General features: G+C 50.4%; 5 protein-coding genes across 8 annotated transcripts in view; all 5 read left to right on the forward strand.

The window, feature by feature from the left end:
• LOC128273912 (signal peptide peptidase-like 3) overlaps positions 1-3,557 on the forward strand; it is a 17,462-nt gene extending 13,905 nt beyond the window's left edge. Inside the window, exons 2-6 of the mRNA XM_053011986.1 lie at positions 1-616; positions 691-813; positions 882-1,530; positions 1,607-1,727; positions 1,803-3,557. The exon at positions 1-616 is cut by the window's left edge and continues 20 nt beyond it. Of these exons, the coding sequence (XP_052867946.1) occupies positions 268-616; positions 691-813; positions 882-1,530; positions 1,607-1,727; positions 1,803-1,871 (1,311 nt within the window). The 5' untranslated portion in view covers positions 1-267 and the 3' untranslated portion in view covers positions 1,872-3,557. The remainder of the gene's footprint in view (positions 617-690; positions 814-881; positions 1,531-1,606; positions 1,728-1,802) is intronic.
• A 9,979-nt stretch (positions 3,558-13,536) lies between these two features.
• Positions 13,537-27,700, forward strand: LOC128275242 (monocarboxylate transporter 3). Of its 2 annotated transcripts, none has more exons than XM_053013674.1 (10): positions 13,537-13,627; positions 20,998-21,122; positions 21,193-21,738; positions 21,815-22,236; positions 22,300-22,508; positions 23,675-23,906; positions 23,977-24,155; positions 24,234-24,456; positions 24,531-24,762; positions 24,826-27,700. In XM_053013674.1, the coding sequence occupies exons 1-10, from the start codon at positions 13,604-13,606 to the stop codon at positions 25,094-25,096; spliced, it is 2,463 nt and encodes an 820-aa protein (XP_052869634.1). In that variant the 5' UTR covers positions 13,537-13,603; the 3' UTR covers positions 25,097-27,700. The 2 variants fall into 2 exon arrangements, with proteins under 2 accessions (XP_052869634.1, XP_052869635.1); XM_053013675.1 differs by having other exon boundaries at positions 22,300-22,427.
• Positions 27,701-33,717: 6,017 nt separating this feature from the next.
• Positions 33,718-40,955, forward strand: LOC128274109 (monocarboxylate transporter 3). 2 transcript variants are annotated; one of them, XM_053012196.1, is made up of 5 exons: positions 33,718-34,106; positions 37,754-39,371; positions 39,438-39,617; positions 39,685-39,810; positions 39,881-40,955. In XM_053012196.1, the coding sequence occupies exons 2-5, from the start codon at positions 37,754-37,756 to the stop codon at positions 40,030-40,032; spliced, it is 2,076 nt and encodes a 691-aa protein (XP_052868156.1). In that variant the 5' UTR covers positions 33,718-34,106; the 3' UTR covers positions 40,033-40,955. The 2 variants fall into 2 exon arrangements, with proteins under 2 accessions (XP_052868156.1, XP_052868157.1); XM_053012197.1 differs by having other exon boundaries at positions 33,718-34,029.
• Positions 40,956-42,092: 1,137 nt separating this feature from the next.
• Positions 42,093-47,291, forward strand: LOC128274108 (major facilitator superfamily domain-containing protein 6). The gene is made up of 10 exons (XM_053012195.1): positions 42,093-42,250; positions 42,318-42,581; positions 42,645-42,878; positions 42,951-43,086; positions 43,279-43,614; positions 43,689-43,850; positions 43,919-44,188; positions 44,254-44,350; positions 44,439-44,522; positions 44,594-47,291. Exons 1-10 carry the CDS (start codon positions 42,093-42,095, stop codon positions 45,025-45,027), a joined length of 2,175 nt encoding a protein of 724 aa, XP_052868155.1. The 3' UTR covers positions 45,028-47,291.
• A 1,396-nt stretch (positions 47,292-48,687) lies between these two features.
• LOC128274680 (glycerol-3-phosphate acyltransferase 3) lies at positions 48,688-59,911 on the forward strand. 2 transcript variants are annotated; one of them, XM_053012949.1, is made up of 6 exons: positions 48,688-49,067; positions 53,828-54,478; positions 54,768-55,004; positions 56,847-56,962; positions 57,026-57,166; positions 57,241-59,911. In XM_053012949.1, the coding sequence occupies exons 1-6, from the start codon at positions 48,915-48,917 to the stop codon at positions 57,536-57,538; spliced, it is 1,596 nt and encodes a 531-aa protein (XP_052868909.1). In that variant the 5' UTR covers positions 48,688-48,914; the 3' UTR covers positions 57,539-59,911. The 2 variants fall into 2 exon arrangements, with proteins under 2 accessions (XP_052868909.1, XP_052868910.1); XM_053012950.1 differs by lacking the exon at positions 54,768-55,004 and adding an exon at positions 56,476-56,709 and having other exon boundaries at positions 48,965-49,067.
• The last annotated feature ends 1,205 nt before the right edge of the window (positions 59,912-61,116 follow it).

Here is a 61,116-nt window from a genome sequence, read left to right on the forward strand (position 1 = left end):
GCGACACACAACCTGTATTTGAAGTAGCGACGACCGTATCCGAAAATGTACCTAGAAGCGTAACTTCCTGCCGGCCCGCGGTACTTTACACCGGTAGTGCGCGCCGAAAGCAGCAACGAGTTGGACAATCAGTTTCGCGTTTCGTGGTCCCTTTTTGGTAGATCCAAGCCACTGCAGTAGCCATCAGTGCGGATTCTTTCAATCCAGCGGAGCGGACAACGCACCGCTGCGTATAACTCTGCTCTTACCTGGCTCGGCCGTACCGCCATGTCGGAAGGATTTGGCACCGGCCATCAGCAGGAAGCAGCAGCAGCAGCGGCAGCGGCAGCGGCGGCGGCGGCAGCAGCGGCGGCGGCAGCTGCAGCAGCTGGCCAGCTCGGAGAGGACAGCATTCTGGGGCACGGTGACGGCGAAGCACACGGAGACTATCAGTGGGCGTACGGTACGATAATGGACTCGTCGCGCGTATCGACCTGTCTCATCTCGATGCTCCTCATCGTATACGGAAGTTTCCGGAGTCTCAACATGGAGCAGGAACAGCGGGAAAGGGAAAAGAAGCGGCAGAGCGAAAGCATGAACAACCTGCTGACTGGCGAACCGGTGCCGCCGGAACAAAGTAAGCATCCTTGGCAAGGTGTGCACCCGCTGGGGGCTCTCTCTTTTTTTAATAACGTACAGTGTTCTTCGCAGATAAATTTGCCACTCTGGACACGATGCACGCCCTGTGCCTGCCGCTGGGGGCATCCATTTCCCTTCTGGTGATGTTTTTCTTCTTCGATTCGATGCAAATGCTGTTTGCTGTGTGCACTGCTAGTAAGGACGGAAATCGACGGTTTCGGCCTCACCCTCTGCCCAGTACTAACGTGTCCCATTCGTTACAGTAATCGCTACCGTGGCTCTCGCGTTCCTGTTGCTCCCGATGTGCCAGTACATTATTCGGCCCTGCACGGACGGCAATCGGATATCGTTCGGTGTGTGTGGTCGGTTTACGGCCGCAGAATTGTTTAGCTTCTCACTGGCCGTGTCGATTGTGTGCATCTGGGTGCTGACTGGCCACTGGCTCCTGATGGACGCGATGGGCATGGGGTTGTGCGTGGCGTTCATCGCGTTCGTGCGCCTGCCGAGTTTAAAGGTCTCGACGCTCCTGCTGACCGGACTCCTCATCTACGACGTGTTCTGGGTGTTCTTCTCGTCGTACATCTTCAGCACGAACGTGATGGTGAAGGTGGCGACGCGGCCCGCCGACAATCCGGTCGGCATCGTGGCGCGGAAGTTCAATCTCGGCGGCTACGTGAAGGAACCACCGAAACTCAACCTACCCGGGAAGCTGGTATTTCCGAGCATCCACAACAGTGGCCACTTTTCGATGCTCGGCCTGGGCGACATCGTGATGCCCGGCTTGCTGCTCTGCTTCGTGCTGCGCTACGATGCGTACAAAAAGTCACAAACCACGCAGACGGCCGAAACTGGCGTACCGCCCCCGAGGGGCGTCGGCTCGAAGCTTACTTATTTCCATTGTTCCTTACTAGGGTAGGCTTTCGTGTGGCGCGTGGTTTGTCGCCGTGAACTATGTAACGTAATGCCTTTCGTCGTCTCCACATTTCAGTTACTTTCTTGGATTGTTGACCGCGACTGTCAGTTCGGAAGTATTCAAAGCGGCGCAACCAGCGTTACTGTATCTGGTACCGTTCACACTGCTACCTCTGCTAACGATGGCTTACTTCAAGGTAATTCGTAGTTATTTGAAAACCAAAATTTGAAACCAAACCAAAAAGTGATTCACCAAATCGGTATTTTTGCAGGGCGATCTGCGACGTATGTGGAGCGAACCGTTCATCATACAGCAGGCATCGAAACAGCTAGAAGTATAAGTGCAAAACCACATTTCCGGATTGTGTTGCCCGGAACGGAAGCAGAACGCTATAGTATTAAGTGAAACAAACGTATAGACGGAAAGCAAAAGAGCAGACAGATAGACAGAGAGAAAAGGCGAAAGAAAGAGAGAGTGAGTGAGTGACATTCACACTAGGTAAGCAGTGTAAAAGTTAAAAGGTAAATCAAAGTAGCAAAGTGGTTATCGCAGCAGCCGTACGGACAAATTTTGTGCGCCAACCGGAGAAGAGAGCCAAACAGCTCGCGGTTAGTGGACAATTACGTTTTAGGCTTAACGTAAGGGGACGGAGGACACAGCACAGCATGGCATGGCACGGCACGCATAATCAGCTAAAATAATTCGAGAGATTTTGGTTTGTGAATGTGATTAGGCATTAGTGTGATTAGTAATATGTTTGTGTGTGTATGCGTGTGTTTGTGTGAGTATGACATATCCGGTTCGGAGAGGAACCGGAAGAGACAACACTCACAAAATTCATTACCGGCGAAAAGCCGCCGATCCGTAGCAAAGAGACACTCCTGTTCCATCAAGTACCGAGAAACAGCATGCATAGAAAGCATCTCATCGGTCGTGTATGTAATTTCCCGCGACAAATACCAGTCACGAGATTTTGGGCATGTGCAGCGCACGCTTCGATCGAGTGACTGTTTTCAAATTGAGTATTTGTTTTTCCTTGTTTTCCTTTTTTCTCGATTTCACCCGGTTAAGGCACACACACACACAAACATGCCGGCCGACGGCTGATTCGATGGGCTGCCACGGTTCGAGTGTATTATTTTAGACTGCTATTCGTCCCGGGAAAAGGATCCTTTTTCGTTTCGGGAAGATTATGCAAAATTATTAATGGCTGCCCGTAGCGCGTACCTTAATGCAATTTCAGTTATTTATGATTTATGTAAGAGACCTGAAGTTGATGAAACCGAGTATCCATTAGTACCGAGTGAGCCCATACTCTCTGTTTTACGTACTCTCTTCCTGTTTTGGCGTCTCCGGTTGGCGGAAGGGTTGGCGAGATAGACCCGAAGAAGATACTCGTAGTTTACGTCGCAACTCATCGCTTGGTTCTCACGCTTGCTTTCCACACGCACACACACACGCATCCTCGTCACACGTTTTTCACGGAAGCTTTTTCTAAGGGGGCAAAATCACCTCTGAAAGAGGCATCCGGTGCCGGGTGCCGGGTGAAAAACAAACACAAAAAATGTCATAAAAATGTGTGCTTCATAGTTTCTTTTGAAGACACAGGCTGGGGCAGAAGAGAAAAACGGTTCAATTAGACGATAAGCCGAGAGTGCTGTAGAAAGGAGTAAGATAGGGCAAAGGAGTGTTCGAAGCATTCAAATGTGCATAATGCCACACATGTTACGTGTGGGAACTACTTTGGAGACATGTTTTTCAGTATGAATTTTCCCCGACACAACCGACATTGCGTGCGGGAACTTCGCATCCACCGTCACCGACGTTTTCTTCTCATCAACCAATATTGTGCGCATAAAGCGCCCTCCAGTCTGATTCATCAACCATCCGTTTTCATCGTCTCGCACGCTGGAAGTGATTTCCTGTGTAATTTTGCTTGCTAATGTGTTCTGATTCCTGTTTGCCACGGAACTGAACTTCGATATAAATAATGTGATAATAATTTTTTTTGTATAATTTCATACCTTCCGCTATCTCGAATGTATACTTTATATACGATTTTTTTTTCTATAATCAAAAATACTGTTAATAATAGTGAAAAGAAATATAACTTTTAATTTTTCCAGAAAACAAACCAAACTGAAGAAAGTGTATCTTGTCCCATGATGACAACAACAATTAATCGCTAAAGCAAAATGAAGCAATTCCTAAGAATTTTTGTTCAAAAATAGTTTGTCCACCCTTTGAAGTATCCTTAAAAACACACACAGGCACACACACACACACACACACACAAATACACAGTTGTTCGCGCCACCACGTTTGACGTTTCTTGCGGTCCAGTGAAAATTGTACAATTCGCTCCAGCATGCGCTATCCCGCTCTCTCCGTTTGCCCGTTCGCTCCTCGGCAACCCTTTTTGCTGCGTTTTGTTATTTATTTAGTGTTGTTTAGAGTTTTATTTAGTCGTGCTTTCGGCACGGCGCCGTTTTCAGTGGTGTTAGTGTTAGAGCCTCGGCAAGCGTTCTCGCTTGACCGACGGACGGTGTTTTCCGGTGTTTATTACATACGGTTGCTGAATTTGGCCAAAAAATATCGCATTATCGGTCGGGCCCACAGCGGTAATCCTTTAATCACGTCCCACAAAGTCGTAGGGCACCTCGATTTGATATCAGAGCTATATCGGTTATCGGTGCGCGGCAGTATCGGCCAGTGGCCCTCGGTCTGCGCGGGCGAAGACAAAATAAAAACAAGTCAAGAAAGCAAATCACAGACTCACCGTTTTGCAGGCGACCGAATCGCAACGATAGTCAAAGGTGGCCGGTGCCGAATAAAGACTAATAATCGTCAACGTGGAAAGGTGTACAACGATTTTACACGCAGATATCGCGTATCAGAGCAACCGTGGAGTTCGGTTACATTTTTTCGTCTTGCCAGTGCCTAGCTTGTGCCCTCGGAGAACCTGCCAGGCGGTGTGGGATAGTCTCGCAACCGTTGCAACCGATCCGGAACGGCTGGCTGCCTGGCACACCGTTCGAGGTTAGCGAGGAAAATAAGGAAAATCAGTGCACTCAGTGAAGGATAATCGATCGGGGCATTCGGTACGGGCATTGAATCGATTGGCTTCGTTCCTGCACCCCAAAGATCCCCAACGGGGCATTCCGGGTGCCCGAGAAAATGTGTGCCGTCGTGCTGCAGCGGAAGAGGAACAAAATAGAATGTTCTCCCTTTGCCGTGCTATCGGGTTACAGGTGAAACGGCTTATGCTGCGTTCTGACAAACATTTCATCGATATTCGCCGTGCAGGGCTGCCACTGAGAGTGACGGACGAGAAAAGAAAAACGTGATTGCGAAAGCATGCTGACGGAGTAGACTTTCCCCTCTGTGCAGCACCCAGAACCGCAGAAGAGCAACATCGCGGCATAAATAGCCATCTCGGGTGCGTATCCCTGAGCCCGTTGCTGGAAAAGGACACGGGACGTGCTTTCAAAGGTGTGTTTGTGCAAGTTGACCTGTGTCTGTCAAATGCGAACGGAGGTTGGTTTCGGAGTATTGGTGCCTGGCACCACGCGCCAAGGCTCCCCAGGAGAGATTGCGTGCGAGGCGGCCCTGTGGTCCGACAGTCGCAGTTGGTGTGTTTCGCTTCCGTGCACCTTCCAGCTGTGTGCTGAAGGATCCGGGGGGCTCAAAAAAGTTCGAAACATCATTAGCCCCGCGTGTTGCTGCACCAGAGTGTAATTATGTTACGTTTCTGTTTCCATTGTCTCCCATCGCTATCTGTTCCGTTCACGGCCACGTTCCGTTCGGTTCCTATGTTTTCCTAATGGTGCTAAGCAGCTCGACGCCCGGCCACCCATTCGTAGGGCCGACAGTGAACTACGCGATACTTTTATTTGGTTAATATTTTACCGATTTATAGTGGCAATCACAGTGGGCCTTCAGCGCCATCAGCAAACTGAAACATCCGCAGGTGTCGTCTGTGGTGCGCCTCGCAGCGAAGACGTTGAAGGCCATGTTCCCCCGGAAGTGCAGCGAACAGTAGCAGTGGTCCGAATCCTTTCGAGGACGCAGTGCAGTGTACGAGACCTTCTCGCACCAAACACTCATCAGCCGTCGGGCCGGATCGCGTGGCGCCAGGTTTGTGAGCAGTGAGGAGAAATGGGTCAAGCCGCGAGCCAGGATGATGCGGAGCAGGGTGGCCAGGGCGCGGAAGAGGAGGACGAGGAGGACGGAGGCATTATCCCGATGCGTTCCGACCGTTACTTGATGGTAAGCGAAGTCCATTCATTCATAAGTTTTTCTGCTGTGTGTTTTTGTTCGTTCTTTTCCTCGCAGTTCTGCTTATTGTTGTCTTCTTCTGCTCCCCGGTCGGCTCCTGGCGAGTTTTGCGCATACGCCACCAGGACCGCTTGGGGCGCGAACGGCGTAGAAAGAACTATCGAAAAGGCGCAAATAAAACAATCGCCCAGCGGCGCCTTGAAGCGTTCCTCGGTGGAACCGGGTGCATGAAAGCATAGATAGTGAAGCATAGTTCTTGGGAGTTTCCCTCCGTCCCGCGTGCAGATCAAACAGAACGGATGCTACGGTCGCCTCGCCGCACGCTTGTTGCGTACCATCGCTCCGCAGTTTTCTCACGCAATGCGAAGTCCACGTGCAACAGGATGTTGATCAAATGACATTAAATGGAACTGTTTGCTCGCCATTCGCTGGCCGTCGGGTGGGTCGGGTGCCAGGCCACATGCCAGCGAATATGACTCCAACTAGTTTATGCTATGCTGGCTGGTTGCAAACCATAACACAACGGCCGATATGTTTGCTCCCTTTATGTTGTCACACCATGCTGACCACATTACGCGGCCACTAGTCGCCGGGCATTGAATATTAGAGAAAGTTATTCTTTCTGGATTTGCATTAATTTGAATGGATGGAGAAGGCGCGCTTTGGTTGAGCTCCGTGCAACAGATGCAGCGTGAATGAGGAAAATCGATTTTTAGACATGAAGAAGTGCAAATTGAATGGATCACAAACTAAGGACATTATGATGGGTTGTAAAAACGCGTTGCGAATCTCGAAGTTCCGACGAGTGTTTGCAATTATATTATGCATAGAAAATAGGACTAAATAGGAATGGAAGTCGCCTTTCATGTGCATCACCGATGCAGAAACGAAACGGCTCGCTTCGTCGTCGGGGCTGTGTAGATGGTTCGCAAAGGGCTGTCCGGGCGCCCTTGGAATGCGGCAAATTTAATGGCACCAATATCGGACATGGCGCTGTGGATGATGTTTAGCATATTCCAATTGAAAAAAAGCAAACAGCGAACGTAACAGCTATAAAAAAACACTCTTCACTGCGAATGCTGTTGTGGTGCAGTATCGCCCCAATAGAGTGGTACTTTACGAAGGGGGTTGAATTAATAAATAAATACTCTCCATACTCGCCAAGTCCTCACTATAAAGACCCTGGCCTACGAGTCCGCGCGGCCAAAGCTTGTGGTCGAAGATGTTAAGCTCCATCCGCTGCGTTAACAATGATTATGTTATGAGTTTGATTTTATTTTATAAACCTTTTTGACTAACCAATGCACCGCTGAGCTTAGATATGACTCAATACGTGATAGATACTGCCTGTTTCTTTCTTGAGCATTAAATCCATTCTTCCATTTTACTGCCCTTTTTTGCAACAAAATTTCTCTTGATAACTTAGCAACGAAACTCTGTTTTTAACTCTGTTTACCATCTGTCTGATAAGTGTTTGGGTTTGATAAGGGTTCAAAGGTATTTTCCGATACAATTTGGGGCGTTCGAACAACAAAGAAATCCAACCCCGTTCTCAAGGCATCTGAGGCATGACCAGTGCATTACCAGTGACGTAGTGAACCATCTTATGCCGCCCTTGTCGCCCGTCGGAATGGAAACTAATGAGAGGGACAAATATTTTTATCAAAAGCACACCGCAAACACCACGATTTACCTTCCTGGTTGATGGAGTGGGCCAATCGTTTATAGGTATCTAACTACCGACACTTGGCACCTACGTCGAACCTATATTTTGGGCCAAAGAAACTCATCTGAACCGCGTATCGCGAGGGAATCGCGTTCCTTTGGCGCGTGATAAAATCGATCGATGAAAAATCAATTTGCTCAAGCGGAAGGTGTTAAGTTGTATATTTTTACATTTAATTAGACACACGCTCTCTGCACGCTGATGGTGACCACAAGCTACGAACCGGAGATAGAACTGCTGCCAGTATCCAGTTCGGATAGCAGGTACGGTTGTGGTCGGGACGCAACTGAGGGAGTGACGGGCTATAAGAGTCTCTGTTTCCTTTGCCAATTGTAGCTCCTGTAAATTCGCATTGAATCCGCAAAACATAAAAACCGAAGGCAGAGAGAAGACGTCACAAATGCTCGTGTTCGATCGCCCGATTGCTCTGCTGTTGATCGTTTTTCTAAGACCCTATTAGAGGTTGGTCCCCTTGGTTGCGATGTGTTTAACACGTTGCGTTGATCGGTCAACAATGATGTGGCGATCAATTGTCGGGTTGCTTCGCCAATTCCTCCAACGCTGGCGTGTGTGCTTGTGAGAGAGATTTTGTGTTTAACAAGCCAATTAATGTCACGGAGAACATGCCACCGTACAAAGTGGTACGGGGGAACCGAACCACTTTAAAGCCCAGAATAACAACGTTGTTACTATTTGGAATACCATCCATTGGGACGCATTTACTGTGTGGACTTTAGAGGGAATGTTTTACTTTTGCTTACGTAAAATATTGCACCCTTGCAATTGCTTCCCGATTGCCGGAGTGGTATCCGTCTTCCGGAAAAGGCATCCACCAGCTGGATGTTCTCATTTATATAATTGATGACGTCGTGCGGTGGCTAACCCGTCGCTGGGCATGATGACCGCTCGTGATAATGGCTGGCCATTTGCGAAGTGTAAATTGTCGATATTTGGGGCCAATAATGTTTATTTCTATCATTAGCTGGTAGTGACGATTTTATCATCAGGTGCTGTTACGTATCGCTTCGATACTGTTCGATACACAGCGCGATCTAGTAAGAAGAAGTTGGTGGATTTTTAAGAAGATTCTGCGAATAGGATATTTTTTAAATAATGTGAACCACTGCAGTTCGTCCCGGGAGAACCGCTTCGGTCAGTGTCAATGCTTCCCACTACTAATATACAGACGTCTCAGAAGCAGCCCAGCTCGTACAGCCCATTTTAAACGTTCCTTATTTTTAGGAAACGGCACGCTTCGATTCCATTGGCCAGACTGGTCTAAACAAAGTAATCATCATCTCAAATACGATGCTTGGACGAGAAATTTATCATCCATCACATAACCCGACCGGCAACGGCAGGCCGCCCGGCGTTAGAAGTGGCGATTAGCAAGTCGTAAGAGCCTATTAGCAAACAACCCCTTCCGATCGATGCCGAGCAGAAGCACCGGGCCCCGGGGGCCAGCTTAATCTTAATTTTGCCGAAATGCTGATGCTGCGTGATGGACGACGCTGCGTTATCGGCACACGCGCCGCCCGAAACGTGACAGCCGCCAACTACCGCTTTGTTCCTGCTATCGGAAGTACAGTATTTTACTAAGAGATAACGAAATTAGTGCGCCGGCTGCCATCTGTCAGTTGGGCATGTATATTTGCGTAGACTGAACGTTGCTCCCCAGCAAGCAACTCCCGATCGTCCCGGTTTTGTCCCGATCGTCTACGTCACTCGTCGTGCGATCATCGTCTCACGCATTGATAAGTAGCGCGTACGATGATATTGTTTTAATATAGCTCAAAATTACAATTGGTAATTAATGAACCTCATACTTTTGATCACGATCGCGCACTCACAAATAAACAGAGTACACAGCGGAAGCCCTCTGTTGGACGGGTACCCCTATCTCTCCTATTGTACGGCAAACAGCACGCACACTCTGATGGCCGCCTGTTTGTCGCGGCGCGGGTGGTGTTTTGTGATTCTTACCCAACCCCACCACCCAACGCTACGCTGCCGTGAGAGAATCTGACCGTGAGGCGCCGAGAGAGAGAGAGAGCGAGCGATAGAGACAGTTAAGACGAGCATTAAAAGGGGTGCGAAAATGGACCACCACGCATCGCGCAGCGGTATTGACAGAGTGCCGGCGATGATGATGACGGTGATGATGGTTTGCCATTGGCCATTGGTCCCTGCACAAGCGCGCGCGCACACAAACACACACCTACGAGACCACGCACACAGTGACTAAAATAGTAGCTCGCGGTCCGATCGCAGCGCGGGCGCTCGTCGGCGGACGGTGAATTTTCCGCGGAATCAGTTTTTCGTGCACCGTGCGCCGTGATCGTCGTGCCGTGCCGTGGCCGTGAAGAGCGATAGAACCCGTGTTGGGCCAGCGTGTGCAGGGCCAGTTAGTAGTCGGGCGAGAGTAGTGGTTTTGGTCGATCGTTCGAAAAATGTGAGACAACTCCCGATCCTGTGTGTCGGTGATCCTTTTCGCCAAAAGTGACCGCGTGTGATTCGTCGTTTTTGGAACGCTTCCGAACCCGGCGGGATTAGCTTCGAACGCCGTGATGTTGCGCAGTAGCAGCCAACATTCCTGTAACGCGTATTAGTTGGTTGGGCCTACAACATCGATCGGAAATTGTGGTCCCCGGGTCGCCGCGGGTGTTTTCCATGTGCGCTTATCGTTCTCGGTCCTCGCTGCGCTTGTTGCGTATTCCGCGAGAGTCCAGCGTGTTTCTTCATCGCACGACCCCCGGTGTGGACATATTCCTTTCTGGGGCACGGTTGCTTGGTACATATCGGAGCACACTTGCTCTCTCCCTCTCTGGCGTTTGGGGTAATGAAATAAAGTTCCCATTCGTCATCGCCTTTGTTGCCTTCGGCTGGTGGCCGCCGCCAGTGGAGACAGGATCAGGACGGGCCCGGTTCACTCGCATGACCCCACCCGACAAAGGAACGCATTTCTTGTGGCGAAAAGCGCTTTATTTCTCCCACATCGGGCCGCAACGCGTTCTGTTTTGATGAAAATAAAAATTCACGACCGTTTCTGTTTGTGAATCACGACGCGCACGCTCTCTCTCTCGGCGCGTATCACGCGAGTACGAAAAGGGACGGATAAAAAAAGAATCCTTCCTTTGGCGTACTGCCCCCGGGGGGCTGAGCGATCGAGCAGAGGAAGAACGATCCGGACGGGTGGATGTCGCTATTGACAGCTTCGAGAATCTGTCTTCGAGGGCCCCCCTTAGTCGAGCACTGAGGAGCGCTAATCGCGCGATCGTCGTCGGCGCACTAGGCCAATCTGCGCCGAGCTTCCCCTCACTATAGTGAGCAGTGCGAGCTCGCTCACTCACCAGTGAGTTTGCTCAGGGGGTAAACACGGCGGGAATTCGGACTCAAAATTAGTTTAATTAAACGAAATGTTTGTTTGTGCTTACGTTATTCGATCTGCGCGAGCGCGGCGCCCGCCATATAAAGCGACGGGTGCGACCCGAACCGAGAGAAAGAAAGAGAGACGGCACGGCGGGTGGCCGAGTCCGCGAGCGGCGCACTTCACGCATCGCGCGGTGTCCGCGCACACCAACGCACCAGTCAGCTGTTTGGTGTGGACCGTGAGCGTGCTCGTGCGAGTGTGCTCCGAAAATACGCTGTAGTGACCAGACCATCAAAACATACTGCCCCCCAAGCACTCGCCACGCACACCAGTGGCCTGTGGCCCAATTATTTGTGTACTTTTTCTAGTGCGCCTGTGTGACACTCTCGCCTGCGCTTATCAGGGCGCTTCGGGGAACTGCGCGCGCAAAAAAATCCGGCAATCCGGATTGGGTGCGACATCGCTTTGTTTGTCGATTGTCGTTTAAGAATCGGTCGCGGATTTGGGTTCTTTGTGGCCACCCGGGATGGCTAACCGGGTTAAGATTGGTCCCCTGTTTGATCTCTTTGTGGCCCCGAGTAGTTGGCGTTCTGGCCTACGGTTTCGACTGCTTCGGGATACATCGGGGTCCAGTTGCCGTACCCGACAAGTGTCCTGATTACGCCACCGATCACGATTAACGCCCTACGGCTGGGAGTTCGCAGATTGTAAATCATCTACGCCTAGGGGTCTGCTACGACACCCTTGACGAAATTACCGACCGTTTATGGTAACGGGCGGCCGCACTAGGTCATGCTACGCCTATGTTTTAAACCGTGGACCGTCCGCGATGCCGTCCGCCGCCGTTTACGTTCCCAATTCCCAAAACAATCTCCGATACACAACCCATTTAATCAACGGAGAGTGGGTCCATTCGTGTAGCTCGAAAAGGACAGCACAGACCGACCGAGCTGAGCGTGCCACATTTGAATTGCCCATATTCTCCAGGGTCCTGCCAATAAAATGGTCCCATTCCGCGGCCCTTTGGCAGCAAACACAGGCACCTCAGGTGTGTGCGCATACCTTCGCCCGATTAGCCACAAGTTCACTGTTAGGGCCTTCCCGCGAGGCCCCGAGGTGGCGGAGTGTGGTTCCCCAGCCTAACGTTTGAAGCACGCAGCAGCCGCCTGCTGACGGTCCGCGGCCATTCCCTCGAAGGTTACTCCGAAAACCGGTCACACTCCAAGCAGCAGCAGCAGCGGAAGGGCTAATGAATATGCACCGCTGCGCCACAATCATCGGCGTCGGCGAAGGTTATGATGGTCGCGCCGTTGTGTGAGTGTGCGATCGTAAACGTGTGCTCCACGAACGCGGTGCGCCAAACGATCCTCGCGATCTCGACGTGAGTCGTAAACAGTCCGCCGAACACGGAACAACACACGATCGTCCGCGAGTAGTGATCTTCTCGAGTTCGAACCCTACAGTTTAGTTGGATCGGTGATCGATTGTTTTTTTGGGGAGGCGAAGGTAGCACCAGTGGACGTGTGTCAAGTATTATCACACGATACACGAGTGGTGCCTTAGGGGTGGACCCCGTCTAATAACCGGGTCCCTTGCAGCCCCGTCCGACGTGAAGTGTTTTGAAGTGCTGGCGACGCTGAGGCGACGCTGTTGGAGCCATCACTCACGGCGGCACGGCAACGGCATTGTGTGTAGGGCTGAGCTGATGGTGTATCGAAAGATTTATGATAGACCGTGAAGTGGTCCCAAAACGATACGGGGCCGATAGCGCGCCAAATAAGAGGGTTGAGGTGAGGGCTCACTAGACGGTGTGCGTGCTTGGCCCGCGTGTAGCCCACCGAGATCCGTTTATCAGTCAATAGTAACCGCCGTCGCCGCCGCCGACCGCGGTTTGGGGCGCCCCGCGAGAGAGGGATGATAAGATACAGTGGCTAATTATGTCACTAAAGCGGCCGCAGCGGCCTTTGCGAGCTGAACCAAACGGCCGAAAAGGTAACGCGGCAGGAGCACCAGCTCTCGAGCGTCGAGTGGCCGATGATGAAGAATTGAGTTTCGCATTTATTTTGGGAACCGATTTGGAACCGATGTACATGATGCTGCGTTATGCTGCTGCTGCTGTTGTTCGGAATCGAGATCCTTCCTGGTTTTCGGTCAAGGAGATTCACTTTTCCCCTTGGCCGACGAGTCAATCCACGGTCGCGCCGTGTGTGTATGTCTCAAAGTTGTACCATCGGAACGGAACTCCTCGGTGGCCCACTAATGTCTATGATTTTATGCTTTGCAGTGTATTCTGGTGTTTCCGTGACGTGTAGTGTGAATCGTGTGCGCGCCGTGTCAGTATAATGAGCTGCGAATGACCACGACCTGCGAAGGGTGTGTCCATCGTCGGGTATCCGTGAGTTTTGAGTGTTGACCACTTTGTGCGGCTCGCGGTTAGAATCCATTTACATTCTAAGCAAAGCGATCTAACCCCCCGAGGGAGGGCCTCGTTGTGATCCGCTCGTGAAGTGAAATTGGCGCGGGCGCAAAGCGAGTTTCGCGTGTTCAGTCCATGTGGCGATTGACGTTCCCGTCCGGTTCTTGAAGACCCCCAGCCGCCCCGCCGTCATCGGTGCTAAAACGAGTGTCCTTCGAAGTGTGCGTTCGAGTGTGCAACATCACCGGCTGCTCCCTCTGCGAAACAGTAGCTCCCTCAGCGATGGCCAGTAAAAAGGCTCGACGGGTAGGTGGTTCCACGTGTTTGATTCCATTCCCTTGGTTTCTCCGGTTTCTATGCTCAGCGCAGTGCCCTCTTGAAAGCACGCGAATGAGCGTGGCTTTAGAAGGAATTCGACTTAACAACGCGTGCGGTAGTGGCTGTGGAGTGGCCAATACCTATCGCAACTGGGTCCCAACCCAGGAACACTCTCGCTCTCGAAAGACACAAAATCGAAAGGAACCAAAACTCTGCGTGAAACTTCGAAAAAAGAACCGGAGTGGGCCTAGAGGGGGCGCTTTTGTGGGTTAATGCAACGCTGCTAACATTGACCCGGATTCGGTCCGCTTGCAGCGCCCCGTGCGCCGTCGTCTCCGGGTTGCCCCACCCACCCAACCGACCAACCTTGACGCGGGCATATGCAGACGTCGATATTATCGGCATCGGCTGCTGCTGCTGTCGTTGTCATCTCGCCAGCTCACCAGCTCGCCGGGTTCGAGCTGCAAAATGTCGTCTGGTTGCAGCGGCGTGGGTGCTTTGTGTCAGTTCTACTTTATTACTTGCGGTGCGTCGTCTTCCGTCTCAGGGTTGGCATCGCGTCTGGCTGCAGCTGCCATCCCTCGGGCGGCTTAATGGTTACGTGGCGGGGGTCACTGGTGACGCGGTGCTGCGTGATGTACGGGTACGGGACAATATTGACTGACTTTTCATTTCGTTTTGGGAGACCGAACGCTTAAATGTGCTTTGTTTTGCAATTTAAACGTTATTTAAATGCATATCATTACGGGTTCGTTATGGTGGTGGCATATTGTTGAGGCCGCGCAGTTAAGGTTTCACTCACTCGCTGTTTAGCTTATCTTCTATACTTAAAATAGCAACTGATTCGGCAGGCAATTATCGGCTGCTATCAAGGGTGTGTGAAATTGATTAACATATTCCAGAGATAATAGAGTACTCCCGAACTCGACGGATGTGTAATAGACGCGTAGCCGTAATACTAAGGACCTAGAGCAAATTTTCTTTCGATGGCAGAAATGTTTCATGGACAGGTCGTAAAATTAGACTGAAGATCCAAGAAGATCCAGTGTTGATCACTGTTTGGTTCTTCTTATCCGGCTACAACCGCCGAGCGGTCTTGGCCTGCGTCAAACTGAACTTTTATACATAAATCTACTTTAGTTATGTTTACCTAATAATATTCAATTTAATTAATTAATTAATTTTTTAGTTACTTAAATTGAGTTGAGTTACACCTTAAAATCGCACTGCGTAATTATTATTAGAGTAGTAATGTATCAATGTGCTTCGTTAAAATCACTTTATTCCTGAATCCCGAAATACTATTTTCCCAGGTTTAAACACAAGCGTAGATGAAACAGAATGTGAGATAGGAAAAGCGGTATAATACCACTGAAAGGAACTTCCACTGAAATTAGATACTATTCATGCGTGCCAAAGTACGATCGTCTGGTCATGTGGGCGTCCCAATCGGGGCCGCGTACACGGCGTTATCTCGGGGTCGTAAATTATGCAGTATTTCGACAATCAATCAGCCGAGCGTTGGCTTCCAACTGCTGGTTTAGCGGCGTAAACTCTATTCCCAATTGGAAAATGGCGTAAAATCTTGACAACTGAAATGCCTTCCAAAGGAGGTTATTCTGGAAAGTTATTGGATCTTCTTCCTAGACTGGTCAACGTTGACAGTGTTTTTGAAGACACACAGAATAGCTAGGCAGGAGCTTAGCTTTCGTCCGTCCGTTCCGGCCATTCAAATAAATAAATATCTCATACATCAAATTAAATTGTAATAAAAGCAGAACGATCGCTGCACGCTTCCGGTTTGTTGACTATTGCATGTGGTTATGACACTTGTATTTTGACTCCGGAGCACGTCCGCAGAAGTCGATGCTGGTTGAGTCAAGTATAGTAAATTCGAAACCCGAAACAGCACCCTACACACTTTCTGCGTTTTGGGTCCGGCCGATGAAGTTATTTGCTACGTATAATCTAGCAACCGTTGCCCTTGACATTGACTGACTGACTGAAGTGATCTAGTCGTCATGTTTCTGAATACCCTCACAATTCTGGCACCGAGCGGTTAGCTGGTGCCAGTTTTCCCAATATTGACCTCCGGGGAACAGTGGAAACGCTCGCCCGAGTTACTGTCTGCAGTTTTCTTGGACAAATAGCTAGCGCGTCCGTGTGAGGCGTTCAAACCCGATAAGCCGTAGTAGTAAGTTCTCCAACTGTTGACTGCCAGTGGGAAGCTATCAAGCCAACGCAAACACTGACTGACGGAATAAGGCTGACGTGTTGACGCATCGCCTGGGCAAGATTGGACACACAGCTGGCGCGATGTTGGTCTGGGCTGGTCCATCGGGTGGCTGCTCCAGCAGTCAGACGCGTCAGAGCGATATGTTTCGCAACGCGATCTTCGACCTCCTGATACACACTTGTCACGCGACGGGAACCGCTTCGGGATGCTCCGAGTCCGGGTCGAGATATCTGCTCCGCCGATCGGTGGCGTAGCTCTATCAGCTACCAATACCGACGAGGACGAGTCGCGTCACTCGCGATAGGGCGGACGGACAGACTGGGGGTACTCCAGGCGACGGTCCGTTTAATTGGCTTTTAAATAATTTCCTCGTACGAAAACCGTGCCATTCCACGTTCGACTGTCGGCAGAGCAGACAGGGCCGCGCGCGTCCCGCAAGCACGAGAGATAGCCAGCAAAGAGAGAGAGAGAGAGAGAGTTAACTCGATCGCTTCAATCGTGTGGAGGCGCATTGTGTCTCGCGCTCACCACCCATCGGCGATTAAAGTGCATATGCGAACGCACTAATAGTCCGCGCGACTGGACCGGGTCTTGTGATATCGACTTGGATTGTGTCCCCGGACGGTCGTGTCGTGCCGTTATGTGAAGTGAACTGGACAGAGTGGCGTACCAAGAGTAGTGTAGCAAGACAGACAAGGCATTGAGGGAGGCTGCAATTGTGTAGTCCCGCTTCTAGTTCCGCTCCCTGTGTAGTGTGATCGCGAGTGTGACCATGGCAAGCAAAGTGGTGTCCAACAGCAAAACCCGGGTGAGAAACTTGAATTGCCGCCGCCACCGCCGAATGTAGTGTCGGGCCCGTTCCGGGAACCGTTAAGTAAACCCCTTTCATTCGAGCGACTTTTGGGAACGATCGCGGGCCAGCGAGCGAAAGTGATCGTCGGCCATCTTTTTAATTAACACTAATAGAACTGTTTGCGACTGACGTCTGGTGATGGGTTCGTGGAAACAGGATTGATGCAATTTGTGTTTCGTCACACGACAATTGACTCTGGGGCCTGATTCTGGTCAGACTTCGTTGTTTCGTACGGGACTTCATAGGGAGGAATTCCATTGCCATAAGAGGTGCCGTTACGGGTAACTGGATATGAATTTCCTCATATCGGAAGGCTACCGTTTGATTCTGGCAAAAATTGTACCGTGTCCTGCCTATACATTTGGGGCCCTGGAGTAACCTGTAGCTCCTCAAGTCCTGTCCTCATAACGTGGTACTATAGATTAGGTAATTCTAGCCACAATTGTACTGTGTCCTGCGCATCGATCTTCCAATGATTCCAATTATGGTCCGACCAACCCACGCAATAACAACGGGATGGGAGAGGGTCATTATGCGCCGCGATAACAGGACGGTAGCGCGAATCTAATAGAGGCCCAACTAGAGACACAAATCTCGCAAAACTCGCGCCCAATAGCCCCGACTGACAGGCCCGAAAATGGATCGCACATTATTCGCCCATTCATCTCGCCCTTCTCGGTGGGGCGGGCTCCTAATATCTTATCGAGTCCCCCCGTCGGACACTGGCAGAGGGATCGGGTTGCAGGAAAAGCCCCACCGCACCTCCGGTTGTCAAGAGGTGGGTAATGATAGAACTCGACAGACCGCGACGGGGGCCCCCTTGGGTCGTGCGTGTGTGTGTGTGTGGGGTGGCCTTCGGAAAGGGCCGATAATTGCTCACACGTGACCCACCACACGGCACACGGTGCAATGTGGTGCGACCTCCCGCTCTCGCTGTCTCCGTCGGGTTGGTAACTCGTGCAACGGTTCATCGGAATGACAATATACGGTCGGTTTTCTTTTTTTTAATTTTTCCCTCCGGTCCCCCCATTCGGTCCGGGGAGGGTTATGATGGACCAACACACAATGCACAGTGCTGCACACACGCACCGTGATCCGATCTGACGTTTGATTGCGGCCGAGCACTGCGCGTGGCACACGCGCTCCGCTTTTTTCCAATTCTCTGTAGATTGGGTGGAAAATTAATGTTGTAACTCATCACCAGCCGCCACCGGGAGCAGGGCCACCATCGCGTTGTTGTGTGGGCCGGACGGACGGACGGATTGTGTTGACAAATTGCTCGTCAGTTTCGACACATACGGCGGTGCTCAGACACTGCCGGATACGGGTTTCCAGGCCGTTGCGCTCATTCGATCACGGGGCATGATTGCCGTGGTCCTAACACCGGGCGTGGAGGGCATCCTGGTCGGGTTGGCCAACGGGGCCGATATTGGAAAGTCACAGAACGGGCGGACGGACGAGCAGCGACATGCGCAATAATTTGAAATTAATGGAATCCATCGTGTGCGCTTCAAAAGTGTTGCCCCTTTTTATGCTGACTGCTGTGTCTTGTGTCTCACTCTCATTGTCAACATTTAATGGCCATTTTGTCTCGATTTTATGATCGTTCTTTATGGTTCCATTCCGTTTTATGTGTCGCCGTCGATCACATAATGGTCAACTCATCTCGCTCGCCACGCATTGAAGGAGTTTTCAGAATGGCCACAGTTTCTCGCCATTTGTTTGCTTCGGGACCCGATCGCAGGCCGCTATGACTCACGCGTTGTGCGCAGCTGCAGCCACCCAGTGGGTTTGTTGGATCTTCCGCCATCCATGAAACTAGGCCACCGGAGTGGAATGGATCGCAGGATGGCGTTTCGTCATCGTCGTCACATTCCGCCAACTGCAAGCTACGGTGAAGCGCTAACCGGAAGTGAATTGAAACTCATTCTAAGGCATGGCGGTTGGCTAGTTTCGTGTGTCGAATCCGTGTGTCTCTTCGAGGGTTGGTTCGTTGACATTGAAACACCGAGAGCTCTAATCTAATCGTGGCCTGGCGTAATGAAGTAGATTGAGAATTGGCCACTTCGCCCCCGGGAAAGTATCGACAAATCTCTCGGCATTTGAATTGTGGTTGATAACGACCGATAACAGCCCACGGGCCACGGGTTCTATGCTCGGTCAAAGGCATGCCATAGGGAGCTCTTTCTGAAGGTACCTGAAGGCTGAAGAGTCTCTCTCTCCCGCCGCTCGCTGTCTGTAGAGGCTTATTCCCTGTCTATAGCCTTCAGTGCCCTTGAGCGCTCCCACTCAGGTGGCCACTTCAAAACTGTGGAAGACCACCTGTTGCAGAAAAGAAAAATGTTGGCAGGGGACATGGGGGACGAGTGTATAATTGTCACGCGGCGCACTCAACCGCGGGCAGCAGAGCGGTCGGTTGTGCTACCCCTCACGTCCCTCCCTTACGCCGGTTCCTCTTCCGGTTTCTGTAAACTTCGACGAGAGATTTGTTTGTGCTAAAAATAAGTGTCGCGACGATGTCCGTCCACGAGTCGCGTGCCGGCCACCGAAAGGGACGCAGGCGCGGGCGGGTGAACAACTAGCACACACAGCTGCTGTGGCCAGCATAACAACAACATCATCAGCACCCACCCAGCTTGTGGTTTTTCCGATTTGTTCAATTTTCGACGCAAGCAGACTTGGTGGCAGCAGCAGAGAATGGTCTCGCCTTTGCTCAACCCCGTGCTGGTGGTAGCACTGGCCTCTGTTATGATCCCTACTGGGCGGGAGCCGGAAAATGGTCACCCCGCTCAATTGGATATAAATGAAATTGCAAGGGATGGCGCTTTGGATACAATCGATTGTCTCGGCTATTGATTGGGTATTGTGCTTCGATTTTGAATCATTTTCGCCGAATAGTTTTCGTGCAACCTTTGAAGACCTTTGAAGTAAATTTTACATCCTTCGATACCGATTAAAGATTTACATTTACCTAACAAACGTTGATCATATCACAAGTCCGTACTGAGACAAGGTTTCTCATTTCGAAATGACCTATCTCATCTCATTCTCATCAGCTCGTTGGTGACTTTCGGGCCAACGCTTGCTTCGATCGAAGTGTGCTGAATGAATTTGAATTGACCGTTACTTTCATCCTTGGGCGCTCTTTCAATCCTTCCCGGATAAATCCTTCAACCGTGATTTAGAGGGTCCATCAAAGTATATCGATGACTGAGAATTTCTCCATTGGTATGCTGCTGCCAGCTACGTTGTTATGTGGGAGCTGGAAAGCGGAGGAATAATCCTGTAAGTTTCCGGCCATATAATTACTCCTGTGTTGAACCGGTTCTATTTTTAAAAGTACGAATCTCGTCGGGGCAGATCTGCGACTCCTATTTTTAGGCATTGTGATTTCGATTGCACTTGGCCATTTGTATTTCAGAGTTTTCATAAAAAAACTCTTTTTGTTAGTAAAATTCCTGTCCGTAATACCGTCGAGTCGAAAGATGGATTTGCTGGCCTCGCTGGCCTGGCTGGCCCGGCACGTGGACAATTCCGTCCAATTAACACACCCAACACGAAGCAATCTCTCTGAGGCAATCGTTTAAGCGGCGTCCCATTTCGAATATTCTTTCGCATTGCATAACAATCTCGCTTCGGCTGGCCACGAGGCTGTCAACAAGCGCTCCGGCAATGTTGCTGGGCCCTGGGACCGACCCGGCAACAGCCATTCCCTAATTCGGAGCAACCCAAACAAATCAGTTACGGACGTGCGTCGGGCTGCTGCTGCCGCTTAACCGCGGTGTGGATCTCAGATCGTTTGCATGCCAGCGCCACGCTGCCGTGCACATCGCCGCGTAAGAGCGTGGCGCGTCATTTTATGAGCCCACTTGCTGTTGACCAACGCCACACACAAATTCATTAAAGCTGATTGCATCAATCGGCTGCCGGGCCCCGGGGGGGAGCGAAAATCGAAACCATTACTCAGGGGCGCCGGGAACGCGGTGTTTTCGTAACTTTCGAGTGTCAAACGTCATCCTGGAGGATGATGGATTAGAAGCCGTCGGTCGCCACTTGATATGCGCCGTTTTCCAAAACGGCGCTCGTGGCTGGTGGAAACACCGGAAGCACTCGCGAATTATTTAGGCCGGAATTTCGAACCGCAAACACGTGTGCCGGGTCATAATCTTGTAGAACCTTACGGATCCAGCCCCCTAACTTCCCTGTTTGTTTGCCGATTGTGGGGCTAATGGCTAATGGTGTGTCCCGTTTTTTTTCGTTCTTCCACAGACCGACAGTGATATCGCTTGCGAAGAAGCGGCAAGGTTGACGGGAGACCAACAGGACGACCCGTCGCCGGATGACGATGAGGCAGGATGCGAGTACCACGATATGCCGCCGCCACCGGATGGCGGGTAAGAACTCGTCGTTTGGCGATTCCGATTTCCCTTTCAATTAAAATGTTTATCTCTTTTTCCGTCGTAGATACGGCTGGGTGATCGTGTTCGCCTCCTTCATGTGCAACATGATCGTGGACGGTATCGCGTACACGTTCGGTGTGTTCCTCAACGAGTTCGTCGTGTACTTTGGCGAAGGCAAGGGCACGGTGGCCTGGGTCGGTAGCTTGCTGAGCGGCATGTACCTGAGCGCCGGTCCAGTGGTGTCGGCGCTGGCGAACAAATTTGGTTGCCGAGCGGTGTGCATAGCGGGCGCCATCATCTCGTCGTCGGCCTTCGCCCTCAGTACGCTCAGTACCTCCGTCACGATGCTGATGCTGACGTACGGTGTTATGGGTGGCATTGGGTTCGGGCTGATCTATCTGCCGGCGGTCGTGGCCGTCGGGTATTACTTCGAAACGAAGCGCTCCCTGGCCACCGGTATCGCCGTGTGCGGGTCCGGCTTCGGAACGTTCGCGTTCGCCCCGCTCGCCAACATGCTGCTGGCGAACTTTGACTGGAAAAACGCCAACCTCATTCTGGCCGGACTGATTCTGAACTGTGCCATTTTTGGTGCCATGATGCGGCCACTAACGTAAGCCGGGGGCGACACCAAAGCAAGGAGAACCGCAGCGAGTAACGTTCTTCTCTTACTCTTTTTTGGCCCGCAGTTACCCGAAGGAGGACAAGGTGAAGCCCCTGATGCAGCGGATGTACGAGGAGAAGCGCCTGCAGATGGAGCGCGGCTCGATCGGTGGCTCCTACTTCATGGTGCAGCTACCGGACGGCACGATGGAGAAAAGACTGAAAGCCCCGCTGAATGCCGATCCGGGCGTACACTCGAGCCTGGCCCTCGACCAGCTGGCCCAGCAGCAGGGCATGCATCCCGTCGCGACGCTGCCGACCATCTCGGAGTTCAAGACGCAGGAACAGAACGGCAGCAGCGGCTCGTCGTCCGAGTCGAGCCAGCTCGAGATGAAGAAACCGCTGAACAAGAAGCGCAACACCAACTCCGAGTCGGACGCGGCCGACTATGGGGCGGACAATATGCCCCGCAATGCCTCACAGCCTGCCTTCACTAGCCACCAGTCAGGTTGGGATCGGTCGCGGTGGCTTCCGGTTTGATGGCACACTAATGTTTCGTCCCGCATTTTAGGTATCCCGAAGAACGGGTCCGTACCGACGTTCGATCGCGTCCGTAAGCACTCGACCGGCGAACGGTTCAAGCCGTCGTTGGCGGCCATCAAGGCGAGCTCGCGCGGTGACGTCGGGAGCAACGGTGACGTACGTAAAACCTCCACCCCGCAGCTCAGAAACTCGCGTGGCTCAGTCAGTGGCAGCAAGAATAATAACGCTGAGGAATTCGTTAGTAGCCCACATTTTTTTCTATTTCTCGCTCTACCTCTCTTCTACTCAAAATCTATATTAAATTTTGTTTTATCCGGTCGGGAGGTTGTGTGATGAGGGTTAACCGATTTTTCTAAGCATCCGCGTGGTCGGTTTTTTTGGCCAAAACTAATCCGTGGTCAGTGCTTGTCCTACTAACAAACTAACCTCTCTCTCTCTTCTTTGATCTTTGCCTCAAACAGAATGTTCTATCTCTTATATTAAATTGTTGTTAAAATTTATGAACTTTCTAATGGAGTGCGTACATTTTAACACCCTTCTTCTCTCGCTCTCTCTCTCTCTCTCTGGGTATCTAATAATCTATCAAATTTAACAAGCTAAATTCCTGAACATTCCTGAATAATTGGCACATGCATTGAAATCGTTCCGACTAATCTACTAGTTAGCCCGTTATTGTCAATTTGCACGTGTGTGAGCATGCTGAGAATATGTAAAAATTAGCGTCTGCATGAAACAATTCGCGTACGTTGAACAATTGGCCGGGAATCTTATTGGCGGTGGTTTAGTGGAAGAGAGTCTAGCTTTGCGTTCACCCAAAACTTGGGCCAGCAACGTTATGGGCGGTAGAAGAACTGGGTATGATCGTGGTGACTGCTCTGTCTGGTCAGTTGATGGATGATGGGCTGCTAAAGACAAGTAACAAATCAGCGCTATTATGAAGCTTTCGTTAATACCCTAGTTCTAGTGACACCCCGTCAGCCATACTAATTGTTACCACACTGTGTTCATTACCGCACCCGATTACATTGCAATCCATTCGCGGTGGCCCCCGCCGCTTAAAATAGATGATAACAATTAGGCGATTGATGCGGTTATCAATCTCCTAAATTGAACTCTGCATTGAACGCAAATTTCGGCGCACATTCTGTAATCTTATCGTTCGACGGACGAAGGTCGCGATAGAATTGTTCAATTGGCTTTGGCACGCAAAATGCATCAACATGAAACGCATAATATCATCACTTGACGTATCGTCCACTTATCACCGTCTCACTTTTCTCTTCATCTGTTCAGTTGCATCACCATCTTCGTTTCTGTCCTTCTTCATTAGGATTTGTTTTTTACAACATCTTAACCTTGTATTTCCCCGATCGTTATGTTGGCCGTTTGCCAACAATCCGCAGGACGATGGCAGCATGTTTACCTCGAAGGCATCGCTGAAAGCGGACCGTCCCATGATGGTCCGCCCGTTGTCCCGCAAGGATATCTTCTACTCCGGTTCCGTTACCAACCTGAAGGAGTTCCAGTCGCAGAAGTCGCTCACCAACTACCGCAACTCGGTTGTTTCGTTAACCAAGTTCGAAAAAGAGCACCGCAACGACGTCCGGGATGATGTGGAAAAGGGCCGAGAAGAACGTAAGCGTTTGGCGAAAGGGTTCGCTGGAAGCGAAGGATGATTCTAACAGTCGCTACCTTTGCTCCGCAGAATATGATCTCTGCCCGTGTCTGGTGTTGCCGGAATCGTTCAAGAACGCAATCGGTGCCATGATGGACGTCAGTCTGCTGCGCGATCCCGTCTTCATGATGATCGGTGTTTCAAACATCTTCGGTATGGCCGGCCTGTACGTCCCGTTCGTCTACCTGGTAGATGCCGCCGTCCTGGATGTAAGTGGATCCCGAAGCGGCCACATTGGTTTGCGATTTGGATCTAACAAACTGACCTTTTCTGGCTCATCGTTGTAGGGAATTGAACAAAACTCTGCCTCGTTCCTTATCTCGATCATCGGTATTACGAACACGGTTGGTAGGATCGTGTGCGGCTACGTCGCTGACTTCCCGAAGGTGGACGCGCTGTTCCTTAACAATATCTGTCTAGTCATCTCCACGATAGCGGTCGCGTTGACGCCATTCTGCCACAGTTACGCCTCGTACGTGGTAATGGCCATCGCATTCGGTATTGCCATCGGTAGGTTTAGTGTGTTTTCTACGCTCCCTTCACAAACTGGGGTCGATTTAATTGCTTCCATTAATTGCCTGCAGCTGGGTACATTTCGCTTACGTCAATTATTCTGGTCGATCTGCTCGGTCTGGACAAGCTGACCAACGCGTTCGGTTTGCTGATTCTGTTCCGTGGTGCGGCCACGATCGTCGGCTCTCCGTTGGCCGGTGCCCTCTACGACGCCACTCAGTCGTACTCGATACCGTTCTTCGTAGCCGGTGCACTGTTTGCACTGTCGGCCATCACTAGTTTCTCTGCACCCGCCATGAAAAGGTAAGCCCGCTTGGTCCAGACTCGGTGACCCCTGGTCGCTAATCGATTTAACGCGCATTGCAGATTCCGCAAGCAAGCCGACGCCCCGGTACATGTCGAGGTGCTGACTCCGATCGACGAGGAGCCCTCGGAGGATATGGGCGATGACGATGAACCGATCACGATGGTACCAAAGATTATACAAACCGCACCAAGCCCGTCCACCGAACAGCCCGTCACCTCGAACATCACCTCCACGACCACCATCAACAACGACGATCGCAAGCAGCCCCAATCGAACGGTGGTGCGAAGGAAACGGACAAAGAAGTGAGCCAGATGGAGTCGGTAGTGTAACGCACGCACGCAGCATGTAGTCGGAGGTCGGTTGGTCGGTGGGCCGGGTGAGATGATGTTCCAGAGTGCCACAGATGCCAGCCGGCGGTGGGTTTTCTAGTAGTGCGCGGCTCCACGACGTCCATTAGTGGAGTTGAACGCTGTTTCCGCCATCATATTGCTCCCGTACGCGGTTTGCTTCGAGCTCTATTGCCAATTCCGTTCGCGCTCAGTAGTAGTGGTAGTAGAGTAGTCGTATCTGGTCTGGTGACGAGAGGAATCTTAAGGCACAACCGTGTTGCAAGGGATGTTCATGGATGAAAAGGGGGAACCGGGAAACGGTTTCGGCGTCGGTTTCTCGCCGTCACCTGACGGACGATTCCCGGAGTCCCGTTTTCATCCAGCTAGTGTTAGTCTTACATGATTACATCTAATGAACAAATTGTTTTGATTATGTTATTTTTAATTGAAACATGTATGTTTTATGTAGCCGCGAGCGAGCCTAGCGCGGGACGGGAGTCGCACTTACGTTTAAACGTAGTGTAGGGAAAGAAGCGCGTAAGAAAGAACCAATGCTATTCTGCCTAGGAAGTAAAAAGAGTAACAGTATGCGAACCGAGCGAGGGACGAAAACTACCGGCGATAGTACCCGTACATTATTTTAACAAACATAGTGTCATAGTAAGGGACCGTGATTAACGTGTCTAATGGATGTGAATGAATGGGAACACTGTGTAGTGTGACGCAGAGCGCTGATAATGTAAAAAAAACGAATCGCAGATACATGTGCGGCTTAGAACCAGCGGCAAAGTGACTATTTTACTTTAGAGTTGTTTCGTTAACGTATATTCTGTTATGCTTATAATTTCTTTCTACACCAATTTTCACGCACATTCACCTTTCCCCTATTCTCAGTGCGGTTTTATTCGTTCGTTTTGTTTCTCTTTTAGAAAGCAGCGCGCGCCATTAAAGTTACTCGGTACTTAGATGCTGCATTAGAATCAAGAAAGACCAAGAAAAGTAGGCGAAGCAAACCATTCACACCAGACTCACGCCCATGTAGCCCATGAAAAACTTGGTTCATGGCAAAACAAATACTTGCAAATATTGGACGTCTCCTTTGGCTTAACCATGCGCAGTAGTCATTTGCTGCTTCCAAGGCAGCAGTGCAAAGAGACCAACATACAAACAATAAAAACCATCCGCCAGCGAATCGCATTGCAGCACTAGAGCGCAGCATAACCTGCTCCTCACAAGCAACCTATTACCAACAGAACAGATCGCAGCAAACCATAGAAAAAGGGCAAAGATAGGAAACATTAATGCCAAAATGCATTAAACTAAGTAGCAACACGAAAGAGAGATAAATGGGGAAAAAACACAAAAGTCCTACGTAGTAGATGTGTTGTGTAATGTGTAATAAAAAGAAAGGGAAAACAATTGAGTATTAGCTTCATATGAGTTGTAAATAAGTGTCGCGGCAAAAGAACTGGAAGAAGGAAGCAAACCAGAGACGGAGAGACAAAGTTGTTAGGGTTTTCAAATTGCAGCGCACCGCGCGTTGCGTGCGTACGCGGGCACTTACTGCACTCCAGTCCTTACTGCAAAACGCAAACATCTCTGCCTTTTGCCGAAAAGCTTACAAAACGCGCGAGCCCACAAACCACCACACTCTTACCAGTAGTAAAATAATAGCAAAACGAAACGACAAACGTGACACAATAGTGTCCCCAAGCTAGTTCAATCAGACCGCTACATCCGGGGCCGTGCTCCGTGCACACGGTGACGTAACAGAGCCCGTAACAAAAGCTTTTGCTTCGAGCGCCGTAAACAGAACCGTGTAGACGTTAGAATCGTCGACCCACAAAAACTCCTTTTATTTTGATGGTAGCAAGAGACCCGAGAAGGCGTGTAGTTAAGCACCAAACTTTCGGCGGGGACCGATGGGCCGCTAGTTAAATTGAAATCGATTGTTTCTGACAATGGACGAGAGTTTAGAGTGGTGGGAAGGAAAATTATAACATTTCACACGAAACACATCATAACGACTTACGACGACGATATCATTTACATCGAGCTTTCCCTATCGATCGGCCAAGCGGAGGTCACTCTTGTGGCTGCCCGCTTTCTACCCACCCCGATTTCTAGTTAAGAAATGATGCGTTCCAAAAGTGAAGAATCCCTTTTTAAGAACTTTTTCTATCCGTGCGACACATATCAGGAAAGGTGAGACCCGCTTTAGCGAACCGTTGTGCTAGTGGATTTGTTGATTGGATATTCTCCGTTTTAAGTGATACTCTTTCCGGCACCCTTTAAGATGTATTTTATCCTTTTTATCATCGACAGTGTTTGACAGTGATCACGTTAAAGGTTTGAGGCCCAAAGTTAAATGATTTTAAAGAATGCCCATTGCTCCCCGGCGCGTTAGTTTGGTGTTGAAACGGGTCAAGGAGGGTACCGAAGCTACACATTAATGTCAGGGAACCCTTTTCAATGCCAGTACAAGAAGCAGCAACAGCACGCACGCAGCAAAAGTAGCAGCGAAGTTCGGAGCAGAACCGTTTATGATGCCGTTAGTAACAAGCGGACAAAACCAATGTTGTTGAAATAAAGTTGATAATAATAATTGCAAATGACGATCGATGGGCGTTTTGGATTGATGACAAAACGGCATAACGCAGCGCATAAACTGTAAAGAAATTATGATGTTCGTCCCATTGCCGGAGGTTTCACTGTAGAATGACCGATTTCTGTTGTGCATTGTAGTGTAGCATTGCTGCATACATTTAGGCGCTCCAGTCTCAGCACGACGCTTCTAGTTTGATCGTCTGAATGATCGTCGTATCTTCGCAAAAAAGGATCTCGGGGGCTGCCTTAGAACGCTATACTTCCTGTAGAACGAAAAAACTCAATCCGCCACGTGTTGAATGGCCACACACCAAAACAAACCCGAAAGAAAAATTTTAGTGCACTGTTTGTGCGCCCCAGCTGTTTGGCCGTGCCGCGTTGATATTTACCAGGATCTTTGAACTTCCTGATAAGATAATGTGCCCCCGGTGTCGTGCTCTCTGGCAGGCACGCAGAACTGTCGATCGCGGCTTTTGCTAAAATGTTACCAAACATTAAACAGCTGACGAAATTTGTGCCTCAGAATGGTGGCCGCATTGGATCCGAATTTCGGGCAACGGTTTGTTCACACAAGCGATCCGATTCGCTAGGACCCAACCGGCAGGGTAGCAATCGTGTGACCTCACCACGCCCTTATAAGATTTCCCAGGAGAACGGTTGCTGGCCCTAAAAGGATGATGCGAGAGGCCCGCCGGTCGGATGTGTCAGGCCGATGACGGTGTGTTCAGGACTAAGGAACGCTGTGGCGGGGTGGAGTGCCAAAATAACGGCGCAGAACGTAAAGTGAACGTGTCGAAAAGTTATTGCGCCGCAGCTTTATGGTGCCACTTGAGCAAAAACAACCAAAAAAACCCAGCAACCTGTCCAGCAGCCTACACGGGTCCAACGCGCCTCTCACGTGAGATGGTAGTGGACCCCGGCAAAAAACAAGCGTAAGTCAAGGCAGCCCGATCGAGCCCCGATTGTGTTGATGGATGTTTAATATTATTTTTTGTTCTCTCCTTCATTGCGGCCGTGTCACGGACGGTCATGTGGCGTTTCTGTTTTCGGCGTTATTCCTTTGCTCGCCATTACGTAACGAGTGCGGATCCACGATTTCGCGGATCGGTTTTACGGTTCACTAGTCCGTGCCCGTGTCTGTCGGTCGAACCGACTACCTTCGGCATCACATTTTATTGGAGGTCCCCGCCCGGTTTGGGGTTTTCGGTAAGAAAGCGACTGGCGCTTGACTCTAACCTTAGAAACGAAGTCGGAAACTGTCTCAATCCGACCGACGGAAGCGGGTTGTTTGCAGATTCGGTTCGAACCAACGCGAGAACTGATTGAGACGGCACGCTGTGCACGTTTTGCACGAAGAAACGAGGTTACGCGCTAATGAGTGTGCAAACGCGCCCTGCGTGCGGCGAAGGTATCGTAAGGGAATGGCAGAACGTGAGCGATCTTCATTGTTCGCAAGTAGTAGAGTCAGAGTCGATCATGAATTGCAGCCAGCGAATCGGGATCACCTCCCGATCACTCGGCGCGTATGTCAATAAACGCGCCCCGATTTGGCTCCGTAAACACGGCTTGTGATTAGAAGACGTCTCGCTTCAATCACCCAGCGCTGGCAGGGTCGGTAATGTTTGTCGGTCCCATGATAACACCGGTCGAAGGAAGATGATGGCAGCCGCCTTCGAGTCGGACCCATTAATCTCCATCTTCGATTTCCTCCTGAAAGCGACTTCAATTGGGGTTAGGAAAATGGCCGGCCCCGCACCAGAGGCTCGGTCGGCTTGGTTGGTGATAATGTGCATCGCAGGCCCGGGCGCAGGAACGAAATCTCTTATCACCTTGCCAGCTCTGTTTGTCAGCTCTACCGCACACAACATCACAGCATCACACTTTTCTGTGACGTGCGGTGCGTCGGGATCCGGGGCTTGTGTTTAACTAGGCCTTAGCCACGATCCCGTGGAGGTCCGCATGCGTCGCGGTTTTGCGTACCCATTTGTACTTTCATTCTCGTTACCACCCATGGCGAGACGGTGACTGTAAATCTTAAACCATGCACTTTGCGATAATGGAAGATCAGCACGTTAGAGCCTTGTTCCCTGGTCCATCCCGGAGACTGGCCTGTTGTATATGGCACACTCAGCTTGATATATTGTCCTGGCGCCTTCTTCTTTAATCCTGGCGCCTTCTTGTGGGGTCCATCTGACTCTATTTTTTGGGTCCTGGTCCTGGATAATCTGGACAGATTGTTTTGTGGTTGACACCTAAACTAAGATAACATATATAAGCTTAATTTTTATCTAAATTTTGAGCTCGATTTAAAGGTAAATGAAAAATGATAAACCAGAAGTGATCGAGAATGTTGGCTTGACATCAACGAGTTTTTATTTTTTTTAACTATTTGCTCGGTTCGGAATATTTTCATTTGAAAATAGGTTATACTTGGTTAAATTTATTAAATATTTTTCACAGCAGGGCAGATTCTTTGCGATCGTTTTGGGACGACAACAGACCGCTGTGAGCAAGAAGATAAGAAGAGGGCTTTTATCCGTTTCTTATCGCCTCATTTGCTACCACAAGTGCGGTTTACAATGTAAACAGTAAATTAAAAATATGGCAACAAGAGTTCCAGGCGAAATTCACATCTCTGTCGATCACACATCGCAGCGCCTCACGGCGGTCCGCCAACAAACTGGTTTATTCTCGGTTTCCGGTCGGTCCCCATCTTTTCCGACCCAAACCGGGTGGGAATGTTTTGGGCTGGTTAAATTATTAAAATAAATATTCCTGCGACGCACACACGCCAAAATCTTGGTGGCCAATTCCGATGGCGATCAAACAACGCCGGCGAAAGGCGAGAAGAGTGCAAAGCGCGCCTGCGATCGATACACCATTGGGCGGCCGATCGATTGCCAAGCCAAGTACGAATTTAACGAGTACGAGTATCGATCCGTTCTTGTTCGACCGTGGACATTCGGTTCAACGTGGGCCTTAAGGCCTCAATATTATGTTCATTTTCGGAACAGTTTAATGGCGTTTAACATCCCATGCCCTGTTTTGGGTTACTGTGGGTCAGACCGAAATGCGTAAAACTAATCACAAAAAGTGGATGTGAAATAAAAGGCGTTCAAAAGCCATCTCACTTCTTGCCATCTAAATAGTCTGGGGCACACACACGCAGAGAGTGCCGTCACATAAAAATAGCACTCCCGGCGTGGCGCGCATCAGAGAAATGCAGTGCCTCTCGGAGCCGATGCACCGGCGAGTCACATATTGCACCGTGTCGCCGTTCGGCTGCGGCCTTTGGTCGGAGACCATAAGCATAAAGGGCGCAAGAAGTAGAAGCCGTGGCCTGTGAAAAAAAAAAACCGAACCAAACCTAAACGCATCGGAACGCATTCCATCGTGTCGGTCGGACCCGGGCGACGCATGTGCAACCGATTCGATGCCAGAGAGGCCAGACGCAGAGGGTGCCGCCATGTGGCAATATGGTGGCTGAAACGGAAAACTGAATCCGGGATCGAGTGGGAGCGCGTACGCTCGGTACTTTTCCATGACCGGGACCGAAGCCCGGGCCTCGGTTCCAGGAAAAGGTGCCTTCTCTTGGTGCGAAAAACTACTGCGATGCTCGAACCGGGGACCGATTGATTCGAGAAAAAGCACACCCTTGAAAAGTGATCACTCACCAGACCGGATCGCTTCCGGGAAGATAAAGCGAGCCGGATCAGCGCCATCCTGCGAAGAGCGAAATGAATGAAGGAAGTGTTTTGGTTACGCTCTTCAATGAAGACAAAAGAGGATCCAGATACTCTGGAGTCTGGATGCCTAATCTTTCGGAAAGTCAACATAAACTCACAAACTGTATCGCACGCTGTGGTTGCACAATTGCCCGGGAGGAGACAAGAACAAGAAGACGGAGAAGGGACGGAAAAAGAACTGTCCGGGGCATGAATATTGAATGAAAGTTGGCGATCGGCGCGAACTAAACGAACACCCCTTGGTCCCGGTTCCGTTGCCGGTCCGCCAGGCTCCGACACGGTGCAGGTTGCGTGGCACATTCCGTTTTTTCGCACTTTTCCCATTCTCGCCAGTTTCGGTTCGATTCTCTCTCGTTCTTTCTCGTTGCAGTTTGCAGTTGTTTTGTTGCGGCCACTTCTTCGGCCGTCTTTTTTATGTTGCCAATCTCTTTCGCCATCTTTTTCGCATCTTAGGTGCGCCATCCGCGAACGGTTTCCCAATGTTTTGACCAGCGCGAGAGGCAACTTGCAACACTTGTTTCTTTCTTCGTTCGTTCGCTCGCTTCTTTTTGCTCTGCGAGCCCCTTTTTTTCTCGAGTCCTGGTCCTAGTCTGGCGCGGTCGCTGGGATTCCTGTTTGGTGATTTGCAAGCACTCGCCGCATTTTCTGTTTCCCTTTTTTCGTTTGCCACCGGAATGTTGTAGCACCACCACCACTGCACTGCGCTGCACCGCACCGCGATCGATCGATCAATCGATCGCTGTGCGTGGATTCTGTGGTCCTGTAAATGGTACCTCTTTCGGACCGCCTTCGTGAGGATGAAGATTTTTCCTAAACAGCATTCTGGAATCCTAGTTTTATGGAACTTTGCATCTGCAACATCTCCGGGCAGCTTCTTTGCCATTTTACTCTCCAGTTTGCTGTGCAATAAATTGTCCCCGAACTCACCCCGAAAAGCCGGAAGTGGAATAGTCGATAGCTTCTCCGATCGATCCGGATCGAGCCCCTTCGCCTTTATCGCTGCCTTAATTGTTGCGCATCGTGTAAAGCGCACCCAGAACGGCGCCACAGCCCAGAGTGTTGCCTTTCGTTCGCTCGCCTTGACTCCGATATACTCCGATTGTTTCGCTTTCACCCCTTTTCGGGCGTGTGCTCTCCGTGTGTCTGTGCGCTATTTCTGTCCGCCGCCGCCGTGTTCTTCATCGCGTTTCGGTGGCGGGTTCGGTGCCTTCTCCACATTTTATGTGTTTATTTTGGACCCCTTATCCCCCCATCATTCTCTCTCGTTCTTTCTCTCTGTCTCCCTGTTTCCTAGTTCTTCACTGTTTCAACGATCGTCACCGATCGATCGCGAGCGAGCCCGCGAGCCACAGTGCTTCCCGCTTTTCGGCCACACCAGTCACTTGGGCGCTGGGGCCGCTCATGGCAACTTTTTCCACTTATACTAGGCTGTACAATAAGCTCGTATGGACGATAAGAAAAACACATTTTTATGGTTTGAAATACACTTTTTTATTTAGTATGGCCTTCCTGAACATCAATACACTTTTTTCCAACGAAACTCCAACTTATAACTTTGACGGTTTTCCAATACGATATCCGGTATTTTTTCTACAATTTCATGTGGTGTGTTTGTTTTTTGACGTTTTTGACGTGGATCGTCTTGAAGGCTTGTACGACCACGTTTAAACTAAGAAGTCCCTCTTTTAATGTAATAATTGAAGGCGAAGGCTCCTGATATACTTTCAACATTCATTCATAAATTTCCTTTGCTTTGAGACCTTCCAGAAATTAATATTCAATCACTTTGACTTAATTTTTGACACGTCGATACTAAATGAAATGAAACTTTACATAGGTTCATATGAAGAGTGTAACAAACAATAAATTAGGCTCGTAGCAGTGCCCTCTGTCCATACGAACGTATTGAACACACTAGTAGTACCCGCGGGGGCTCGTAATTTCTCATCAATCAACTTAACTCTTTCGTGACGACGATGAGAAGCCGACTAATCCTTCGCACCCGGCAGGCGGTTGGATACCGAGCCGCCCGCGATATGATAGCACCGCCGGACCCAACGGACCCAGCAACCGCGGCAATGTGGCGGGCACTGTAGGCGCACACGACCGAGACCCGCGATTGCGTGTGCCCTCGCTCTCTCTCTCTCTCTCTCTCCGAGCCTGACGCTGTGGCGTGTGTTCTTTCGCATCTTGAGCCAATCTTCGTCACACACTTTTAGAATGGCCACTCGCGGACCGCTTCAGTACGATTCCGGCAGCCAGCGAAGAAGCATCGGGCGCACGTGTCGATCGCGTAGGGCCTCCCCCCATCAATCCGCTGTCTGTGATTGTGTGTGTGTGTGGCTACGCAGTTTTTGGTTCCCCTTGTGTGCGAAAGAGAGAGAACTAGTCGCGATCACCGGGCCAAGATCCTCGAGGCGCCGGCCGAGATTCCCGCGATCCTCGATCGCGATCGGCAGTCATCGAACGGACGGCCTACCGTACGCATCATCGTTCGTGGTGGTTTCTCTTTCGGTGTGTGTGTGTGTGCGCGAGTAGACGTGTCGCGTTTTCCGGCAGTTCCGCAGTTTTTGGACGACGGTAAATAAACGGGACCAAAAGCGAACCGAACGGCCCCAAAAATTATTTGCACGCCCCGCGAGAGTGAGTGAGTTGAGGTTAGTGAGTTGACCCGCGCGGCGCGGCTTGTCGACTATCATCAGCTACGCGGGCTTTGCGTGGTATTTTGGTTATCGCACCGAATCCGGCCCGGGAGGCTCTTGATTTCGCGGACCTCATCGCGGAGTGACCTCTGGCGATACAATTAGGTTGTTTTCGGGGTGGCGATTCTTCCATTTCATTTTGGGGGCCTTTTTGTAATCCGCAAAAAATGCTGTGGTCACGGATCGGATGCGCCATTTCGAGCTGCGTGTTTTCGGCGGCCGTGCATCGTGTGGCGCTTCGCGCATACATTAACCACGCAGCCCAGCCCGGTCCCGATGAACGGTCCCGCTCGGTGGAAATGAACAAAAAGCCCAATATGGAGACGGCGGGTTGTGGCGATAATTTTGGCCACCAGCCCACTGGTGGGACCGCTTAGTTGTGGTGTTGGGATGGAAGAATCTCCACATCAGCGATAAATCGGCGCTACGAAGCATTGTCAGGTCTAATATGACGGGTTCCCGTTCGAACGAAAGAACCGTGTTGCCCAACAGCACGGTTGTTGTGGCTGTGACTTAGTTCCCGGGGAAGCGGTGACTAAATCGGCATTCAGGAGGTGATTGAACGGTGGCCCTGCACCGCGGACACCCGACGTTTGTTTGCCAGGTTTGCTGATACAGCGCCCACCCGGTTACGCGCTCCGGTTACGATTCCTAGGTTGTGGGGTGCGGTCGCTGACCCAGGCCCTCCCCACTGGTGTGACATCACCACCTGCGACCCCCTGAAAGGACACTAAATGGGCGCCTTTCTTCACGTGCACCGGCCGCCACCCGTCCAATGGTCGTCAGATGGCGTCATTCCGTCGTCGTCGTCGTCTCGACTCTGTTTTTTCGGGCAGCTGTGCAAATGATCGAGAGACGGTGGCGTCTGTGAAAATGGTCGCACCATCGTGCTTCATGCGTTAGTTTCCAAATGTTCAAGGTCAACCCCCCGGCCCGGCGCAGGGCGGCTTATGTTTCAATTCGGTGGTGGTGGTGTTGATCGTGCCTTCCGATTGGATGATAATGAGTTCTAAACACAAGGGTGAGCCCATGCGATTCTTCCGTGTTTGTTTGTGTCCGACAAACACACTGATGCCCCCCCCTCCCCCCCTCGGCCATCGCACGATCGCTGGTATGTTTTCGCGATCGCGTGCCTCCACGTGCTAACCTCCAGACACTCCAACCGCACGCCACACAGCTTAGACCGTGACGATCACTTTCCCTCGCTGGAGGCGCCGGTCTCCGTAGGTCAGTGGATCGGATCAAGCTGCGCGATAAGCTTGCCGAGAGATAGCCCCTGATCGGACCCTGCCTGAGCCACACAACGCTCCATGATCCTGTACGGTGCGATCCCAATTTTCTGCAAACGTATCGAGTCCCTTTTCGCGAATGTCCAAGTTTTTACTAAATGTTTACAATTTCCAGAATGAAGTTTCACGTTTCAAAAGTCAAGAAATCGGTAGTTTAAACTCCAAACACTAGATGGATCAGTATCGCGGGTAGCACTAGTTGATCTGAACGATCCGCCTCCGATCTCTCGGGATAGCTCTGGTCCGGGAGCGGAGGCTCCACTTCTCCACGCTGACCCGATTTGGGCTAAATATAGACCGGGCACCACCACCACCGGTCTAACCACTTCTCCAGAATTCCTGGGGCCGAACATGCCGCTTAATCCATCCCATAATTTGCTGCCCACTTTCTGCGGCCAGCTCGGCACGTAACACGGCACATCTTACACAGCCGCGGTCCAACCCGGACCGTGGAGTCCGGACCCCCCGGAGCAATCCCCGGAGTGCTATGACCCACCGAGGGGCAAACGCGAGGCACGCCGCTTTCTATACACGTTCACGTTACGCGAAGAGAAGCTGACCTTGACTTTGAGACGGCATGCTGTAAGTGCGTACACTTGCACCGCCCCTTGTTATCTGGCGGGTGAAGTGGCGCGGCTACACGGCAAAGATGCGATTCACGCAATCGTCGGACAAGGTTCAGGTCCGTTGGCCCACGAAAGGCCCCCTCCCGGGTCTGTGCTGTTAACAAGTTTTGGGCTTTCATGTTGCTGTAGCTCGCTACGAGTCGGTCGGTCTCATGTTCCAGCGAACATTAGCCGCGCAGAAGCCGAGACGCCGGCGCCTCCGCCAGCCACGGCGTGATTGAAATGCATAAAACGGTTTCGCTAACGACACGAACTGATGAAATTCCGATGGTTCCGGGCCGGCAAGTGTCGCTGCCGGGAATGTGTATTGGATGTTGGGTTGGGTTGGTTGATTCTGCGCAGACCTGAATGGCGGCCGGTCGTTCCAGATCGTTGGTCCACGATCGCACGCCCCATGAGCAAGTGACTCACTTCGCATGCTGATGGCTGGCCACGTGTGTAGCAAGTTACCGTGGCCAGTTTTCCAAAAATCCCCACCAAATCACGGCCACCCGTTGGCTGACCTGGGGAGCACTGGGTACTGAAGAGAAACCGGGCCGACGGTGGGTGTTAATGAGCAGAAACTAAGGCGTCCGGCGAGTGGACGGACCACAAGTTGTGCCGCAAGTTGTGAGTCGCATTGGGGACCGGTTTCGTCGATGATTCACGCTGACGGCGCCACCTTTGTGGATTTGGATTTTGGGACCATTTTAGGGGATTAAGTCTTTACTTTTTGGGGCTACGTTGCGGTCGAAAGTAGTATGCAAAGATGCAGTTTTCGGGGAGTTGCGGTGCGATTCCAAGATTTCAACCGAACCGGGGAACTCATGATGGTCCGCATAATCGGGCCCACCGGAAGGCCCATTACTGCGACATAAAACTGCCGCGACTGCGTCAAAGAGGCGACCGTCCGTGACGCTGACGAATGGCATGAAATTCCCCAAACAGGGCCGGCGGTACAACGACTGGAGTGCAAATATCTCTTCGTTCCCTCGCTCTCCCGCCAAATCTGTTACCTTTGGTGATTGTGATAAGATAAGGGAACGAGCCCCAAAAATCGAAGCGTAACCACGTGGAAGAAGAAGGTTGCAGAAAGCAAAAGGTAGACACAGCCGGCAGCAGCGGGCCATCAGTCAGAGGGTGTCAGGGTGCGGGAATCAAAAGTCCAGTTTCCACTGCTCAGTGCTGGTGACCGACGATAAGCGCCCGAAACGGGATGAAGTAATCGCAGCCCCCCGGCACCGGTGTGACTAAACGCACGGAACGTATTGTCTCGTGACCGGGAAGCTTCTCTGTGGCCGACAGTAGAGAACGTGAGGCGTGATAAATTAGCTGACAACCTGAGGACACCTGCAGATTCGCTGGAGTTGATTTCCACACCAAGCTTGGGCGCCATGACGCGTTAGTCACCTTTTTGGGGGTAGTTGAGTCCGGTCAAAACACGAATTTATCATCTTCGTTTGTCATCGAACGAATTCGGACCGAGTGGTTATCAGTTATGTTTTCGGCGAAAACCACGTCGCAATCACGCGTCGCGATCGACACCGGACACTACCCACGTGTTCAATTCAATGCGGAACACGCCTATCGCTGCGAGTGTTTAGTATTTATGGGTCAAACATGGGTTAATGGCAAGGCGATGAAGCATTTTTCCTAATAATTAACAATAAATTATAATAATCCTGTGATCCTCTTGATCCTGTCACAGATGCCGCCACAAAACTCGATCGAGTTGACGACCAAACCGGACGCGGATGGCGCCAACGGTAAGCTGCTGCCTGCAGCCGACACCACCGCCACCAATGGCACGGCCACCGTGAAGGGTGACGAGCCGCCCCCAACGACGACCCTGATCGTACCGCCGGACGGTGGCTGGGGCTGGCTCGTCATGGTGGCGTCCTTCTTCTGTAACGTCGTCGTCGACGGGATCGTCATGAACGTGGGCAGCTTCCTCGGTCCGATTCGGCACGAGTTTGGCGTGAGCGAAGCGGAAGTGGCCCTCGTGAGTTCACTGCTGAGTGGCTTCTACCTGCTGACCGGCCCGTTCGTTAGCGCCCTGGCCAACCGGTGGGGCTTCCGGATCGTCACGATCATCGGTGCGCTGGTGGCCGCGTTCGGGTTCTTCATCTCCCAGTACGCCACCAGCGTATTGTACCTGTACGTGACGTTCGGATTCATCGGAGGCGTCGGCTTCTGCTTCATCTACGTCCCGTCCGTCATCACGGTGGGCTACTATTTCGAGAAGTGGCGCGCCGTAGCGACCGGAATCGCCCTGTGTGGGTCCGGTGTCGGCACGTTTATCTTTGCGCCGCTGAACGCGATGCTTATCGAGTCGCTCGGTTGGCGCGGTGCGTTGGCCGCTCAGGCTGGCATCGTCCTGTCGTGCATCGCGTTCGGGGCTATCTTCCGACCGATCCAGCCGACCGAGGTGACCGTTACGAAGGACGAGGATACACCGGCCGAGAAGGGCATCCGGTTGGGTGAGGGGCTGCCGGTGGTGTACACCAGGCCACTGCCCGAGGGCCGCTACGCCTACTCGATGCCAAACAGTTCGCACAACACGTGGATGGGAGCGAACCCGAACTATCAGTACCCGACGGCGGCCGAGATCTTCCGCCAGGGGAGTGGCCACAACCTGGACCGACGGCCTTCGCACACCTCCGGCCAGCTGGTTAGCCACAACCTGCAGAGCACGACGAAGAAGCTGGAGAAGATCCAGAAGCGGCTCGCCGGCCAGATGACGCCGGATGATACGATCCACGCGCACGGATTCGCCACGGCCCACCACGAGCTGAACCCCGTCGGGGAGGCGGACGAGGAGGAGACGGAGAATGGCACGCTGCTGGCGGTGCCGGCCGAGCAGGCCACCATTACCGTGACGACGGCCTCGGCCCGCCGCCACACCGTTTCCGGTCGCCGGCCAAACGAGGCGGCTGGCTCCCGGCATGGATCCCGCCGAACACTCAACGACGGGGCCCGGCCGATGTATCGGGATGACATCTTCTTCACCGGCTCGCTGGCCCGCATCCCGCAGTACCGCTCGCAGACCTCGCTCGGGTACCACATGTCCGTAACCCATTTGCCCACGAAGGCCGACGTCGAGGAGGAGGTGGAGGAGCAGTGCATGATGTGCCCAGAAGCGGTTCGCCGAACGCTCGCCACGATGCTCGACATGTCGCTGCTCAAGTCGCCCTCCTTCATGATGCTCGCCTTCAGTGGGTTCCTCACGATGATGGGCTTTTTCGTGCCGTTCCTCTACGTGCGGCAGCGGGCCGTGGCCGGCGGGATGCCGGAGGACGTGTCCACCTTCATTGTGTCCGCCATCGGTAGGTAGATCCCACTTCCCACTGGAGTATGTGCTGATCCGTCCCGTCTTTCCCGGGTCTTTGCAGGTATCTCCAATACAATCGCTAGGGTCGTCTGCGGACTGCTGACTTCGTTCAAAAACGTTAACGCGCTCCACCTCAACAATGTGGCCATTACGCTCGGCGGCATTGCGACGATGGTGAGCGGTATCTACGTCACCGAAGCGTTCCAGTTTACCTACGCCGGCGTTTTCGGGATCGCCATCGGTAAGCTCGTAGAACACGGGGGTCAGGGTGTGTGGACCATCAATTGATCGATTGATTTCCCATGCAGCATGCTTCTCGGCGTTGCGTTCCATTCTGGTGGTCGATCTGATGGGACTGGAGAAGCTGACCAACGCCTTCGGAATACTGTGCCTGTTCCAGGGCATTGCCGCCTTCCTGGGGGCTCCCATTGCAGGTAGGAAGTTTGGAACTTTGGGTCTGCGACTGACTGGAACTTGAGCTCATGTGCTGTCTTTCCGTTTTAGGATATTTCACCGAGCTGACCGGGTCGTACAATGCTTCGTTCTACATCTGTGGTGCTCTCATTACACTGTCTGCCGTACTCTGCTACCCGCTGAGCGCCGTCAATCGGTGGGAGAAGCAGCGAGCCGCCAAAATGGACTCCCAGAAAGTTTAGGGGAGCAGCACAGCACCTCGAATGGGGTCTGTGGCAGCTGGATCACCTTGAAGACCCCCCAAACCACGCTGGTAGTTCTACATTTAATTTTGCTTTCCTTTAAATTTATGAAGGCGCCTCGAAGCAAAGGGCCGTCAGCCAGATAGCTTTTACACACGTGTAGCTTTGCTCAAAGGAACGTTTTGCTGCTGCTATGTACTGTTCCGAGCGCCTAATAAGTAGAACGAATGGGCATCGAGTGTCTTCGAAGGACCAACTTTAACGTTAAGCACGTAGCAAGTAAGCTTATTATTGTGGAAATTATGATTTATTTGTTTGTCGAATCCTCGAACTTTTGGCTACAACTTGCCGGAGGATTACTAGCCCTACAACGTAACCGTCGAATACGCAATACGCAGACTGAAACGTCCCTCCTCAAGGTCTATCTCACTGGCAACACTGGATTCGTACTGGAAAGACTAAAGTACTATAAAGAAACACTAGAATAACACCGCACTTAGCAGTTCCTCCCTTTGCCATATCGAAAGCCAGACTTACGAAACGAAAGACAGCCATTTGGCCTTTGGTACCTCACACAAAAAAGAAACCGTTGACACAACATCCTTTTTTGATTAGCCGCCTCGACGCTAGAGAAAAGGATGAAAGTTGCAACGAAGAGAGCAATGTTAGGAATTGAGGTTAAAATAATTTGAGCAACAATTAGCCCCCCAAAAAGAGGAAGAAGCAAAAAACAATAAGAGAATAAATTATCTGTGATATCAGCATATATATATTAAACACTTTTTTAAGCATATGTTGTTGATATTAGCAAACGTTCTGCAGTCTCCTTCCGGAAGGAGGACTGGTTCCGGCTTTACACCCAAAACAAGGCGCACCAATAGACCAATAGACCAAGAAAGGACATAAAACTGAACCGCGAAACACTAAACGATAATCTAAGAAATAAATACTAGTTAAGACTTTTGTGCCTATTTTCAAAACATTGTTTTGTTTCTATTTTCTACACTACTGTTCTTTTTTAATTCAACTTAATTTAAAAAATAATTTTTTTTAACCACTTAAAAAATTCCAGTCGACTCTCCGTGCAACGCCCGTTGCATACATTCAGGAGCTACTGGCTCAAGATGGCTGCGTGCTGGAGACTCAACTATTTTGAAATGAAAGCACCGTGTATTAACGGTGGCAACAAGTTAGTAACCGAACAATCGTATCCCATTCTATTGGTGGCTCTCTGCCCGATCCGATCCGTGTGACGGAATTTCGCCCCGACCGAGGCGCCATTGCGCAGGTCCTTTACCAGGCGGGCTCTCGCTCGTGCTCTCTCTCTCTTTCCGTGGATTGTGGATGAAGCTTGGATTGTAGTTGAATTTTTGCGGAACGTTATCGATTGTCTCCCGAATCGCGTGCCTGCGAGAGTGTGTTCTTTTACGGTGGAGCTATCGACGAGCACTCGCCAGTTGTGATCCGTGCCGAGGTTGTGCTTTTCCACTGGGAGGTCGCTATCGAGCAGGGAAATCGACAGCTTTCGATTCCACGTCCGAAATACAGTAAACCCAACGCTAGTGTTCACTAAATTCGAGCGTCGAGTCCTTGCGGGAATCGGTTCCGTTGTCGAACGACTCAGTTGGTGTAGTGGTGACGGAAGCCAGAATTGGGAAATTCCCACACAGGGCCGTGTGCTCGTCGGCGGAGGACTCTACGGTGTCGGGATACGAGAGTTATGTCATTCATAAACGCAAAGTGCTTCTAGCCTGTGACAAGGGGCTTATTAGTAGTGCCGCCGTGCCGTGCGCTCCGTGCTGCGAGTAAATCGATGTCCTTGTAGAGGTGGGCTCTCGTACCGTGTGTAGGTGGGCTCTCGCGTACGTCAAGCGCTAAAGAGTACGCCAACAGCTTGCACAGAAGAAAAGCGTTTCGAGTGCGTCGTCAGTCGAAGAAAAGTGGCACCGAGTGATTAGGTCGAACGGTCCGTTTTAGCAGGTCAAGCTTCGGCGTGGAAAGCGTGGTAAAGCGTTATCGATCAGCTTGACAGGGAGTGCTCAGAGAGCAGGAAGCGCACAATGCAACCTTTTTCGAACGACTACGGTGGAGGCTATGGAGGCAACGGCTACGACCAGCAGCAGCAGCAGCCCGGACAGGAAATCCCTATGTATCCGCAAGGTGGTACCGCTCGGCCGATGGTGGACCCGGAGGCGATGGGAGAAGTTGACCCCAATCAGTAAGCCCGAGTTTTGTGGCCTCACCTTCCGCAGCTTACGGTAGCTTTTTCCGGCGTCCCGTTTTAGGTACCCGCAGGCAAAGGAATCGACGCACAAGATTCGCGGCAAATCGGACATCCTGGAGATGGTGTTCGGGTCGGTCGACCAGGAGTTGCTTCCCGTGAAGACGTTTTACTTCTTCTTCTACTCGGCTTTCGGTTCGCTGTTTCCGCTGATGGGAGTCTACTTCAAGCAGATGGGTATGAATCCGGGCCAGTGCGGGTTGCTCATCGGCACGCGGCCCTTCGTGGAGTTCCTGTCTGCCCCGTTCTGGGGCAGCTATGCGGATCGGTAAGTGGCAGGTGACAGAGATCTTGTTCCGTGATCCACAACTGATCTCGCCTCTCGATTCAGCTGCAAAAAAGGAAAAATGCTGCTACTGGCTTCTCTCGCGGCGTGGATTATCTTTACCTTGCCGTTGGGCTTCATTCAACCGCCGGCGACCAGTTGTATTGAGCGGAAGAATGCGACTGATTTCGAGCTCCGCACGCCACAAGTGCCGCGCATACTGAAGCGGTCCATCGACGAGAGCATCGAACTGGAGATGGAACTGGCCTGTGCGAATGGGAGCGAAAATCCGTACTCCAGGTGAGTCTAGCCACAGGGTACGATCCTTGGCGATCCTGGGGACTCACACTGCGATTCTGGTACAATCCTTAGGGACAAACGAGCGGCACGACCGGTCGCGGCGGCCGGAGTATCGCCCCTCGGCGTCAGTTACGCGAACAACTTTAACGAGAAGCTCCACAGAGACTGGGTGTCGCCATTGTTTTCATCGATCGTCTATCGCACGGCGGTAAGTTTCCACGTAGAAGTTCCGCTGCTAGCCAGCGCAGAATCCTTCTAATCCATGAAGAATGGCCGGATGGATTGAATAGCGTGAGATGAGAAGGTTCTTCTCACTATGCATCCCAGCTCAGTTTGCACAGTAGTGCCTCTATTCTAAGTCTGTTTATTCTCTTTCATACGCCACGCTTTCAATGGCCAGGATATCCAAAAAGCGTTCTTCTTGTTGCTGCTCCTGGTCATCATAGGAGAGTTCTTCAGTGCCCCGGCCATAACGTTGGCTGATTCCGCCGTTATCACCATTCTGGGTGAGGATGCGGATCGCTACGGACATCAGCGGATGTTCGGCTCACTCGGATGGGGACTGGCCATGTTCTTTGTCGGCATCGCACTCGACCACTCGACCGCCTTTCCCGACCACCCGTGCGGTCCAGAGAAGCAGGAGAAGAACTACACCATCTGCTTCGCAACTTTCTCGGTGCTGATGGGCGCGGCCCTTATTTCGGCCACACAAATCCATTTCAAGTATGACTACTCGGTAAGTGCTGCGGCGATTGGATAACGGCTCTGGACATCTTCGTATCTCACGGTTTGACACTCTTGTCTCCACAGGAACAACAGGAGCAGCCCCAAGCCGAGAAAGTTCCCCAAGAGATGACACACGAAGAGCAGATGCAAGACCAGCTGGCCCAGCAGCTGCAACTGCCATCGTTGGCAGCCACCGGTGGAGGAATGGCTAGCGCAGCACCACCACCGGCGGCTCTTGGTGCCCAGGTGCGCCCGTTTGTCTATTAGTTCCCCTGTACCAGTAGTCCTTAACTTTTAACTCCTCGCCCTAACAGACGAAAATGTTCGCCCAAACAACGCGCGAAATGCCCGAATGGGTCACGGTGTTGAAACAGTTCAAAAACCTGAAGTGTGCCTCTTTCCTGTTCGTCGCCTGGTTCATGGGCTTTGGCATCGGACTGATCTTCACGTTCCTGTTCTGGCACCTGCAAGACTACGGTGGCTCGCCGACCCTCTTCGGGGTGGCCTCGGTCATCAATCACATCTCGGAAATCTTTGCCTACTTTTTCAGCTTCCGTCTGATCACCCAAATCGGCCACGTCAAGGTACTGGTTCGCGGTCCGACACGACGCAGAGGTTGAAGACTAATCTATTGCGCTCCGTTTCGCAGGTGCTCTGCCTCGGGCTGGTCGGTAACATTCTTCGGTTCCTGTATATCTCTTACCTGAAAAACCCCTGGTGGGTCCTGCCGTTTGAGTTCATGCAAGGTACCACTCCGAGCAGAGACCGTAAACCGGGACTTTAGCCCATCAATCTGACCACTTTATTTGCTATTTGCTACTCCCCAAAAACCAGGAATCACTCACGCAGCGGTATGGGCGGCCTGCTGTTCCTACATCGCGCACAATACGCCGCAGCATCTGCGATCTTCGGCTCAAGGTATGATCGGCGTGCAACGGCAAGCATCGTGAAGCGGTGTGATCGAATCCACGTTTCTCCTGGTTTTGCAGGTGTCCTGCAAGGACTTCACCACGGGCTGGGCAGAGGCTGTGGGGCCGTTATCGGGGGCATGTTCGTGACGTACTTCGGCACCACGGCCACCTTCCGCGGGTACGGCATCATCTGCATTCTCGTGCTGGCTGCGTTCGTGTTCATCAACTTCTACCGCAAGGACGAAGGTTTCATCTCCGAGATTCCGACGACCGAGGATCCACATCAGGTGGCGGAAGAGACGGCTCACCTGGCTCCACACGGCGTACCGAGCAATCCGATACCGCGGGCCCTCTCCAGCACCCGGCTGAATGAGATCGGTCAGCAGAACGTCGACAATGGGTATGGTACCTACCAAACTACCGGTGGCGCTCTGGACGTTCCCGGTGGAGCTCCGAAAAACCCCTTTGGGGCCCCGCAGGGTACTAACGTGTACGGTGGAAACCAGTACTAAACAGCATACCAGCTGCCCGATGGAGACAGTGAGGCCGCTGAATATCAAACGGGTGGCAGTGTCGACGTCTGCCAAGACGAAGGAACAATTTCCGATCAAGAACCTAAACAAAAAAAACAAAAACCGTGTAAATGAGCTCAATTGCATCCCATTCAGCCATTCCGGTCCAAGAGCAGAGCAGGACGTTACGCGCTTCGCACTAGCATCGTCCGCGACCGTTAGGCTTACGGAGACATAATCTTGGTCGTGGGTCGGTTGCTGGCAGCGAATCATTAGAGGTATTCTGGGGACGACAGATCCGTCGTAATGCGCCTCGTATCTCACTCGTTTACTCGATCCTACCCATCGATCACCGACATCGACAGGTGTTGTAGTGTTGTTTAAGTTTAAGCTAGCTTGTCACTCTAGGTCCAGAGCTCCTCCTGAAAACGATCAGCAATCATTACGGCCCTACGCGGTTTTCCTATCTCAGCGTTTTAACCTAAAACCCCTTTACTATCTTATCGCCACCTTGCTGGCCGGGCACTTACCACTAGAGAGACACTAGAGGCGTTCAAGCATAACTCTACCTGTCAGCGTCTTTCTCTTCGTTGGTTGTTTTTGACCGTTGGAACTATATTACTAGAGCGCCCGCTTTCCAGACTGTTACTTAGGAGCTACATTTATCGTATCGCCCACTTTAGAGTCTATCAGAAAAACACGAATCGATCGATGGATCGTGATCGTGCTTTAGCTACGAGCAACAGTACTACTTAGATAAAGTCCGGCAGCGAATCTAGAGTGTTGAATTGGAACAGGACTACACGGTCCCTTGCGGCAGGGAACCGACGGTGGCAATTTAGCGTTTAGGTAACTGTAACTATGACGTTGTGGTTGTACGTGGGCTCTCTCTCTGTGTGTGTGTCTCTCTGTACCCAATCTATGTTCGTCTGTGTCGGTGTGTCTGTACGTGTACTCCCCCCAACAAGTGTTGAACGTATAAGGCTAAGTAACATCCTAACGATCGATCGATCGATTGAACAACTCGCTGCGAACGGAACGCGATACGTTAACGGGCCAACTGTGTTGCACCTTAGTTTAGTTAATTTACTTGCCACCGAAGTCAAACGAAACGAACCGAAAAAACCCATCCCACGCGGCACAACGAATAGTATCTTTAAGTTCGGGACCACCTTTCAGGGGAGGTTTCGGTCGTATTAACAGTCGCAGTTCCTCGTTGATCCCTGTAGCAGTAGTTAGCTCCGTTCCCAACAAGTGGGTAGCGCTCGAGTTGCGCCTGTTTAAGTTCCGCGATTTGCCTTTTCGTATGGAAGCTCGAAAGCAGCAACGCAACGCGATAGTAGCAAACATAACCGAACAATCTGATAGAACAGAATGGCAGTGGAAATTTACAAAATACACACGTACGCAAAAGCTTTATTAACTCTAGTCGAGAGACATCAGCAGCGCATATCAGTTTTCAACCTTACTACTTGAAAAGTATTTTATTCAGAGGAGACTATATTTAGAGCAACACGTTTGAAATCGGAGTTGATGGAACAAAATGTGGTGTGCGATTTGCGTAACCGCGTTGAATAATGATACCGGTTGCGGGCGTTACGCGCGGCGGAAGCCATTTGGTGGCTCCTACGAATTCAATCACATTGCCCATACCCAGAAAGAGAGAGAGAAAGAGAGTATTTACTAAAGATTACAAAGTATGTACACATTATAAGAAGGAAAACTTGCACTCACTATGAAGGGAAGAAATGTTATTATTTTCCAGTTTAGATTAGTTGTTTATGCTTTGAGCATTGAACCCAGAATTACGAGATACGTTAATGCGATAGATTTCGGTATTTCCAGTCGATAGCTTTATTTAGATTATTTCAACCGCGGAAAGTATTATACTCGTTTACCAGGTGTTAGGATTGATTCTCTAGTTCTGTGTGTGTTGCGAACCACACCGTAAATCGAATTCCTGAATATACCTACAAATAATGATAACAACATCTACCGAAACTAATAATAACGATGCTGGTATTAAACTGAAAAGTTCAGAAAAATCAAGAATCAGACAAACTAAATGAACATAACCGTTGGCCCGATAGCGGAAGCCCATGATCAATGTACAGCACTTACTATTATTATGATTATGATTGTAGAATTAAGTGTAAGAACAAACCATACACACCCACAACGGTATCGTAAGAATTGCACCGCTAAACAAGCAAAACAACAATAATATGCTGTAAAGATTATTAAACAACAATCTCACCAACATCATGGGCAAATAAAAACAAACGTTAACTAAAACGTAAGCGCCCCTTCGTTGATAAACTGCGGAACTGAAATCGCCGATCGAGCGCCGATCCTAACGGCTAATTATAATCATTAACGTATTTTCCGCGCGCTCTGGTACCCTCATTTATAATTTTGCTGTATTTTCGCATTTTCGTTACAAAAGTTCGTTACAAACCTTGGCGTCGCGTCGCTTTGTGCTGTCAGAGTAACGGAACTGGTGCTATAGACGCTTCCCAACTCACAGCCTGGCAGTTGCGCCCGCAGCTGTCTACGCACAGTGGGGAATTTGTATGTTAAAGGTGGACATATTTGTTTTTAGGACTTTTTTCAACGATTTTGTTTTCTTTGCATGTGTTTTGAATAAATTCCACTTTTTTTACTTGAAGCGTTCAAGTATAATAAATAACCTTTTTTTCGTTATTTTAAGGGTTTTAAACGCCTGAGCTATGCAATTTGAATGACACTAAAATCTTTTAATGCACAATGGGGTTATGCCCTGGGTTATGCAATCTGCATTGCACCAAAATGTTTCAATGCAAAATGTAAACATTTAATTAGTTCATTACCGTTGCAGAACTGTGCTAACGATCGCGTTAAAGTAGCTGATAAAAGTTGGTTTGAAAGAGCCATTTTTTCACTTAATCCAAAAATTGATTGGTCATAGTTAAGTTATCTATTTTAGGCTAATATAACTAAAACCCTCAGTTTCTTTGTTGACTGAAGTTGAATTATGACCACCATTTTCGTACAGTGCAACGGTGTGCGCTGTGCTGTCAGTTGTTGGCGCTGCTGTCTCTCTCCTTCGTGTTCGGGATTTTCGTAGGTTGACTCGGAAGTCAGGTTTAGGTTCGCAGTATCAAAGTTAGGTTCAAAAATCGGTCGATTTAATAAAAACAAGTAGAGCAGCCAGAAAACAAAAAATATTTTGACGTTTCGTGTTTAAAGTATGAGGTTTGAAGCTTCAAGCTTGTTGTGTTTGTTGTGACCAAGGCGCAGTTCGTGACGAATCGAGCGACTCATCGTGAAAGTTTCGTAACTGGCGTGCGTGCGTGCGTTTGGTGATATTCTCTGTCCACCCACGCCAACGTACCCGCACGGCTAGTGTGTGCCTAATACGTGCTAATGTAGGAGAGTTGTTGCTGTTGCTGCTGCTGCACTCGGCGTGTGCTGCTGCTGATGATGATGTCGGCAAACAACATTCAACCGACCGTCGTTTGAATGGCCGGGACGTGGAAAACCTCAAGGACGAGCACCCAGTGAGGAGGGAATCGTACGTTGTGTCGCAGGCCGATATCACATGCAGATTTTCCCCGCGTAACCTCGCCGCCAGTGATGTTGAAAGTGAGAGGCAGCAAGTGTCGAAAGAAGAACTGCTAATCCAAAGGCCACCACTCGATAAAGGATTGACTAGCCTGTCGTAGACGACAGCGTAACAACAACCCGCAGCGCAGAGTGAAGAAATCAGTGAATCATTGTGACTGATTACGCAGTCGGTGACCGTCGCTGCTGAAGCGCGAGGACGCTTCCAGAATATTACGTAGCCCCCCGGAAATCACGGGCGGAACAACTAGAACGTAGCAGCAGGACCCAGCACCAGCGCCAGGATGGGTGGACTAATGGCGGTTGGGTCCATCTTGTCGATGATAACGCTGACCCCGTTCTTTTTGGTCGTGTTTACCATCGTGTTTATGGCATCGATCGGGAAATCGTTCGGTGTCCGGCGTCTGTACGTGAGCCTGCTGGTGAAAATCTTCGAGGTGAGTCTTGCCACGTTTAAGACCGCATAAGGATATGCGTTACGAAACCCTGCCAACGCGTCTGCCATCTCGCCCGGCGGGCGGCAGTCTGCGCCCAGCGTGGGAGGATGTGTCTGGAAGGAAAATCGATAACCTCGTTTGTCTGCAAACTCGTCCGCCGTGTCTAGAGGAATCTTCTTCCGATCGATAAATCTCCACTGCATGCCCCTAGAAGCCATCTAAATACCGAAGCACAAGCCCCGTTGGATAAGCGTTTAATGATCACGCAATTAATTCAGTGGCAGAACCGAGAGTGAAGCGCACTTGACAGCCCATTCCGACCGTCGGGGTTTTTATTCTTATTTTAGTCGCGTTTTTGCTCGGGAAAAAAGGTCACGTACCGGAGCGAACGAGAGTTGGGTGGAAGGATAGGTGGAAGGTGGCCCGGAAAGGGTTTATCCATCAATCCGTCGGTCGGCGTTTGATTCCATAATCGATAAGCGTACCATCATTACTGCGCCTCGCACCATGTGCGACGGTCAGCAGGTTTTCGGTTTATGTTACTGTTTTTTTTTGCTTTATACAGACGCAACAAAATTCAGTAGCGGGTGCACTATAGGCCTCACAGTCGCACTAAAATGTCCACAAAACACCCTGCCACGCCAAACTGAGCTACTCCTTTTTATGCGATCTACTACGGATCGATCACGGCCACTAGTGGCCACGGTGTAAATTTCTTCAAAGTTGCTATTCAACCATAATTTAGACTATTTCTGCAACCTGCTGGCCGGCCTGCAAACACAACTACAGTTACGGCACTACCGGAGGCTTATTGGCACCGCCGAACGCGCATATTGCTAAATCATCATTATGCCTTATCAAATTCGTTGTTGAGCCCACCGTTGCGTTGTTGTTTTGTGCCGGCCATCGTTCTGCCCCAATCGGGTCGCCACTTTTCGGCGTCATGGCGCTCAAACGCGCGCATTTTTTGGGGTGGGCTTGTTGTCGAGGACCGCCCTTTAACTTGCTAATGAAGTTCAATCACGGTCTGGTGCTGCGGTGACTATGTCCGCGGCCACCTTTTAGGCGTTTGTGTGTTCAGAAGCATCAGAAAGAAGCGCGTAAATCGTTGGTCACCGCAACACACGGCCATCGTACCTGCAGACACTACTCGAGCAGGATACTACCGACTCCGTTTGTTATCATTATTTAACGAAACAGGAAGTCACTAATGCTGGCGTTGTTTAAGACCAGACGATAAAGGAGGTCGCAGAAAGCTGCGGCTGTAGCTACAGTGTACCTGATCGAGTTTCCATTGAGCTCCTGCAACACCTCTGGCACACTGCGACCAACATCCCGTTGAAATGCTTCCGCAGGAAACAACGTTCCACGTTAATCTCTCCACAACACGTGCACGTGAAAGCGGTTCTGGTGCACTAGAGTTCTACCGGCCTGGGTCTATTATCTACATTGCTTGACCGTGAAATAAAATAATCAACTGTAACCACGCGCACATACGCTCCTCGTGGCCGGCGCGTTGTGCGTGCGGGTTTCCTTGCGGTGTCCACACAGCGCACACGCCACCGATGGACGGCGGTCAAGGACGCGTCGGCTCCGTCGTTCATTCGTTCAGATTTCTCCACAGCACTGCACTTCCAGTGTACTTTATTTGCAGGGACGCCAGTGTATTAAGGACAAAGGCGGAGACCCCCGGCCTTACTGCGGTGCCACACAGATAATGCTCCGAATGCGGCCGGATGATTGATACGATGCAACAAGCATCAGCTGAGCTGGTTAGCATCGAGACACCCAAGCTGCTTTAGTGATACGCGAATTCTACGAATTCGCATCGAGTGGTCGAGCCCCCCGTGTGTTTACAGCCGTAGCCAGTGAACCGAGAAAATCGGATGATCTGGTTGGTGGCTCATCGCTCCGAACTCTGAAGGTTGTAAACACAGTTTCTACACGGGGCGCGCGACACGGTTCGATTCGAGGCATGGACGGCGCTGTGTGGGGTGCATTTCCATTCCGAAACTCTCGTCGTTCGATGGCCATTTACCCGGTTGCAATGTGCGACCTTCTCGGCCGCGGAGTGGCGCACGGTGACGGTCAACGTAGTGTGTGCCGCAAAGGCCACGTGCCACTTGACTTGTCGTTTGCTGGCGCTTTGCTGCAAAATTCATGCATCGTTACGTAGTAGAGTTGCGCCATAAGGTTGCATTATTTTTAGGTTATGTTTGTCCAACACCCCGGGGTGTCACCTGGTGGGTCACCAGCTGGGGCTTGCCGCAAAGCTCCGTTGCGGTTTTTGGGTCGCCATTGTTGTGTGGCCATTATCTGTATCGGGTGCTTATCTTCGCACCCTGTGGGGTGTACGCAAAATTCGACTCGTCTTCCAGCAGGACCGCGGCGCTGAAGTGGGGAGGGCTTCTATCCACCCGGTGGGTGTTATGTCAACTGCGCGTCTAATTTTTTTAGATGCACTTTATTGGTCCCCAGCGGCGGCGGCGGTGGCAGCAACCCTTTGGACCCAATCGGCCGGGTGGCTTTTGCGTGGTACATTATTTTCTGTTTCTTGAACCGACGGGAACTGTTAGTTAATCAACGGTCTGTGGCACGATAAGATAGCTAAATGGATAACGCTATTCGAACTTTCGCCAGCCGACCTGTTTGCCGTTGTTCGTTATCGTCCTCGGTTTGCATTAAAGAAAAGGGTCCCCTACGCCCTGATAAAGAGCGTCCCGGCCACGATTAATCGGAATTTTATTATGCCACACATGAAGCGGAACGCGAACGCTCAAATTTATAGTAACGTACCTAATGTTGGTTGATGATTAGACGTTTTCGGTTGCGATAATAATCAATTGCGATAGCAGAAACTAATCTAAAGTCCCGGAAACCCGGGAAAGCTTCTCGAACACCTACGCGCGTGGTATGGACGGTGGGCAACAATTTCGTCGTTGCCCGTCGCGTTCGCAAGTACCGGGTAGTTTACCTACCAATTACTTTATTTATTCGCTCGATTACCATCCCGATGCGCAATCAGCCTCAGCAACCGAACCGGCGCCGCACACTCCACTCAAGTGCAACGACTACCCCTCGATTTCGGACGAATCAATCTCAGCAGAGTGGCACTGACAAGAGCCTAAGGCTGGAAACCGTATGAGAAAAACTCACGCAGATGACTAGATCTGGTTGCGATGCGGTTGCCGGTTAATCGGAAAGCATTGAAAATTCGAACCAATTGCTTCACGAATAGATGAAGATGTTTTTGCTGCAGAATGTCGCCGACGCGTTGGCCGCTTTTCCTAGTGAGCAATCCGGCACACCCTCCATTTTCTTTGTCACAAAGTGCATCCAAGATATAGTCACGTGTGTGTGCGTTGGAAACATTGAGAGCATACGGCGACATCACTCACTCGAAGAGAACAAAGCAATCGGTCTGTAGAGATAAAAATGGATCGTATCCATGAAAACAGCACATTGACCCAAGATGATCGATACTTACTTAAATTGAAAAGTGTTACAAAGATTTCTTCTTAAAATTATTTTCTTGAAAATAGCACTCAATCTGTCGAATGTTTATCCGGTTTTCGATGATTCTCGAGAAAAGGAACGAGAGCCTGTTAATGAGCTTCGTGCGTTTCGTCATGCCAACACCAAAAGGCACCATGAGTCGACGTTTTCATGATCGTAGAACATTGCGGCCAGCAACCAGTTCGAGAGTAACCTTCATCGCGCGCGAACAAATCTAATGCCAGTGCGAAGGAGCAACGCATGTTTTTCGGTCAACCGTTCGGTGGAACACCATGACCCAAACGACCGATTACGTACACGACGGGGGAGAAAAAGTCTCGCCACCATGATTCTAGCGTTGTGCAAGTTTTTTTACTAGATAATGTCTTTAACATTCAGAAGACACGATCGATGAACTGCGTAAAATGATCTACGTAGAAACGTGGGATGTTAACTCGCAAAAAGTTACTAATTAACATTAACCGCTTTTTGTAAATCATATTTTTAATGCTTCTTTATGTCATAACATGAAAAAAATGTAACACACAGTAGGTCTTGATTCCGTAGAAACTTCATCGAAAATACTTTCGCGTCCCGGAAAGTAGCCCATTTGATCATAGCAACCTAGGTGACATTAAAATGAACGCTGTCAGATCCAGAGATTCTCTTCAAAGCATTCGCCATTATCTATATATATAAAAATGGTTGTTTGTCTGTCTGTCTGTCTGTACCGCATTTTCTCCAAAACTATTGAACCAATCCGCGTGAAATTTTGCACAGCGCAGTTTTGTGACCCCGGATTGTGAATAGGAAAGTTTCACCCTCCCACACCTCCGGGAAGGGGGGGCTCCCATACAAACGTAACATAAAAATTCACCATCGGCAAGTAAAGCCGATCGGATACATCACCGGGAAGCCCGATCGTCCGAGGCGAAGGAGTAACGGGAAGCTAGGAGGGAAGCCGATCGCGTACGTCACCGGGAAGCCCGATCATTTGGAACAGAGGAGTAAAGGGAGGCGGGAAGGGAAACTGAACAACTACGTCACCGGGAAGCCCGATCGTCTGAAAAGTAGGAGTAACGGGAAGCGAAAAGGGAAGCTGATCGGATACGTCACCAAGAAGTCCTCTGAAACGCCTCCCTATCGAGAAATAAGGATGAAATGAGGCGCAGCGACGCGCGCCGGGAAATGCTAGTTCTTAATAAAATTATTAAAGAATAAAAAATATTAGACTCATAAACCTTTTTCATACCATCTCTTTGTAGTTCGGTCGCCAGAACATTGAAAACGTGCGGCAACAGCAGTACGCGAACATAACACAATCGGAACCAGAAGAGGAACCCACCACCACTGGCAGCAGTAGTACGGACGCAGGCGACAGCACCGGGAAAGTGAATGGAAACATTCCTAATGGTAGCAACAACGCGGCCAACCACGGCACGCGGCTAGCGAACGGGGGCGACGCACCGCACATCGTGAACGGTGGCAATTCAGTCATTAGCCGGGCGGAATCGCTTATCCTTTCGCCGGAAGTAATCGATGATCCGCGCAGTAAAAGCACGGAACCGAACGGTGACGGTGTCCACCACCAGCGCCACCCCCCGCAGTCCGGGAGCGATGGCGAGGAAGGAGAACACGAAACCGGCGAGGTGGACTCGGAAGGCGAAGGACACGAGGCGGCAGGATTCAAGCTGTCGAACTGCCTCGACTACGTAACGTCCGGCATGGAGGCCATCATCGAGGACGACGTTACGAGCCGCTTCCTGGCGGAGGAGCTGAAAAACTGGAACCTTTTGACGCGCACCAATCGCCATTACGAGTTCATCAGCTGGCGGTTGACGGTCATCTGGATGATCGGCTTCCTGATACGCTACTTCGTGCTGATGCCGATGCGGGTGTTAATCTGTTTCATTGGGGTAAGTTGAGGCGAACCGGAAGCCGGCGGAACCGACACTATCGACTCGACGCGACTCTTCGTCGGCAAAAATCGATGTTCTTGTTCGATGGAAACGTCCCCGAGGATCCTTAGGGCGGTTCTATCAACATCGACAAAAGCGAATCGGAGCAAGGATGTGGTACTAATTGGTTCAACCTTTTCCTCTTGTACGATGGGATGGTCTTCTTTCTCTCCCTCTCCTTTCTCCACCTTGAAAATGTTAAAAATCGGGAACGCGACCCAATTAAAATCGACGCTCCGCCGGGAAGGTGGTGTACTGTGTCATTGGTTTTGCGATCGTGGGCATGATTCCGATGTACGGGCCGCGCCGGCTGTTGAACGACATCGTGTTTAAGCACACGTTCCGTATGATCACCCGGTCGATCTCCGGCGTCGTGCGGTTCCACAACACGCAGTACAAACCGAGGAACTGCGGCTTTTGTGTGGCCAACCATACGACCCCGATTGACATTGCGATTCTGTCGACGGATTGCACCTACTCGCTGGTGAGCCTTCAATATCCGGAGTTCCCACCCTGTACAGAACGGAGTTCTCTTGAGCATCCGTTTTCCCGTGTCGTCCACTATTTCACGTTGGGCCATATGTGGGATGTGTCCCTCTGGTGCCATCAACTCCATTATACTGTATATATTTTCCATTCGATTCGAGCTCTTCATTACCCGAATGGTCCATACATCGATCCATCGCAACGCAGGAAGGAATCCATCATCGATTAGCGAACCGCCTGTCCCTGCCTGCTGGCCGGTTCATTTTTCTTCTGCTTCTCATCCGACAGCGTGTGCATGTTGTGCATTCGTGGCGCATGTTTTAACCCACCCGAAGGGTAACGCCAGACTACTACTTATTTATTGCTAACTTCGAGGCTCCGAGTCCCTCAGGCAGCAGCGAACCTGCTATTGGAAGCAAGCGGCTCGCAACGGTTGCGGCGTACTGGAGCGGGTCTTATCAACTCAACTTTCGTTTGCTTCTGCCTTCTAAGCACATTTTTACACGATAAGATGGACCGAAGATTACTGATAGCCGGCTCGGTGTCGTAATCGTGTTTAATCAGTAACGATGGCAACGGACGGTGCTCCTGTACGCCCACTGCGGTCAGGTCGTACTGCTCAACGGGAGATTTACGGAGCTGTGTTGCTAGCTCTGTACGGAGTCTGTAGTCTAGCCGTCTGGAGATGGCTTAGCGTGGTCAATGACGTTGACTTAGAAAGCTGAAGCTTCTCCTTTAGCGTACCTCAGGCGCTGATAGTCAGCAGACGCACCTGCTAATGGATTAAGATAGCTAATAATCCCTATGTCGTCACACGCGTGAATTGTGGTCTTTTGCGTTTTGATAGTGGCACGTTAAAATCTCATCAGTGCACGTGTGAGGCTCGAACTAATGCGAAGCTGATGATCACGAACGTTACACGTTTTCAATTCATACATTTCCGGCCAGAGTTCGGTTTGATAAGCGTTGATAATGATTTAATTCTGACGCACAGAGCAGGGTACAGTCCTGTGTTTAGAATAACTGCCTAAAATAGTTTGAGGTCTTTCATTCAAAAAAAAATTCTATATCAGTGTTGAAGAAAATCATCAATCCTAGCCTAAATTATCAGTTCTTCTAGACCATGTGATCATCAAATGATCCTCAAAGACGTAGGATTGGATTCCCAGACGTTGTAATGTTTTTTTTTCTAATTAGTAGTGTTTGTGCAACCAGATCTCTGCAGATTGCATTTTGTCGGTCAATCAACATCGCATACCTTACCCATCTGTCTTTGTCCCGTTTCGACAACATTCTGCTATCGAAGACCATACCATCGAAGGAGTGAATGATAAAAGGGAAAAAAACTGTACATGTCCTACATCGGGAAGGACGCGCCACCCTCTCGATTGTAAATAGACACCACACCACACACCACATTCCTTCTCTCACACACGAACCGTTTCATCATTTCACCGTGTTACACACAGGTCATTTGGTTGACGCTATGCACCGCCGTGGTCGGCTGCATACCGGAAGGGTCCATCAAGCGCACAATGGTCCGGACGGTGCTGATACAGTGTTTTGGCTTCCTCTCGAGCGCATTATCATCCGTCGTCAACTATCATAACATAGAAAATCGCCCATTGAATGGCATCTGCGTGGCAAACCATACCAGTCCGATCGATGTGTTAATGTTAATGTGTGACAATTGCTACTCGCTGGTAAGTGCCCCGGTGAGAAGGAGCGATCACCAAGCGGGTTCGCTTTTCTGCCGCCAGCGATGTCTGTGTGCCTCGCCGACCCTCGCTGGTAATCAGTCATATTAATATCTTGTTTTTCTGTACACGCGTGCGACCAGATCGGCCAACGACACGGAGGATTTCTGGGAGTGCTCCAACGAGCACTGGCCCGTGCATCTCCCCACATATGGTTCGAGCGGGCCGAGGCTAAAGATCGCATGTTTGTCGCGAAGAGGTAAGCCAATCCCCGTCGACAGCTTCTGATCCACTCACTCACGGCGATCGTTTGCTTTTCCAGGCTAAAGGAGCACGTCTCGGATCCGATCAATCCACCGATCTTGATCTTCCCCGAGGGAACCTGCATCAACAATACGTCGGTGATGCAGTTCAAAAAGGGCAGCTTCGAAGTCGGTGGTGTCATCTACCCAGTGGCTATCAAGTGAGTCTCTCCTCATCCGGAGAGTCCCGATTAGGGCGGAAACTAACTCCCCCGTTTCTTGTTCGCCCGTTCAGATACGATCCGCGCTTTGGTGACGCTTTCTGGAACAGCTCGCGCTTCTCGATGATGCAGTACCTGTTCCTGATGATGACCTCTTGGGCAATCGTGTGCGACGTTTGGTATCTGCCTCCGATGTACCGCGAGGAGGGCGAATCGGCGATCGATTTCGCGAACCGCGTCAAGAGCGTGATCGCCAAGCAGGGCGGCCTGGTCGATCTCGTGTGGGACGGCCAGCTGAAGCGCATGAAGCCAAAGAAGGAGTGGAAAGAGAAGCAGCAGGAGAAGTTCAGCAAACTGCTCAAGGGAGAATGACCGTCGGCCTAGCACCGGGCATCATCCGGTCACCGGGGGCGCGCTGCCTCCAGTGATCGGGCCGGTAGTTCGGCTGCAGCCGCTGCTACGATGCTACGGCTGCAGAATGTTGTGACAAAAGAACGACGGGTGGGCAGCCCGTAAACAGTCTCCGAGCCACCGATCAACGCCGGTGGGGGCGCGAACGTCGTCATCCCCTGGAAAACCTTATAGCCTCTGGAAGCTTCCACCACTTCACAGCACCAATGCAACGGCAACTAACAGAGGCACACTAATATAACAGAACTATCAATACGGAACTACGCTTAAAGACGGTTTATGGGGTGCTGGGTGCTTGCGAGAGTGTGATATTGGTTCGCTTCGTTTTTGCTCATCGTTTTCATGTACTTTTCCAAAACAAACAATGTTTTCTTTTGCTTCGTTTGCATGCATTTTTCATAGTTCTCTTCTTTCTCTTGTCCTGGTTTTTGGTGTTAAATTTGATACGCGTTTTGGTAACATTAGGCCTTTCCCCCCCATTTCAGTTAAAGTTGTAGTGTGAACCATTTAGAATGATAAGTTTTCCTCCTCGGAACGCTGTGTTCACTATTGTTTAAGGGTTGAGCATTTGTGAAAAACTACAACGCATCGCTTTGCGTTACCCCTGTAAAAAACAGTAGAGCACGTAGAGTGCCGATCGTTTGATCGTTTCCATTTTATCCCCATTTATAGGTGTAGTATTTTGAGTGTGGCATGCATTTTTCTTCTTCGTACTACTTCGTTTCCGATTCTGTTCTTCGACTTGCAAGCGAAGCGAGTGTGTGTTGTACAGTAAAAGGCTAAGAGGAGCAGCTTATAGATAGGGCATCGTGTACAAGATCAGTTCAGCGCGCCAAAGACACCGAGCAGAACGTAAGACAAGAAGTGGCACACTGGAATGGCACAACAGACAATGTGTATTTCATAAGACTGAAGCGAAAGCGATGATGACGCGGAAAGTGAGACGCTGATTGTAAAATAAGGCCGGCACCGACAAGAATTCAGATGCGGTGCCGTGGGCCTGATCCTTTGTTGTGTGCACTGAAGGCTGTACAGGAATGTTACCGGTTATTACTATATCATACTATATACAATCACCATCTAATCAAATCTGCGGATGAACAAATACGGAATAATGTCAAAACTTACCCGAGGAACTCTTCGATAATGATGAGCTACGTTAAAGTTATTGCCAAAGAGCTGGCAAAGAAAACACAACCAATGGCGCAATATGTCTGTCGAAATGGAAGCTATGGAACAATACAATTAGCCAAACACTTACACTGCTCACATAACGGTCCCGCACAATCGGTCTCCATGCAGGAATCGATGCGGTTCTAACACTGGAAGCATCTAGAGCGTTCGTGCCACGAATGCGCCTTCCCTGCCTTTCTACCCGTGTATCGTGCATAACCGTTCTTCAATGGTGCCAATCCCGTGAGCCAAAGCGGCAAAAGAAAGAAGCTAGAGGACAAGTGAGAGTGTGGGTGGGTGTAGAAATAAGCGCTCTTGATCCATCTTCAATTCCTATGTACAGAGTGTGTGACAACGCTGGGCTAATAGTAACGTAGTGTAAGGGTAACGCAAAGATTTCTACATTTACCTGCGCCAGAACGCCGCCTAACGGCAGGGATTTGGCTCCAGTCAAGAGACAAACAAAAATCAAACTATAAATGTATTAAATTACCAATTACCAATAGAGAGAGGTATCAGCACCAGCACACCGACGGATAGAAGAAATAGTCAATAACCAAAAAACACATGAAACGAAATAAACTAAACGACAGATCCAAACAGTAACAATAGTAACAATTACCAAATACAGTTAATATGCACGCGCACGTGCAAGGGATAAAAATGCCAGACAATTTTACTATACTGTTTGTGTGTGTGTGTACAGGACGACGGTGAGAAAGCAGAAGGCAGCTAATTCCCGACCACAATCCCATATTGTACAGCATCGCGCACGCCGCAATAGCTAACGCGCAGCGTAGCGGTAGTTAATCCACAGTTTGTGACCGGCCGCAACTGCGACATTGTTCAGTGTTTAGGAACTAGAGCAGAGAACCAGTAACACATGCACATGTTTTCTTATCCGATCCCAACAGACAAGCTGAAGAACGATGGTTTCGTAGAAGAACACCACGCAGCGGAAGGGAGCTACTGGTATCTGGGTGGATAGTAGGACATTTATATAGATATGGGCACAATGGGAAAACGCTAATACTAATGTCAATGATATTTATGATAATATGTAGTACGCATGTCATTTAACAAACATGGCTAGGGATCGAAAGAGGTGCACCGGCGTATTTCCGCACTGGAAAAGAGATGGAAAAGTGTAAATGTGAATAAACAGGCGTCAGGAACCATTCTTTTTCCTCTTTTGTTAAAAACTGCAGTCCGATGTGTTGCTTGTGGCATTGAAAGAAAGGCTATTCTTGTGTCGTAAATGGGCAACTTTTTCAGGTTTTGTACAACTTGTACACTTGAATTCTTCTGTAATCTAGAATGATCTTTGAACCGGCCTTACCTGATTCGAACAAGTTATCGCCAGCGCCCGGAGATTTCTGTCCCACAGGGTTACTTGTAGATTTGCATAGTCTCCGCCGCCGTTTTACTAATAAAGAAACATTAAAAGCACACAAAATCATCCTCCAAATTGGGAAAGCGACCAACGGTTTTCGAATTCGAACAGTGGCTGCATTCGGGCCTTGAACTGCGTACGCAGCCGTAGCACCGTAGACCGCAGCCGCATGAAATCAAATGAAGAATTTAAGGTTTTAAATAGTTCGGTTACCCAACGGAGTTTTTTAGTGTTTAGATCTTTATTTCGGATTATTCGAAACCAACGTGATCTAGGTAGTCACGTGATCTATTTGACAGGTTCAGAAACATTTATTGTGGAACTTTGTTAAAGAATTGTTGCCCGGAAAAAGGCCTTTGAGTTTGGCCACAAAGCAAGATCGATTAAAATTTTTTAAAATTCAGAAAGTAAATTAGACGGCACAACGCTCTGGTAAACCATAAAATAAAACTTGGTGGGTTATAGGCTTGCTACCAACAGTCAGCGGCCCCGGAACGGTCATTCTACCCATACCCATAAGAAAACCGAGCCGGTCAGATCCATAAAGAAACCGATATGGCGGCGCTTCTAGACGCAATAGGAATGAATTTCCCTATTAACCGTTGGCGATGGTAAGGAGTCAGGAACGGATTCGTCGCCAAGACCACCGTCGACCACATTTCGTGGAACAAGTTATTGCCATTGTTATTGCCAGTTATTGGTGGCCACTTTCGGGGTGGTTCGCACCTTTCGGTCGACGGTCGACGAGATCACCGGTTTGGTCATCTCTCATTGACGCACGGCTTTACAAAACCAGTCTCAAATCTGCTTCTGGTTGCGAATGCGTTGTTGGCATTTAAAGTGAGACATTCACAAGTCCACAGCATCAGCAGACTGCTTTTGGGATAGTGAACCGGGCGTACCGGGAATCCCACAACACACACGGATCGAAGGAAGAAGAAGAACGAACGCGCCGAACGGTCTTGCAGGGGTT

Source organism: Anopheles cruzii, chromosome 3, assembly GCF_943734635.1.
Source record: "Anopheles cruzii chromosome 3, idAnoCruzAS_RS32_06, whole genome shotgun sequence".
Taxonomy (NCBI): Eukaryota; Metazoa; Arthropoda; class Insecta; order Diptera; family Culicidae; genus Anopheles; species Anopheles cruzii.

What these genes read in the sequence shown, in the direction of transcription:
- LOC128275242 (XM_053013674.1), top strand. Translation starts at nt 13,604, where the DNA reads ATGGCCAGTAAAAAGGCTCGACGG. An exon ending in CGCATTCGGTATTGCCATCG is followed by an intron (nt 24,457 to 24,530) that starts GTAGGTTTAGTG and finishes AATTGCCTGCAG; the next exon opens with CTGGGTACATTTCGCTTACG. An exon ending in TCTGCACCCGCCATGAAAAG is followed by an intron (nt 24,763 to 24,825) that starts GTAAGCCCGCTT and finishes CGCGCATTGCAG; the next exon opens with ATTCCGCAAGCAAGCCGACG.
- LOC128274108 (XM_053012195.1), top strand. Translation starts at nt 42,093, where the DNA reads ATGCAACCTTTTTCGAACGACTACGGTGGAGGCTATGGAGGCAACGGC. An exon ending in TGGGGCAGCTATGCGGATCG is followed by an intron (nt 42,582 to 42,644) that starts GTAAGTGGCAGG and finishes CTCTCGATTCAG; the next exon opens with CTGCAAAAAAGGAAAAATGC. An exon ending in TCTGCGATCTTCGGCTCAAG is followed by an intron (nt 44,523 to 44,593) that starts GTATGATCGGCG and finishes CTGGTTTTGCAG; the next exon opens with GTGTCCTGCAAGGACTTCAC.
- LOC128274109 (XM_053012196.1), top strand. Translation starts at nt 37,754, where the DNA reads ATGCCGCCACAAAACTCGATCGAGTTGACGACCAAACCGGACGCGGAT. An exon ending in CTTCATTGTGTCCGCCATCG is followed by an intron (nt 39,372 to 39,437) that starts GTAGGTAGATCC and finishes GGGTCTTTGCAG; the next exon opens with GTATCTCCAATACAATCGCT. An exon ending in CCTGGGGGCTCCCATTGCAG is followed by an intron (nt 39,811 to 39,880) that starts GTAGGAAGTTTG and finishes TTTCCGTTTTAG; the next exon opens with GATATTTCACCGAGCTGACC.
- LOC128274680 (XM_053012949.1), top strand. Translation starts at nt 48,915, where the DNA reads ATGGGTGGACTAATGGCGGTTGGGTCCATCTTGTCGATGATAACGCTG. An exon ending in CGCATGTTTGTCGCGAAGAG is followed by an intron (nt 56,963 to 57,025) that starts GTAAGCCAATCC and finishes TTGCTTTTCCAG; the next exon opens with GCTAAAGGAGCACGTCTCGG. An exon ending in ATCTACCCAGTGGCTATCAA is followed by an intron (nt 57,167 to 57,240) that starts GTGAGTCTCTCC and finishes TCGCCCGTTCAG; the next exon opens with ATACGATCCGCGCTTTGGTG.